General features: G+C 32.8%; 3 protein-coding genes across 4 annotated transcripts; all 3 read left to right on the forward strand.

Moving 5' to 3' along the window:
- Positions 1–21,831: 21,831 nt before the first annotated feature.
- On the forward strand, positions 21,832–23,045 carry LOC108474640 (uncharacterized). Its single transcript, XM_017776633.2, has one exon. It carries the CDS (start codon positions 21,966–21,968, stop codon positions 22,887–22,889), a length of 924 nt encoding a protein of 307 aa, XP_017632122.1. The 5' UTR covers positions 21,832–21,965; the 3' UTR covers positions 22,890–23,045.
- Positions 23,046–25,217: 2,172 nt separating this feature from the next.
- On the forward strand, positions 25,218–32,207 carry LOC108474441 (uncharacterized). Of its 2 annotated transcripts, none has more exons than XM_017776362.2 (12): positions 25,218–25,516; positions 25,605–25,700; positions 26,169–26,252; positions 26,526–26,600; positions 26,725–26,805; positions 28,003–28,142; positions 28,627–28,845; positions 30,154–30,328; positions 30,725–30,808; positions 30,898–31,096; positions 31,309–31,514; positions 31,680–31,868. In XM_017776362.2, exons 1-12 carry the CDS (start codon positions 25,391–25,393, stop codon positions 31,704–31,706), a joined length of 1,512 nt encoding a protein of 503 aa, XP_017631851.1. In that variant the 5' UTR covers positions 25,218–25,390; the 3' UTR covers positions 31,707–31,868. The 2 variants fall into 2 exon arrangements, with proteins under 2 accessions (XP_017631851.1, XP_017631849.1); XM_017776360.2 differs by having other exon boundaries at positions 25,219–25,516; positions 31,732–32,207.
- Positions 32,208–34,686: 2,479 nt separating this feature from the next.
- Positions 34,687–37,160, forward strand: LOC108475050 (GDSL esterase/lipase At3g48460-like). The gene is made up of 2 exons (XM_017777059.2): positions 34,687–35,550; positions 36,354–37,160. Exons 1-2 carry the CDS (start codon positions 34,852–34,854, stop codon positions 36,867–36,869), a joined length of 1,215 nt encoding a protein of 404 aa, XP_017632548.1. The 5' UTR covers positions 34,687–34,851; the 3' UTR covers positions 36,870–37,160.
- Positions 37,161–55,654: the final 18,494 nt, after the last annotated feature.

The following is a 55,654-nucleotide window of genomic DNA, read 5'->3' on the forward strand; positions in this document are numbered from 1 at the left end:
ATCAAGTTATTAGCCTAGTCAAAATTGATGATATATGGCTTTCTTCGTTCGCACCTATTTGCAACAATCAAAAGTTATTCTTTCTCTTTTCTTTTATTGTTCAAGTTTTTCTTATGAAACCGCTTTGAACGTCATGAATTTATGAACTAATTCTCATACAGCTTTCTTCTTCAATTTCTAACATTGACCGTCAGATTGACTTGGATCTAAGGTATGTTCTTCTACTCGTTGATGGGTACTAATCTACTGTATTGATTATCAAACCTTCGCTTGGAGCTCTCTAGTTAGACTTTTTAAAAAAAATTAATAATCCAGTGACTTAAACAAAAACTTTTGAATAGTCCTATGACTTGGATGAAAACTTTTAAACAATTCAGTGACCATTTTTTTATAAAGTTGAGTGACAAAAATGTAAACTTACTATAATAGTTCAATGATCTTAGTTATTTTACCCTATTTTTAAGGGTAAATTACACCATTTGTCACTAAACTATGGTAAATTTTTGTTTTAATCACTTCACTAAAAAAGTTACAAGTGGTCACTGAACTATTCAAAAGTTTTCATTTAAGCAACTGAACTGTTAAAACTAATACTATATGACTTTTTCCGTTCGCACTACTTGTACTAATTGTTTTTTTCTCCAATCTTCGACACTGACCACAAGATTGACTTATCGTCAAATCGTTACTTGGAGCTTGCTGTCAAAACTTAAAAAAAAATAAAAATTAATAGCTAAGTGACTTAAATAAAAACTTTTGAATAGTTCAATGACTTAAATAAAAACTTTCAAATAATTAAATGATCAAATTATAACTTTTTTTAATTACCGATAATTAAGTGATCTGTGTAGTTTACCCAAAATTTTAAAACATTGATATTTTTTATATAAGAATTTACTTGAAGTGAATGAACGAGCAAGAAAGGGAGAAGACTGTACTAAGGTTTAACCCCTTCATTGTTGATAAAAAACAAGCAAGCAAGCAAGCGAAAGAGTGGGGTTAGAACATGGGCTAGCGGAAAACGCCAAGGCGATAGTGAGACATCGATCAAAGCGAGCAAATCCGTCTTAAAGTAACTCTCAGTCTCGTGACGATGGAATCGGCACAGAATTAACATGTACTGAATTTAGGGACAATAAAGTTTAAAGATGAACATCAAACCCCCAAAAAGTATTGCTTTCTCTCATTTTCAGCTAACGCAATGACAGGCACACCAAACTTGAATGATTCATATATTGCCAAAAACATATACATTTAACAACGGAAATGAACAGATGGATAAAGACAAAAATGTCAAAATAAGAGGTCACTGGATTCTCTTACTTCCGGTCATATTTTGGGACCTCAATCTCACTGTATCGTTGGTATTCAACCACCGTAACAATTACGTTTTCTACAAATGGATAATATAATTTTTGGTCCTTAACTTTCGCAATTAAACTCATTTTGGTATCTATATTTTTTTTGCTTATTTTTATATTTGAACTTGGATTCTATCGAGATATAATGATGCGACGTGCGTTATTGGATCGAACAGACTGAAAACTAATCTATATAACGGTGTGAACAAAGGGGTTGAACCGACTAACTCGAAAATTGCTAGGAATTGGTAAAAATAAAAAAACTAGGACAAAAATCAAAAATTGAAAAGGTTGGACTGATTTACTCTTTTTTTTTTTTAGATTTTTATGAATTTTTAATTATTTATTTAATTGTTTTGGGTCTAACAATTGAACAGATCGAACTAGTTGAATCGGAAATCGGTGGTATGACTTATTTAACCATCGATTCGATTATTAAAACACTAAATATGACGCTTTGAGATTGCATCACATCATTGCCTAAAAATTTATATATATTTTTTTTTATTTTCAAGTGATAATGTGGCACAATCATATAGTGTCGCATCATCAATTTTTTATAATTTTCAAGTTCAGGAATCAAAATGGACCTAGTTGTCAAGTTCAAGTTTCAAAAGTAGATTAAAAAAAGTACAGCTACCAAAATGAACCTAATTGTCAAATTTAAGGACTAGAATTATATTACCCCTTTTTAAAAAGTTAAAATATGCTATAAGTTCCTTTGCTCTTCTCAAATTTAAAATTTAGTCCCTCATTTCAAAATTTAGGTTCATTTGTTAACACTATTAAATTTTTTTGTTAAATTGATTGATGTGACATTTTGAAATAAAAAATACTCACTTAACAGCCATGTCTTTAAAAATTGATATTTAATGAACATGAATTTAACAAAATAATTTTAACAATAACAATTAAACCTGAATTTTGAAATCTAAAAAGTAAGAAGACTAAATTCTTTTGCAAAACTAAATTTTAAATTTAAAAATAGTACAAAGATTTATGGCATATTTTAACCTTTAAAAAATTACTCGAACACAATAAAGTAAGGTTTAGTCGTTAGTGCCATTGAAAACACCTTTTAACATTTCTTTAGTTCTTTAAGCAGTGTTTGGAAAACAACTTAATAATTAGATTTGGGTGTAATTGCGCATAATTACATAGGATGACTTGTTTGGGTAATAGTTGTAATTTGTGAATCCCATTAAATTGGGTGTAATTAGAGAACTCCAATTACACTTTCTAGCTAGTTTTTCATGGGGTAGGTGAGAACTGGAGTAATCACGCAAGTAAGTACACACAAATCCAATTACCCCATAACTTTCCGAACACTTATAAACAATTTAACTTTAAATTTTTATTTTTATGCACGTTTAAGTTACAAAAATTATATTATAAATACAAGTGTTTGAGAGGGTTATGGCAAAATTTTTTAAAATTGTATTATAAATCCTAAATATATATATACTATATAAAATAATTTATGTACGTTTTATAAAGTTAAAACACAAATTTATATTATTTAAATCCTAAAAAATTCTAACGTTATTATTTAAAAAGCATATTATAAAAAGAATTTACATGTTCTAAAATAGTTATAAAAGTGTTATAATATACTTATTTATAAGAAGTTATGACCAAAAAGTATGAACGTAACTTATTTTCATGTCTATGTTATATATTATAAAATTATATACTTATTTATAATTAAAAATACATTATAATTTTTACCAAAATTTTTTATAAAAAATAAATTTCCAAAATTATGACTAAAATTATTATTTATAAGAAGTGTTTTGAAAGTTATTTGACACTTTATAATTTTTTATAACGATTATATATTTGACTAAAAATTTATAGTATTTTAAACTTAACTTACTTATTATAAAAATGTTACAACTTGACCTAAGTCTTTCTCAAAATTAAGTTTATATAAGTTTTTATAATCAAAGTTGCATGATATTTGCACCATGAACTCAAATATAATGCGATAGATGCTAGTTATGTAAATGCAAATAGTCTTCTTGCACCATATTATAGGGTACGATTCTATTTGAGAGAATAAAACTGCAACGCCCCGAATTTGGGCCTAGAAGTATTGGGCCTTGACTGGGGGTCCGTAAGGAGGTTGTATATAGGTATTTAACTGTGCAATAAAATGAAACAATTAAATGTTTGCTTTAGTGGTTAATGGTTTTGAGAAGTGTTGGAGAAATCTTGGGTTTAAACTTGGGCTTTAGCAAAAATTTTGGTATTAAGTGAAAAAAAAACTTGGATGCTTGGATGAGGGCCTTTTAAATTATTGTGGTAAATAAATGACATAAGGAAGCATGTAGTCTAGTGGTTGTGGCGTCATTAAGGTTGTATAGGAGCCTGGGTTCAAGCCTTGGCTCTTGCAATTTATTTTGGTTTTTTTAGGGAACCTGGACTTTGGCCTTTAGACCTTATAATTAATTGAGGATAAAATATGATACAAAAAGCTTTGTGGTTTAGTGGTAAGTAGCATGTGGAGCATTTAAGGGGAGGCATGGGTTCGAATCCCATGGCAAGCAAGGAGCATTTATTTTGCTAACAGGGGGCGGCAAGAGTTGGTGTTGAATTTAAACTCTGATGATGGAGGGGTCCCACATCAGGAAGAGAATAGGCTTTAGGCCCATTCGTATTGTTATCCCTGTTTAGAATACTTTAGTTTACCAAAGTACCCCCGATTTATAGAATTACCATTTTACCCTCAATTTATAGAATTTTTGTTTTACCTTCGATTTATAAAATTACTGTTTTACCCTCGATTTACAAAATTACTGTTTTACCCTCGATTGTGAAATTACTGAAATACCCCTATAGGGTAGAATTACCAAAACACCCTTAGTTTGTATAATTACCAAAATACCACTGGTTTGTGAAATTACCGAAATACCCTTAATTTGTAAAATTACCAAAATACCCCTGATTTACAAAATTATAAAAATACCCTTGATTTGTAGATTTACCAAAACACCCTTGTAGGATGAAATGACTAAAATACCCCTAATAGGTAAAAAGACCGTAAAGCCCCTGTAGGATAAAGTGACCGTAATACCCTTGTATGGTAAAATGATGAATATGCCCTTATGTTCCGTATGACTGATGTGCTTAGGATTTACATATATTGATATTGGAATAGTTAAGTTTGAGTGACAGGTGGTGGTTATCGTAACTGATTGATTATGGAAATGTTTCAACTTCAACCCGTAACAGGTGTGTACTAACCATCGTAATAGCTTAGATTAATATTTACTGAGAAGCCGAAATGCTAAAATACCGGTATTTCGGGTACTTGTGATTTTACTTTTGCTTAAAGTGCGATAGAGACGATCTGATCGGTGGTTGGATCGATGGAACAGGTAAGAGCACAATTTTGTGCACGATGGTAAGTTGGGCCTCAATGGGCTGGAATTGGGCCTAATGGGCTTTCGGGCCCATTTGGGTAAAATTGATAGAAAATGGAATTTGGAAAAGTTGCATGATAACACGGTTAGTACTGTTGTAAAATTTGGATTAAGCAGGCTTAGTAGGCTAAATCGGCATTCGTAGGGCCTATTAGAGGTTTTTGGCCCAAAAGCCCGAGTTTGATAAAATGGGTTAAAGATCATTGTTTAAACACTCAGAAATATTGATAATTGTTGATGAATATGGAAAACCCTGATATTTGGTAAAATTATGAAATTACCCTTATAGTATGAAAATGACTGTTTTGCCCCTAGGTAAAAATGATCATTATACCCCCTAGGGTTTAATTATAAATTTGATACGTGGGATATGATATACATGATTGATATGATATGCACATGATATGTATAAAATGCATATGATATGTATGAAATGCACATGATATGTATGAAATGCACATGATGTATTCATAAATGCATTGGGTTGGGTTTTTATATAGATGGAGGAAGTGCAAAAGGGCTTATGCCCCGCTTTATTGAAAAGGGCTTATGCCCTGGGCCATCAAAAGGGCTTATGCCCCGATTTATTGAAAAGGGCTTTGCCCCAATTTACCGAAAAGGGCTTTGCCCCAGTTATTAAAAGAGGCTAGGCCTCCAAATATATGATAAAGCTGCTATGCTGCCAGTGGTGTGTTGGTTGGTACGGGTGGAGAGTAGCAGATGGTGGTCGAGTAGTCTCCCCAAATGGGCTTGCATACATTCATTGGTATTTCATATAATATTGAAATGGGCTTGCATACATCCATTGACATTACATGTGATATTGAAATGGGCCTATGGGCCATACCGTTTACAGTAAAGGCTTCAGCCCAGTGAAATGATTTATGAAAAGACTTCGGCCCAGTGATATGATTTATGAAAAGGCTTCGGCCCAGTAACCGTTAAACGAAAGGCTTCGGCCTAGTATATGTCAAGACTAAATAGGGCTTTGGCCCAGATTATACTGATACTGTGTTTTCACTGTTTGTATGTTATTGGGATTACACACTGAGTTTTCGTAAACTCACCCCGTTTCTAACTGTGCAGGTAATCCCTAAGCTTAGATGGTTTGGAGTCTGAGGACTCGGAGATGGCCACACTCATTGCTTTCTTTCTTTTAATTACAATAAGTAGCCGATTTATTTCTTTATAAGTTTTATCTTATTAATATTATTATTTGGTTTTGGGTTGTAATAAGGCCATTTTAATTTTTTTTCTGGGATTATTTTATTTTATACCCTATATTTTATCGATAACAATCCAAAATGGGTTAGACTTGGGCGCATTTTCAAAATGATAATTGTTTTTAAAATAACGCAATGATACAATTAATCGGTTTATCAAAATATCTACTTAAATGAATTCTAACTCGTTTTCTCAAAACCTAACCTCGCACTGAGTGTGGCAATGGTTGTGGGCATGTCTAGGATTGGATCCATTCAAGAGCTTGGTACTTAGCAGCCTTCATGGCTCACCTCTCTGCTTTTTGGATACCTACCAGTGCGCAGCTTCCATTCACTTGGTTAAGCCTTATCAAACGACGGTTTTTTTAAAACACTAAAACAAAGCGTGGATTTTTAACTTCAATGTGGCACGTCAGATTCGGCCATTACGTCTGGGCCGGGTTTGGGGTGTTACAAAAACCAGGCACAAGCACCAAACAAGTAGTAAACTCTTTATTTGAAACATTTAAAGCTTTGAAATGTGTCTGAGAGGAGATTTGTTGTTCTAAAAGAATATTTCTCATATTAACAACATCACTCGTTATAGCATAAAAAAAAATGTTGGATCATACTTCATAACTTCATTTGTTAGTGGATGATGATGAGTAATAACTCAACAAATATGAAATGCTAGAGCAATTAGATAAAATTGCATATGATGTTTATTTTCTTGTTATTTTTATTAGTAATTATATTACCAATTGCTTTCTTGGACTAACATATTATATATGATTTTATTTCAATTTCTTTTACTTGTTTAGATTTTTTATTGTGTTGACATTTTTATAGTAATTAATATTTTAATATATATATAAATTATGAAACTGCATAATTATAATTTGTACTACCAAATCAAGGAACTACGATGTAATTATATTCATCGCTTAAAAACGCTTAGAAAATTACAATTCTTTGTCTCTTGTAATTACTACCCGATAATTACATTTCAATTCAATCACTTTGTGCTATCCAAACATACCTTTGATTTTAATATTTTTATATAAAAATTTAGATTGAATTGAATTAAATAGTAACAAAAATCAATTTCATTGAATTACTTCTTTTCACTTTTTTAAAATTTATTTATATATAAATATATATATATCGAGAGGAGGGATCTATTTTATTTTTATACGATTAATATTGTAATAATTCAACCGCCATATTTCACATTCCATCTATATAGATCATGCATGTAAAACTTTACATAAATTATTTTTTAATTATTTATTTTATGTAAAAACTATTAATTTGTTTAATAAATATTAATATACTCTTTTAATATTGAAATGATAAAGATATCAATTCGGTTCAAAAATTACATTGATAACAAGTATAATTATATCGATACATTCAGCGATTAGATTGTTAAAAGGTTAATTGTAAAAAAAAATTATGAAAGAATGTAACCCGTAAAAAGGTTTTACACATTTTCATATATTTTGTATAATTAATAATTTAAAGATTTAACTATTGAATTTATCAATATAAAAATCCTAAGTCCTAAAGCCTAATTCATGCATGCATGCAAAGTTAAAATATGCTATAAGTTCCTTTGCTCTTCTCAAATTTAAAATTTAGTCCCTCATTTCAAAATTTAGGTTCATTTGTTAACACTATTAAATTTTTTTTGTTAAATTGATTGATGTGACATTTTGAAATAAAAAAAAATACTCACTTAACAGCCATGTCTTTAAAAATTGATATTTAATGAACATGAATTTAACAAAATAATTTTAACAATAACAATTAAACCTGAATTTTGAAATCTAAAAAGTAAGAAGACTAAATTCTTTTGCAAAAACTAAATTTTAAATTTAAAAATAGTACAAAGATTTATGGCATATTTTAACCTTTAAAAAATTACTCGAACACAATAAAGTAAGGTTTAGTCGTTAGTGCCATTGAAAACACCTTTTAACATTTCTTTAGTTCTTTAAGCAGTGTTTGGAAAACAACTTAGTAATTAGATTTGGGTGTAATTGCGCATAATTACATAAGATGACTTGTTTGGGTAATAGTTGTAATTTGTGAATCCCATTAAATTGGGTGTAATTAGAGGACTCCAATTACACTTTCTAGCTAGTTTTTCATGGGGTAGGTGAGAACTGGAGTAATGACGCGAGTAAGTACACACAAATCCAATTACCCCATAACTTTCCGAACACTTATAAACAATTTAACTTTAAAATTTTATTTTATGCAAGTTTAAGTTATAAAAATTATATTATAAACATAGACATATACAAGTGTTTGAGAGGGTTATGGCAAAAAAATTTAAAATTGTATTATAAATCCTAAATATATATACAATATAAAATAATTTATGTACGTTTTATAAAGTTAAAACACAAATTTATATTATTTAAATCCTAAAAAAATTACGACGTTACTTGAAAAAGCATATTATAAAAAGAATTTACATGTTCTAAAATGGTTATAAAAAGTGTTATAATATACTTATTTATAAGAAGTTATGACCAAAAAGTATGAACGTAACTTATTTTCATGTCTATGTTATATATTATAAAAATTATATACTTATTTATAATTAAAAATACATTATAATTTTTACCAAAATTTTTTATAAAAAATAAATTTCTAAAATTATGACTAAAAACTATTATTTATAAGAAGTGTTTTGAAAGTTATTTGACACTTTATAATTTTTTTATAACAATTATATATTTGACTAAAACTTTATAGTATTTTAAACTTAACTTACTTATTATAAAAATGTTACAACTTGACCTAAGTCTTTCTCAAAATTAAGTTTATATAAGTTTTTATAATCAAAGTTGCATGATATTTGCACCATGAACCCAAATATAATGCGATAGATGCTAGTTATGTAAATACAAATAGTCTTCTTGCACCATATTATAGGGTACGATTCTATTTGAGAGAATAAAACTGTAACGCCCCGAATTTGGGCCTAGAATATTGGGCCTTGAATGGGGGTCCGTAAGGAGGTTGTATATAGGTATTTAATTGTGCAATGAAATGAAACAATTAAATGTTTGCTTTAGTGGTTAATGGCTTTGAGAAGTGTTGGAGAAATCTTGGGTTTAAACTTAGGCTTCAACAAAAATTTTGGTATTAAGTGAAAAAAAAACTTGGATGCTTGGATGAGGGCCTTTTAAATTATTGTGGTAAATAAATGACATAAGGAAGCATGTAGTTTAGTGGTTGTGGCGTCATTAAGGTTGTATAGGAGCCTGGGTTCAAACCTTGGCTCTTGCAATTTATTTTGGTTTTTTTAGGGAACCTAGACTTTGGCCTTTAGACCTTATAATTAATTGGGGATAAAATATGATACAAAAAGCCTTGTGGTTTAGTGGCAAGTAGCATGTGGAGCATTTGAGGGGAGGCATGGGTTCGAATCCCATGGCAAGCAAGAAGCATTTATTTTGCTAACAGGGGGCGGCAAGAGTTGGTGTTGAATTTAAACTCTGATGATGGAGGGGTCCCACATCAGTAAGAGAATAGGCTTTAGGCCCATTCGTATTGTTATTCCTGTTTGGAATACTTTAGTTTACCAAAGTACCCCCGATTTACAGAATTACCGTTCTACCCTCGATTTATAGAATTACCGTTTTACCCTCGATTTACAAAATTACTAAAATACCCCTGGTTTATAAAATTACTAAAATACCCCCTGATTTGTAAAATTACTGAAATACCCTCGACTTGTAAAAATTACCAAAGTACCCTCGATTTATAGAATTACTGTTTTACCCTCGATTTATAGAATTACTGTTTTACACTTGATTTACAAAATTATCGTTTTACCCTTGATTGTGAAATTACTGAAATACCCCTATAAGGAAGCATGTAGTCTAGTGGTTGTGGCGTCATTAAGGTTGTATAGGAGCCTGGGTTCAAGCCTTGGTTCTTGCAATTTATTTTGGTTTTTTTAGGGAACCTGGACTTTGGCCTTTAGACCTTATAATTAATTGGGGATAAAATATGACACAAAAAGCCTTGTGGTTTAGTGGCAAGTAGCATGTGGAACATCTGAGGGGAGGCATGGGTTCAAATCCCATGGCAAGTAAGAAGCATTTATTTTGCTAACAGGGGGCGGCAAGAGTTGGTGTTGAATTTAAACTCTGATGATGGAGGGGTCCCACATCAGGAAGAGAATAGGCTTTAGGCCCATTCGTATTGTTATCCCTGTTTAGAATACTTTAGTTTACCAAAGTACCCCCGATTTATAGAATTACCATTTTACCCTCAATTTATAGAATTTTTGTTTTACCTTCGATTTATAAAATTACTGTTTTACCCTCGATTTACAAAATTACTGTTTTACCCTCGATTGTGAAATTACTGAAATACCCCTATAGGGTAGAATTACCATAACACCCCTAGTTTGTAAAATTACCAAAATACCACTGGTTTGTAAAATTACCGAAATACCCTTAATTTGTAAAATTACCAAAATACCCCTGATTTACAAAATTACAGAAATACCCTTGATTTGTAGATTTACCAAAACACCCTTGTAGGATGAAATGACTAAATTACCCCTAATAGGTAAAAAGATCGTAAAGCCCCTGTAGGGTAAAATGACCGTAATACCCTTGTATGGTAAAATGATGAATACGCCCTTATGTTCCGTATGACTGATGTGCTTAGGATTTACATATATTGATATTGGAATAGTTAAGTTTGAATGACAGGTAGTGGTTATCGTAAGTGATTGATTATGGAAACGTTTCAACTTCAAACCGTAACAGGTGTGTACTAACCCTCGTAATAGCTTAGATTAATATTTCTTTGAGAAGTTTAAATGCTAAAATACCAATATTTCGGGAACTTGTGATTTTGCCTTTGCTTAAAGTGCGATAGATACGATCTGATCGGTGGTTGGATCGATGGAACAGGTAAGAGCACAATTTTGTGCACGATGGTAAGTTGGGCCTCAATGGGCTAGAATTGGGCCCAATGGACTTTCGGGCCCATTTAGGTAATATTGATAGAAAATGGAATTTGGAAAAGTTGCATGATAACACGGTTAGTACTATTTTAAAATTTGGATTAAGCAGGCTTAGTGGGCTAAATCGGCATTCGTAGGGCCTATTAGAGCTTTTGGGCCCAAAAGCCCGAGTTTGATAAAATGGGTTAAAGATCATTGTTTAAACACTCGGAAATATTGATAATTGTTGATGAACATGGAAAACCCTGATATTTCGTAAAATTATGAAATTACCCTTATAGTATGAAAATGACTGTTTTGCCCCTAGGTAAAAATGACCATTATACCCCCTAGGGTTTAATTATAAATTTGATACGTGGGATATTATATACATGATTGATATGATATGCACATGATATGTATAAAATGCACATGATATGTATGAAATGCACATGATATGTAGGGGTGAGCAAAATTCGATTCTATTCGAAAAAATTGAAAAAAAATTCGAATTTCGAATTATTCGAATCGAGTTAATCGAGTTAATCGAATTAATCGAATCAACTCGAATTTTTTTTCGAATTTTGAGTTCGAGTCGAGTTGAACTCTCGAATTCAAATAACTCGAATAATTCGAATAAACCGAATATAAACTATATTTTTTAATTTTTTTAGATTTTAAGCTTTTAGTAATTATAAACCCAAGCCCAAATATTTTATTAATTTATTTTATCCTATTTTTTTCCCACCCCAACCCAAGCCCGTTTGCCCAAAATATTATTTTCCCAAACCCAATTGGCCAATTCTCCCCAAATCCAAATCAATTCAAACCCTCATACCCAAATTTGACCAATTTCAATTTCCAATTATTTTCTTATTCTCCGATTCTCCCGCCTGACTGCTTTTGTATGAATTGAAACCCTAAAATTAAACTCATCATTCTTCTTCTTTTAACTCATTCCAACCTTCAAATTAAAATCTTTACTCCAAATCGGGTAAGTCTTTGTCTTTGTTGAACTGTTATGTAATACGCCCATGTATGGGTAATTTAATTTTTATGTTTACTTTGCATGCATGATTTCTTTAGGAATTTTGATGCAATCTTCTTGCTGTAGATTTTCATCAAAATGGTGTAAATTGTTGGCATGTATGATAAACTTCTGTAGAAGCATATACTTGCAAAGAAAGACAATTTTTTTTCTTTTTCCAAGCCAAGCCTGATTTGGTTCCCCAGAGCTTTTGAGTCAATAAAATGCTTTCAAGCATTGTTTTTCAAACCTAAGGCTTATTTATTACTCAACCTTGATATAAACATGCGCATACATGGACCTGGATAATGAGATAGAAGTGTTGCTGTGATTGAACTGATTTGAGCTTATGTTTAGTTTGCAAGAATTTAGTTTGCTTTCTTGCCTGCAAAAATGCTGCGAGTTTTGTTCATAATGTATCGTTTTAGGATAAATGGTCATTTTGAGATGTAATATTTGTTTTATGAAGGATGCTGTGTGATGTCTGGTTCCCTTTCACCATGGATTTCAATTTGTATGCCTTTTTCTTTGCAGCAAGTTTTTGAATTTTCCAAGAGTAAAACATAACAAATGGCCTTTCTATTTCCTTTGCTAGATGCACTACACACTCTTTTTTTCTTTTAATTCCTTTTTTTTTATTGCAATAATCTCCCCACAATTTGTATCAACGTCATAAATGTCAAACCTTGATTCTTACCTTCAACTACTTTTGTGCAGGAAGAAGTTGATTGCAGATGCAAAGGCCAGTTTTATTCGACAAATACCTGAACCACTAAAGGAAGAACTAATCAAACGTGGTGAGTTGGAATACCTGAACCACAATTTGTATCAACGTCATAAATATCAAACCTTGTATTTATTCACTTATTTACTTTAATTTTTTGTTGTATGATCATGTTTAAAAACTTTAAAGAAAATTACTTTTTTGAAAAATTACATAAAAATAAATAACGCTAGTCATTTTTTTTTAAAACTTAACTCGAACAAATATATTCGATTCGATTCGATTCGATTCGAATTCCATCTCACTCGACTCGATTCGAGAAAATTTCAAATAAAGTTAGGATGATAAAATAAGATTCGAAAACTCGATTAACTCGAAAATTTTCGATTTGATTCGATTCGATTCGATCGAATGCTCACCCCTAATGATATGTATGAAATGCACATGATGTATTCATAAATGCATTGGGTTGGGTTTTTATATGGATGGAGGAAGTGCAAAAGGGCTTATGCCCCAGTTTATTGAAAATGGCTTATGCCCCAGTTTACCGAAAAGGGCTTATGCCCCAGTTTATTGAAAAGGGCTTTGCCCCAGTTTATCGAAAAGGGCTTTGCCCCAGTTATTAAAAGAGGCTAGGCCTCCAGATATATGATAAAGCAACTATGCTGCCAGTGGTGTGTTGGTTGGGTGGGTTGAATCATTCCTCACATGGTGTGTTGGTTGGTACGGGTGGAGAGTAGCAGATGGTGGTCGAGTAGTCTCCCTAAATGGGCTTGCATACATTCATTGGTATTTCATATGATATTGAAAAAGGCTTGCATACATCCATTGGCATTATATGTGATATTGAAATAGGCCTATGGGCCATACCGTTTACAGTAAAGGCTTCGGCCCAGTGAAATGATTTATGAAAAGGCTTCGGCCCAGTGATATGATTTATGAAAAGGCATCGGCCCAGTAACCGTTAAACGAAAGGCTTCGGCCCAGTATATGGCAAGACTAAATAGGGCTTTGGCCCAGATTGTACTGATACTGTGTTTTCACTGTTTGTATGTTATTGGAATTACATACCGAGTTTTCGTAAACTCACCCGTTTCTAACGCAAGGTAATCCCTAAGCTTAGATGGTTTGGAGCTGCGAGGACTCTGAGATGGCCACACTCATCTGCTTTCTTTCTTTTAATTACAATAAGTAGCCGATTTATTTCTTTATAAGTTTTATCTTATTAATATTATTATTTGGTTTTGGGTTGTAATAAGGCCATTTTAATTATTTTTCGGGATTATTTTATTTTATACGCTATATTTTACTGATAACAATCCAAAATGGGTTAGACTTAGGCCGCGTTTTCAAAATGATAATTGTTTTTAAAATAACGCAACGATACAATTAATCGGTTTATCAAAAATATCTACTTAAATGAATTCTAACTCGTTTTTCTCAAAACCTAACCTCGTACCAGAGTGTGGCAATGGTTGTGGGCATGTCTAGGATTGGATCAATTCGAAGAGCTTGGTACTTAAGCAGCCTTCATGGCTCACCTCTTCTGTTTTTGGATACCTACCTGGTGCGCAGCTTCCATTCACTTGGTTAAGCCTTATCAAACGACGGTTTTTTTAAAACACTAAAACAAAGCGTGGATTTTTAACTTCAATGTGGCACGTCAGATTCGGCCATTACGTCTAGGCCGGGTTTGGGGTGTTACAAAAACCAGGCACAAGCACCAAACAAGTAGTAAACTCTTTATTTGAAACATTTAAAGCTTTGAAATGTGTGTGGGAGGATATTTGTTGTTCTAAAAGAATATTTCTCATATTAACAACATCACTCATTATAGCATAAAAAAAAATGTTGGATCATACTTCATAACTTCATTTGTTGGTGGATGATGATGAGTAATAACTCAACAAATATGAAATGCTAGAGCAAATAGATAAAATTGCATATGATTTTTTTTTTCTTGTTTTTTTTATTAGTAATTATATTACCAATTGCTTTCTTGGACTAACATATTATATATGATTTTATTTCAATTTCTTTTACTTGTTTAGATTTTTTATTGTGTTGAAATTTTTATAGTAATTAATATTTTAATATATATATAAATTATGTAACTGCATAATTATAAATTGTACTACCAAATCAAGGAATTACGATGTAATTATATTCATCGATTAAAAACGTTTAGAAAATTACAATTCTTTGTCTCTTGTAATTACTACCCGATAATTACATTTCAATTCAATCACTTTGTACTATCCAAACATACCTTTGATTTTTAATATTTTATATAAAATTTAGATTGAATTGAATTAAATAGTAACAAAAATCAATTTCGTTGAATTACTTCTTTTCCCTTTTTAAAATTTATTTATATATAAATATATATATATATCGAGAGGAGGATCTATTTTATTTTTATACGATTAATATTGCAATAATTCAACCGCCATATTTCACATTCCATCTATATAGATCATGCATGTAAAACTTTACATAAATTATTTTTTAATTATTTATTTTATGTAAAAACTATTAATTTGTTTAATAAATATTAATATACTCTTTTAATATTGAAATGATAAAGATATCAATTCGGTTCAAAAATTACATTGATAACAAGTATAATTATATCGATACATTCAATGATTAGATTGGTAAAAGGTTAATTGTAAAAAAAATTTATGAAAGAATGTAACCTGTAAAAAGGTTTTACACATTTTCATATATTTTGTATAATTAATAATTTAAAGATTTAACTATTGAATTTATCAATATAAAAATCCTAAGTCCTAAAGCCTAATTCATGCATGCAAATATTCAAACCGGTCCTATATCTCTACCATATTAATCTAAAAGGTGTATATATATTAATATTTGTTGAACAGTTAAAAGTCTTTTACATAAAATAAGAAATAAAAATTTTATTTTATATTAAATTTAACATATATATATATATATGAAATTTAATAATTAAAGTAAAAAATATACAAAATTAATTTTACTATGGAGATGGAATATTCCACTACTAAAAAAATATTGCATTCCCTCATTTTCAGCACACCAAACTTGACATCTACCATTGCCTGCCTATATTAACTTCTTAACAACTTACGCCATTGCTATGCCTAATTTAATAATAATAAAAGAACAGAGGTCCAACGGATGTAATCTTCGAGTAAACAGTTTACTTACTTGTCTTAATTAAATAAATTATTTAATTTTAAAATTATATAAAATATAAAATATGTTGCTTTCATCCGATATGGCTTAGAATTATTCATAATCTTCAAATATTTGAATGGGAAGATAAACATATTTCAATACATTTGAACTCATATTTTTTGTATAGACAACAATATCGATGCCCGACAAAATATGTGATTTTGATATAAAATAAACATTGAAGTCACTAATTACTGGCATTAAATTTGGTCTAATATTATAGTCTTTAAAATATGATTATGCTTAATATAATATTTAGCATCTGAATTTTAACAATTTTTTTCCTAATTTAGTAGTTAAATTTTTTTGTCTAAATTGGTATTTGAATTTGATATTTTTTTTAATTTGTACCTAAATTTTTAAGGGTTCAATTTGATACCGAACTTAGTATATTTTTCCTGATTTAGTACCTAAACTTGCTAAATATTATACAAATTACCTCAAAGCACTAACGGTGTTAAAAAATTCGTGTTATGCTAAAAATATCGTCATTGTTAGAGGAAATTCGTGTTAAAAATTTATGCATTGAATTATGCTTAACAATTTGATGTTGAATAAGAAAATAATAGTTTAAAAAACCCCCAAAGTAAAAGAAATTCATTAATTTAAATTAATAAATGAAATAAATAAATAAAACTAAAAGTAATAGAACATTTAAAATACAAGAAAGAAACATCATGTCATCTGTCATAAGTCAATCATACATTGATTATTTTTGCTACATCATAAAAAAAATAACATTGTTAGTATATTGGCGTAATTTGTATAACGCTTGACAAGTTTACGTACCAAATTAAACAAAAAAAATTAGGTACCAAATTAGGAAAAGAGTAAAATTCAGGTACGAAATTGGACTAAAAAAAGATTAAGTATCAAATTAAAAAAATTGTTAAGCTCAAGTACCAAATGTTATATTAAGCCATTAACTTGATATATACTAGAGTTCATCACACCTAGAAGTGAATGAAAATATTTTATATTAAAGAAAAGATTTATAAAATTATTTCAATGAGTGATTATTGGTAGTGTGGTACGAGATTTTTATATAAATTTATTGGTATTGTGTTTGATTTTCAGTATTATTTTTCAATTGTTCTTTTAATAATATATAAAAGTATGAAAATATAAAAATACTCTTATAATAATATTAATTACCTTTTAAATTATGAGTGGTTTAATAATTTTTCTAACTGAATTGGTATTTATTAATTCCTGACATTTAATAAATGGTTTAAATAATTTGAACCCTATGTGATGATTTGATGGTCTAGAGTGTTCTTCGCTTTAGGTGTGGTCTGGGTTCGAATCGCGCAAGTCGCGTTTATTATTCAGGCTTTACTCTGTTATTGTAATTAAAAAAAGTTTAAATAATTTGAGTTAAAAAGAGTATAATAATTCTTTTCCAAAATTATTCTCATCAAATGGTTTGTTGAAATTGAATTAATTAATTGTCTAATTAAGTGTTTATAATTGATTCAATTAATTGTTTTCATCTTTTAGTCACATTTGTTCTGCCTTCCCCAATTTTCCTTCCTTGTGTGTTTTGCAAGTTCTAAAGGCTAAGTTAAGCACTACCCACTATTGCCAATTTAGCATCTCAATTGGAAAGCATTAATGATATCAACCAAAAACTTCAAACTATACTAACTAAAATTACAGCTTCTACCTAATTCTCTTTTGTTAAAATATGCTTAAAGTCCCTCTATTCTTTGTATATTTAGAATTTAGTCCTTCCATTTTTATTGTGATTTGATGTAACGGTAAAACACATTGCACTTTTAAGGAGAAAATGCATATTTGAACATTGGATACAATATTGTTAGGACATTGGATACAATATTGTTAGGAGATACAACCACAAACTTCAAATATGGGTCGTAAGGCAAGAAAGAGAATTTAAAAATCAAATCTAAATATAGTGTTTGGTGTTCTAATAGTTTCAGAAATAAAATTTAAAATTAAATTAAATTAAATTTTATTTAATTTATAATTATTTCAATTTTATGATATAAAGATAAAATTTCTTTAAAATACTGTAATTTTTTCAAAAAATATTCTAATTAATTTTTATTTGCTTAGAAAAGTTAAAAGAAGAAGAAGATATTTATGATTTTAAAGAATTTAAAATCGAATCCAACAAAACCCAACTCAATCTTGTTAGTCCCTAGAAATAAGATTGGAGGCCAGGTCAAACCAAATATTATTGGCTTAAATTTAGAAAATATTAAAAAACCCTAAAAACTTTATCCATGCAGGGTAGAGTAAATATGAAGCCTACCACTGACCATATATTAAATTTATTTTATTTCGCTTTATTAAATTGTATCTAACCTTGATTTGATTATTATTTTGAAAGTTTACAAAATAACATATTATGTGATGGTATAATGATTTGACGATAAAATGTATTTACCGCTTCGAAGTAGTTTGGGGTTTGAATCATGTTAGTCGCGTTGGTAGTTTGAATTTTTTTATTATTGAAATTTACCAAAAGAAATTTACATAAATAAATATAGTGTGATGGTTAGTATAATTATAATACAATTATAAGTACAATATTATTATAAAGATCGAAATAATTAAAATAAAATCTACCCATTGAATTAAATTTAGACAAGATTAAAAAACTATAGTTATTAATTAAATTATTCAGTCCAAGATAAAAAATAATTTTAATCTAATTTTTAAATATATATATTTAAATTAATTTTATCTTTAAGTTTTATTTAAATAAGACGAAAACGATTTATAATTTTTATCTAAATTTTTAAAAATATATATTTAAATTAAATTTATCTTTTATTTAATTCGTTTAAGACTTTAACGTTCTATTTTTTATCTTGATTTTAAAAGGTTTAATTACGAAATTTGCTATCACATTACACTATTTTTTTACTTAGGTATTTTTGATGGAAAATGGTACCTAAATTATCAAGATCGCCTCATTTTATTCAAAACCATACAATGTCTAATAGAAATATGTCGCGTATTATGTTTTGAATGTAAATTGAGATAAAATTAATAGTTTAAGTATCATTTTGATAAATAAATAAATAAAAACTTTAAGTATCTAGCTAAGAAAAATAATATAGTTTTAGGGTTAATTTTATATGACATAATGTCAAATTTAGCTTTTAACATTTACATTTTTTGTCAATTTGGTTATTACTCTTTTTTAGCTAAATTTGATCATCAACTATTTAAAAGAGTCAAATTGGATCATCAACTTTAAAAAAAAAGTTGAATTATTGTTTTTAATAGAAATTTGATTAAAATGTTAAATTTTTAAACATGACAACTGCATGGCAATACACCTATACTCAAACCATTTTATTTTTTGAAATTTTAAAAGTTTTTATATTTTAAATTACAATTGACTCGACATATAAAATGTTGGGATCAACCTGACTAAGCAACAAGTAAAAAAAAAAAATAACGGAATAAATTGAGAAATTAAACATACGAATTTAATGTGAAAAACCCCTCCAAAAAGGATTAAAACCACGGGGAAAGATAATCTTACTATAACGGCAAAAATACGAAGAGTACAAAAGATGGAGAACCCTTAAAACGTAAACACAAAATTCTCTAAATGTGTTATGAGTTCTAATCTCTTATGAGTGTATTTTCTAGGTTATAAAAGAGCCTATTTATAGGCTAAATTCATAGGTCAAATAATAATAAAATAATCTAGACTAATCAGAGTTTGATTAAAACAAATAAACAGATTTTAATTGAAAGTTTATTTCTCAAATTTGACTGAAACAAGAGTCATACTCAATAAATCTCCACTTTGACTCATATTTTCACAATGCCATCTTTGCCAAAGCCCGCCACAGGTCTATCTTGAACTATGTAAGGAATTAATTGAGTAGAATCTGTGCTTAGAAACTGGAAGACTTCTAACCTTTGACTTATACTCTGCCAAATTAAAACTAACCCAAGTCTAATTTTCACGAACATAATGCCCTAACTTTTCTAAACTTGTATCCAAAGAGAACCTCTTTTCAACGAAACGATCATACCTTTTTCCCTCACATGACCAAGTTGCCTCCGCTCTAAATGAATTGACTTCGACTCCATAACGGACAAAGGGACTTCGATTTCACTAGTCACTGTAGAACCGCCCAGAATGTAAAGACTGACAGTTCTTTTACCTTTAAACAAAATGAAAGCTCCACAAGATACTTTAATGTCGCTCGACTCGATATTGATTATGCATCCTTTCAAGTCTAAAATACTCAACGAGATGAGATTCTTTCGTAAATTAGGCACATACCTTACATCTGAGAGTGTCCTAATCGTCCCATCCTGTATCCTAATTTTAACAGTACCATTGCCAATTTCCTTACTAGATGAATCGTTTCCCATGCACACAACTCCACCTTCAACCGAACTGTACGTGGAGAACCATTCTCTATTGGGACACTGTATGTAGAGAATCTAGGATCCACTCAGACGTAAGCTTGGAGTTATCGCTCATTGACACTAATAAAAAATCATCGCTGCTTTCATCAGCCAAATTAGCACCAACTACATCTTCCTTGTTACTCTCAGCAGCTCTTTTATTTTGTAGTTTATAACAATCTGCTTTGACGTGACCTAACTTTTTTACAATAGCGACACATTTTATCTCGTTTTTTTTATGCTACCAAAACGGAAGCTTACTTATCTGTCTTGCTATCTAAACCAAACTCATTGTCGAGTTTGTCTCTACTCAACAAAGGACCCTTCACATCTTCGAATGAGAGTGTGTCTCTACCATAAATCAGGGTCTCATTGAAAGACTTGTATAAATGGGGTAAAGAGCACAATAATAGCATAACTTGATCTTCATCATCAATATGAACCTCAACGTTCTTTAAATCATTTAAAAGAGTAATGAATTGACTGATGTGATATTTAAAAAGCTAACCTTCGTTCATGCGAAACGTAAATAGACATCGTTTCAACACTAAACAGTTAGCCAGAGACATAGTCGCATAAAGAGTTTCTAACATTTTCCATAAGGCGGATGAGGTTTTCTCCATCAATACCTCATGCAATACCATATTCACGAGGCAGAACAGGATTGCACACAAGGCCTTTTCATAAAGTTTTTCCCATTCAGTTTGATATAGATTCTCAAGCTTTTTCCTAGTAACAACCTTTTTCAAGCCGATTTGAGCTAGAATTGCCATCATCCGAACTTGCCACAGATTAAAATTTGTCTCACCATCAAACTTCTCAATTTCAAATCTTGCTGCTACAATCTCTGAACGGGCTGATCTATAAAAATTGAACTAGCTCTGGTACCACTTGTTGGGATCGACACGATTACGCAACAAGTAAAAAAATAACCAAATAAGTTGAGAAATTGAACACACAAATTTAACATGAAAAAATCCCTCCAAAGAGGATAAAAGCCATGGGCAAAGATAATTTTACTATAATAGCAAAAGAACGATGAGTACAAAAGATGGAGATAAAAACTTTACCCCGAAAACTCAAAAAACAAAGAACCCTCAAAACATAAATACAAAATTCTCTAAATGTGTTATGAATTTTAATCTCTAATAGGTGTATTTTCTAAGGTTGTAAAAGAGCCTATTTATAGGTTAAATTCATAGGTCAAATAATAATAAAATAATCTAGACTAACCAGAGTTTGATTGAAACAAAAATAAAGTTTAATTAAAAGATTATTTGACTGAAATAGGAGTATAAAAAATAATATATTGTCACTTGTTAAAATAAAGCGATTTGACTTTTTTTTAAAAGGTTAATTATCAACTTTAACTAAAAAATAATAAGAGTCAAATAAAAAAATATAAACATTGAGGACTAAATTTGAGATTATCCCATTTTATATTTAAGCCCATATAAGATATCTGATAAATATTATAAATAAATTGCAGCTTTATCATATCACCCAAACCCTAAAAATACCAAGTCAAACCAAATCCAAAACAAACCCCCATTTCTCTAATGTAAAAAAATATCCTTCCTTCCTTCCTTTATTTATTCTTCTTCTTCTTCTTCCCAATGGCTTCTGCTTGTGTTAACAACCTCACCGTCGTCTCAACGGAGACCAATTTCCATCCCACGCCACCTTACTCTCCCTACGTTTCGTCGCCGGAGATTCAAGACACGGCTGCAGGTGGTGATTTTGAGTTCAGACTCGAAGAAGATCCCGTCACTATGCTACCAGCTGATGAACTTTTCTCAGACGGTAAGCTCGTACCTTTACATTTCTCAGCTCCCAAACACCCTCCTCCGGCCAATGTTTCCTCCCTTGAAACACCCAAATCTCGCCGTCGAACGGAACCGGAAGTTTCCGGCAAAGCTTCTAAAGGTTCAAGCAAGTGGAGAGAAATTCTGGGTCTTAGAAAATCAACCCAACAAGACAACACTAATCAAAACCCCAAATCTCTTAAACAATTCCTTAAAAAATCATCTTCATCAACAGCCGAGTCATCACTGAGTCTACCATTGTTGAAGGACAACTCGGATAATCACGACTCAGTCCCAAGACTATCCCTGTCTTCTTCATCTTCCACCCATGAAGATCTCCCAAGGTTATCACTTGATTCTGATAACAACAACAAACCAAGTTTCAGTCCTAACCCTTTTGCTCCTTCTAGAATAAGAATGGTTAAACCCAAACCAAACTCTGCGTCCGACACCATCAACAACAACCAAACACCAGTTGTTACCTCCGCCGGCGGGAACAGAACCAGTGACAGTCCGAGAATGAACTCATCTGGGAAAATCATGTTTCAAAGCTTAGAAAGGAGTTCAAGTAGTCCAAGTAGCTTTAATGGTGGTCGTCCAAAGCTTAAACAAAGAGGGATTGAAAGATCATATTCAGCTAACGTTAGGGTGAGTCCAGTTCTGAATGTTTTTGGGTTCTTTTCATCTTCTTCACCACAAAAGAACACAAATGGTGGAAGAAACAAAACTAAATGACTGGTCTGGTAATAATAACTTAAAGCTTTTTCCCTCTAAGCATTAATTAATGGCAGTAGTAAGTAACCTTTTTAACATTTTCATGTGAAAAATTTGTAGCATTTTAGATGTATATATGCATTTTTTTTAATGTTTATGATTGTTTTTTTTAATGAATCTGATATGGGATCTCTCTGGTTTTTTACTGTTTCTTTCTTTTGACAAACTGTTGATGAGTTTGAGGGTTGAATGGATCTTTGTGGGTTTGTGGTACACGCGCGGAAAATGCGCGTTTGATCAGGATTTTTCGGTCTTTGACCAGATTCATTTTGAGCTTATTAATCTGTCTCTTTCAATGAACTAACTTTTATTTAATACTTATTGTAGCAATAGATTCAAATGCGTAATAATTTTTGGGTAAATTGCACTCAAGTCACTGAAGTATTTCAAAGTTTCTATTCGGGTTAACTATGTTTTTCTTTTGAAATCTACTTGGTGAATAGTGAGAGTAATCGATTTATTTGGTAGAATTTTTTCCGAATAGACTTTTAACATTACAAAATTGATCCAACTGATTTTAGTTGAGAAAATCGATTAAATTAAATTGACTTTGATTCGGTTAGTTTACCGATCTTGGGTTATTGGGTTGAGTTTAGGGTTATTGTATTGATTTGATATGATTATATATTTATTATATATTATAAAATATAAATATATTTTAAATATTTTAAAAATGATAGGAAAATAAGTTGATTTTTTTCGATCGATTTGATTCTAGAATTTAAAAATTAATAACCAACCAAATTAATCAATAAATTGAGGTCAAAATTGACCAATTTGCCCCACCTGACTAACTTTAAATTGAAAAAATCAAAGCGATCATTTTTTTTAGAGTAGAAGAATTAAATTTAAGTTGACCTGGCGGTTAATGTTGAAAATCAATAAAGAAATCTGTTTGAATTTTTGTTCATAAATTGGCAACGCTCACAGCTATTTCATAAAAATAAATTAAACTATAAAAGAGAAAGAAAATGAGTGGCTTCGATTGATGCACGTAATATAAGTAGAGAAGACCATTCAATTATGATGATTTTAATAGCTCAATAATTCGATGCATATTAATTATCACTTAATTAACATATTAGAGTTAATTATGTTAATCAACTATTGTTTTGAATGGTGTTACTTTGGATTAATTACATAAACTTAACTATATTGTGTTATGTTAAAATGCATTAATTATAATTTGAAAATTTTCTATAATAATATTTGAATCGATAAGCTAATATATTTTAATTATATTCAGTAATTCAAATAAAAAATTATTTTATGTTAATTACTGCAATTAAAATACAAAATCTACAAAATTAGTTAAATATTAAACATATAAACTAACATGCACCGTATGTGACATTAGAAATTAGTATGTATAAAATAAGGATGTCAATTCTATACTAGTGCATATTGGCTCATATCAGTAGGTACAAATTTCTAATATTTTAAATTAAATTTTTATAATTTTTATCTTAACTATTTTTTCTTTTAATTACAATTAAAATAAAATATAATCATTTAATTAAGTTTTTCAATATAATTAATAATTTTAAGGTTAATATTTTCATATAAGTATATTTATATGCAAGTAATTTAGCTCTATTTAAATGTGTCCTAAAGCATTAATCTTATTAATTATAATTAATTATATTTTGTTTGTCAAATTAATTAGTATTTAACAATAACAAAATGTGACATCCTAGCTTTTATAAAAATGTTAATATTCATAGCATGTACAAAAATCTACATATATTAAAAAAATCATTATTTTATTATGTTGTAGTTATTATTGGCAATATCATGTTGGTATTTTGGATGATTAACACCATTATCAATTTTATCAACTTAATTTCATTTTAAAAATATAGGGGTTAGCCGATTGAGTTTTAATTTGATTGGTATGAGCATTGTTGTTAATGTAGGAAGATGTGAAATCAATATTGGTGTCGGGACAATTAAAATGCCATATCCCACTATCAAATACTTTTATTCAGTAAAAGTATCATGGAGGCCTTTATATTATAAGTTAAATTTTATTTTTTCTTCTATAAAAAAAAAGGCAAGTTAATCTCTATACCTTAAATCAAAGCTTAATTTTAATAAAGATAAATAGATAAATATTTTAATAGTACATTATACTAACGTATAATGACTAAATTTTAACAATAAAAATAGATAAATATTTTAATAACCTAATGTACAAAGCCTAATTTATTATTTTCTGAATAAAAAGATAATAGAAATTTACTCTTAATACAAAGTCTTCACGGTAAATTTTAAGTTTTACCGTCTTTTAAGTTTTATTTTCCTAGTACCTTATCATAAACCGTGTTGGCCCGAAAAATGGAGCATTGGGGAACGGATCAAAGCCATTTGCAGATTTCAATAAACCGGGCTGAGCAATGGCCCCAAACCCTAAACGCAGAAATTTCAAAAACGAAGAGCTGTGGAAGTGTGAGAATTGAGAAATGGCGAAGCAGTGCAAGTATTCATGCGATACTGCAGCTGAAACCTTGGAATGGATTAAAGCCATTGCTGATTTCATTAAACCTTTCTCTTTCTTAATCAATGCTCACGTTGTCAATTTCTTCAAGGTTAGCTGAAATATATATGAAAGTTACTTTATATTTTTTCAAATTTTAATTAATTAATTAATTAATTAATTAATGTTACTTATTTCAGGATAGGCTATGGGAAGCTGTTGATGAAGATTGGCTTCAATGTCTTAGTAATGAATCTGTTGAAAGTCTTCTCCTTATTCCTTCCGGAATTGTCCAGGTGAATTTGTTTCTTTTTGTCTAATTATGAATTTCATCCTTTTAGTTTATAAAAACTGCGAATCTAATCCCTTTAATTTGTCAGAATTTGATCCTTATACTTTGCGAGAAATGAGATAGTACAGTTGTTAGTAAACATATGAACTTGAACAGCTTATTTTTGCTAATTTGTTGTATATTTAGTTCCTTTACATTGATTTTTGCTAATTGCGAGCACAGAAGTTGCTGAACTGCTAATTTTCTAGTCAGTGATGTAATTGCAAGTTTAAACTCTTCTAGCCAATTGGATTAACGTATCAGTTTTCGTAAACTAAAAGGAGCAAATTCTGACAAATTAGAGTAGAAAAACTAAATTCTTAGTTTTCATAATGTAAAGGATGCAATTCATAATTAAACCACCTTTTTTACTATGATTTTTGTTCATGATAAATTTTAATAATTAATTGTATCTAATTATTTTTTATGGTAGGATCATTGGCCTACTTCGCTTAAGGAGTTCGTTCTTACTTTGAAATCTCTTGTTTATCCTCGCGAACAAGCGGACTTGAAAAAGGTAAATTTCTTGACTTTCTTTAAAAAAGTTTTGTGATTGAGTTTTTGGTATTTGTTTTTCTATTATTATGAAAAAAAAAAAAAGGTTGATACGACATGGGAATTGAAAAGGTTAAAATGCAAAATCATGTTGATGAAGAAATGAGCAAATCAATAAACTGTAGGCTGCATAATTGTTCTTTATGAAAGTAGAATAATTCATTTTATTCTCTAATAAGTGTGTGGTAGGAGTTTTTTTTTTTCTAAAGATACAAATCATGCTGGTTTGTTGTAGGTATTTCCCAACTTTCAGCCAACATCACTGAATAGCGTTCTTGCTCAAGGGATGAATTTAAAGAAGAAACATGAGGTAGTTATTATGTTCAATTTTGGAATTGAAGTCATCTCTTTTTCCCATAAACAATGATGTCCCTATGTGGCATGTGCTGCACAAAAGTGGATATACGAAGTTACTTTATTTTTGTGGTGAACAGGTGGAAGTTCTTTCTGCTATTGTTAGTTCTGTTGCGAGTGCTATGAGAGCTGATGCAGTAATAGATGTTGGTGCTGGTCAGGTGTACATTCCACTCTTTAATCCTCCCCTTCCCAAAGTTTTCCCTTTTATACTTTCTATTTGGATAATGCTGAACTTGGGGCTGTTTAATTTAGTCGAGCTTGCCACAACTCGGAATCTAACAATTAATTGATACAGCCTACAAAAAATGCATCAAAACTGATTTGACCTGTTTTGTTTAATCAAATTGGACTTAATGGATGAGGTCTACACTGCAATAGGTTTATTGTCATCCTGAATGGGGCAGTTTTGTGATGGGCATCACTCTTGATGCAATTATTATGCTGCCTGTTGTATTCATGTTTTGGTCAAAGAGGGTAGAGTTGGGAGTTCTTGATTCGTGATGTCTTTTTTCTCCCTGTAACTTAGCAACTTAACCATGACCTATTGCAGCATTCCCATTCCTTACTTGTTGGCACTTAGTCTCACTGTTGCATTTACCGAACCTCCTGCCATAGTCATATCTGCACAAGATTTTGTGTGACAACTTTTTTTGTGGTCCCAAGTCTTTTATCTTGATGAATCTCAAGCCTTTGACAAAGCCTCTCCAAACTTCAAGGCAAGGCAAAATATCTATGATTTCCTTTTCAAAGTCCATACTTGCTCTGAGGTGACATCAATCTCACTTAATCCTTTGGCGATAGCTTTTCACTCAACCAATTTGACAAGGTGTTGCCTTCATGTGCAACTCAATTACTGATGCTTCCGAGCATCATATTACTTGAAACTTCACATCCTTAGTTTTGGACCTCCCATTGGAATCTGCATCCTTTTGTTGTCTCCGGGAGCAACAAAAGCCTCTTTTCTTCAACCTGCAGCCTACATTGGCTGCTTTTGCCCATTAGTCATTCTTACACACTTAGGCAGGCAAAAGTTTCTATGTATGCATGTATATAATGTGGTCTTGTCTATTTTATTTTTTTCATTCTTTACTTCATATATACGTCTAAATGCTGCTTCAATAATGTTTAGTTGATGTGCACTGGAAAAGATGTTTTAGGATATTTTGAGTTTGACAATGTAGTATTTGGATATTTTTTACGTTTGTTCCTTCAGAACAATGCTTTCTTCTGATTAACGTGACTTTCTAGAGGTATCTTGCACAACCCCTTTGTTCCCTAATATTTTTTCATATTGTTGTTTACTTCACTTGAGACTAGAGATCTGGTTCTTTCTCCTGATTAACATGATTTTCTAGGGTTATCTTGCACAAGTCCTTGCCTTCGAGCACCAGCTTTCTGTAGTTGCGATAGATGCATGTTCCCATCATGGAAAGGTTACAAATGCACGTGCAGAGCGAATCAAGAAACATTACATGGCTCAGATGCGGAAATTTGGGTATGTTAGGGAGCTAAATTCCTTTATCGTATCTTCTTGGGGGTTTATATTTTATTATAAAGACTAATTTGTGCCACCTTCAAAGATGACTACATAAACTTGTGCATGTTTCTCATTTTGATGGCTAGATTATATGAGGGACTGCCTTTAAGAAAAAATTTCCCAACTAAATACCTGGAGTTAATTTGTTCTATTGTGTAAATGGAATGTTATGACTTTATTCACTCTTTTTTATTGGTCGTTAACAAACTCTGTAGTTCTGACAATGATATTTGTTGTCTGAACAAACAAAAAATTTGAGAAAGTTTTGTATATAACTGCTCTTTGTTTTGTTTTTTTTTTTTGTTTGTTTTTTTTTTCCCAATTCCAATTTATCTTCTAATATCAGCGTGGATTTATTTGTCACAATTATGTTTCTAAATTAATTGAACCACTACTTTTACAAGCCTTGCACTTGTTGACAGATTGCACGTTTTTCTGTTAGATCAGGAAACCAGAGATTAAATGTGCCTCAAACAATTACATGTAACATAATGTCCCTAGAAACATTGAAATCCTTGACCACCATGTCGTCGCATAAAGGTGATGTTGAGCAGCCAAAATCGATTGAGCAAGATCTTGAACTTGGGTTGGCAGGCAGAGGGAGTTCCTTGGTTCTGGCTGGCCTTCATGCTTGTGGAGATCTCTCAGTAACAATGCTCAAGTAAGTGTCTAAATATGCTTGTAAGCTATTATTTTCCCTAGCCTTCCTATTAGGATGATTGATAATAATTATAGAGGCTAACTTAAGTCTAAATATTAAATTTGTGCATACAAATTTAATAGATTGACTAGGAAGCACAGACATGGACACACAATATAGGTGCAATACGACAGTCACAGCTACACAGAATTGCTACAAATTTAGTATATGGGTATAATAAGACATGGCAATGAAATATACTTTTTTACACTAGAGGATAAAAGATCTTTTTTTCTGGGTAGAGTTGAGACTTGAGAAGTTGACTTGTATATAATCTATGACTGTGACACTATCAAAAAAAAAAAAAAAAAAAGAAGTTCCAAACATTGTTGTTACTTATCTGGTTGTTCACAACTTTGCTTCAAACCTTCAATGGTCAAATAATTCACATGAGACATTGAAGTTGGTTCAAGGATGATGGCTGAAAAAAAAAAAAGTTGTTTCAAGGATAGCATCTAATGCTGCCATGGAAAAATGTTTAAAAATAGTAACTAATGCGCTTGAGAATATGATTATAGATACAGTGATTTATAGGATACAACAAGGCAGTAGAATGCATTGTTAATGATGGTGGGATGAGTTAGGACTATTTCTCAAGTTTGACAAAGCCTATTCTTGACATTTTAAGGGCTGCTGCTGTTGTTTCTCCATCAATACTCCATATATGACATTGTTAGTCATTGGTTGATCTTATGGAGCCTTTTGTTCTAGGTGGGATCACCAGAACCATTACCCATTACAGAAGACCTTTTAAGATATTATTTGTGTGTATATGAAGGTAATGCTACAAGTCAATGGGTGGTATTAGAAACGGCTAACGGAGGAGGAATGAATAACTAGCATGGCGCTCAAGTTTTTATATGATCCTGACATTGAGTGTTATTGCAAGACGAAAACATGGTGATGCAATTTTCATAAGCTATATTTTTTATATGATCATGACATTGAGAAATATTCATGGAATGGAACAATGGGAATGAAAGACTAAAGTGTCAGCAATGAAAAGGAAATAGTGACATGAGGGTGTTTGGTGGATTTTAACTTTCTTGAAAGAGAAATTCAAGGAGATGAGCAAAATGCTGGTCCTTACGCATATCGGTTGTATTTGATTTCATATTTTTTCAAGTTCTCATACCCACATGTTGCACTCTGTAATTTGATGTTGATTTCTATTCAGATGCAATGTTGGATTATGTATTCATATATTTGAGTATTGTGTCATTATTCAATTAGTACTTGATCTAATAGAATGTTTATGTAATTGATCAGGACCCTTTTAGAGTGTGAAGAAGTTAGAGCAGTTATTGGCATTGGCTGTTGCTACAACTTACTATCTGAAGAAGGGTTTACAAATGCTCAAATTCAATATGGTTTTCCAATGAGTTGTGGTGTAAAAAGTGTTAACTTATCTCTTGGAAAAAGTTCTCGCGATCTTGCTTGTCAGGTATATGTGGATCTTGCTTTCCTTTTACAAGAAATATTAGCAAATGGCAAATGCTAGCAGTTTTTTTTTTTTTTTTTCCTCTTCCTTCCATTAAGCTAAGATTACCTTAAACCAGTATAAGCTGATTTGCAGGTATGTATAAATAACATGTTACTTATTAAAACAGCTAAGCAAATAAAAGTTTGATATTAAGCAGTTCTTTGGTTGCTGAATTTTCCTTTGACTGCTATCGGAAAGAATTGCAACAGTCTGCTTGCTTAATTAGAACCTTGGTAGATTTACAGTGTATTGTTACACAAGAAAAGTGATTCAGTTATTCAGTTTACTAATATTGCTTTTGGTTTACCTTTTTCATCTTTTAAAGATTGAGCTAGTAATAATGTCTAATTTATTTAGAGTGCTGAAAGGTGGAAAAGTTTAGGAAAGGATGCCGGTCTCCACAATTTTGAGCTGCATGCTTTCCGTGCTGCTTTTCAAATGGTACAGGATACATGATTTTATTGTTGGGTTTTCATTATTTTGCTTGCACAATATCAACTAGTTATTCTAATTATCAATAACTTCCGAAGGTTTTGCATAAATATTTCCCTGAAGTTGGAACAAGTCCTTCAATTGGGTGCCAAGGGAAGGCTTTGCGCCGTAAGCAGCAAAGGAAGATAATTGAGTCTGAACTGCAAGCTGAAGAAAGTACTTATTCTGAACTGCCTCAGATGGCTTGTAATATGGATGAGGCTTGCTCTGTCACACACAGTGGGGAATCTGAAGCAGGTACATAATGTTAAGTTTTAGGACAACTAGTTTGTGGCTCTTTTGATAACCTTCCACTCCATCTGTTTTTTCATTCTTTTCATGGTTATGGTAATTGCCTAGTGAAGTTCCTGCATGGAAAAAAACATGGGACAATTTCTTTTCACATGTATTAGATTGGTTGGGAAATTTGAATTATTTATAAGATATTGCAACTTTTCCTTGTGCTGCAGTTAACACTTCAGGCATAAGGTCGGATGTGGATGCCCTATTCACTAAAATGTCCTTGCATACTGGTAGTACATGTGAAAGGACTACGTCTACCGATAAGTATTCACTTTTCGAGAAATTTTGCCAGTCTGGATTATGTCGTCTCGGGCTTAAGCCTTCCGACAATATAAATTTCCATGGCATTTGGAAGGGAGTTGAACCCTATGTCGTATGTCTCTCTTAACTACTTATTACTGTTACCTTTTGGAGTATGTCTGAAATTTAACCTACAGTCACAAATAGTTCATTCTTTTTTAATATAAAAATTTTGATTTAGAATTAATTATCACAATGGCCACTTTGGAATTGCTTTGATAATATGCATATTTGTTAGGGAAACAGGATTATCACAAAATGTTGATCAATTGTTCGATGCACGAATGCAGAGCCTTATTGGGATTTACTGGTCACTTCGTGCTGCTTTTGGGCCTCTCTTGGAAACTCTTATTCTTCTGGATAGATTATTGTTTCTCCAGGAACAAGGTGATGTGTTAGAATCAGTAATGTTACCTATTTTCGATCCAGCAATATCCCCGAGGAACGTCGCCATAATCGCCAAAAAGCCAGATGCAGGCATATCATCACATCATAGTTCAAGATAAGGTAATATTTTTTTGCTTAGAAGACGAGGCATTATAGATTTTTGTCATATGGAAGCAAAAAGGGATCATTTTTGCTTCAAATTAAAAACCAATATACGAAAATGGTATTATTTTCTTACAATAGTTTTGTTAGAAATTTTGTATTTACGATTTTCAAAACATCATTATTTGACTATTTTATGTACAACATGTTAGATGTTCTACTTGATAGTTGTTTTTTTTTATTTTTTGATTAATTAAATGGCTAAAATATGAAAATAGCCCTTGAACTTTATTGCTTTATTTAGATGAAGTCCTTGTACCTTTACTGTAAGCTCTTATTTCAAGTAAAGGTGATTGACATTGTTGCTGTTTCAACAATTTGGATTTTGGGTGTCGGGAGTTTGTGTGTGCTTCATAATTTCATAATACAAAGATAAAAGATTGAAGAAATTTAAATTCCAAATATAAGATTGAAGTCTGGTTATATATTAAAGTGTTGTTAACTCTTCCCGATTCTTTTTAACAGTATAGGGATTCAATTTCTTAATTTAATAATACGACTAATTTGATCACATCCCCAAAATAAAGGGACTTCTTGGATACATTCATCAAAAAAATAAATATCAACACAAATAAGAAAATATAGCATCCAGACATAAATAAAAAGAAAAATAAAATTAATTAAGTATACAGTTGGACTTTAATAAATTAAAAAACATACATTCATCAAAAAATAAATATAACACAAATAAGCAAATATAGCATCCTAATATAAAATTTGATAAAAAATAAAAAATAAATCAAATTAATTAAGTATACATTATGACTTCAATAAATTAAAAAACAAAAATTTAAATTAAATTTGAAATAAGGACAAAATTAAATTAAAGGAAAAGTATGAATTAAGGACTTAAGCGCATAAATTGTAAATTGTAAGAAATGAAACTGAAATTATACGATTTGGTAGAAAATAACGCGAATCCGTGGGTGAAAACAGTGGCCTCAACGTGGTTTTAGTTATTTTAAATATAAGATTTTCTCTTTTCTTTTATGGCATATATTTAAAAAAAACTAAAATACTTCCATGCATATATATATATATATGAAAATTTAAATTAAACACACATATATATATATAATTGAATTTTAATAAATAAAAGAAGAAGTATCAAATTAAATTTTAAAGATGATCGAAAATTAGGACTATGTATGACTCTTAGGCAGTCAAAACAGCTCAAAGCAAGAGAGGGATCTTGCTTTGCTTGGGATCTACCATTACAAATTTATGTTATTATAGTAGTGGGCGTACCGTATGAGTTGTATTGATATAAATGGCCTCTTGTATTGGTACAAATTTACCTAGATCTGAAAATCACCTCAAAATGCATCAGTTTTAATCCCAAACATTTTAAAAACATAATTTGTAAGACCTAAAATTCTTGTTCAAAACATTATTTACACACAACAACAACCTCAACACCACGCACACATACATACTACAACGTTTATTAAATTTAACCACCAAGTTAGATTACTTGACAAGGAAGAAACTACTTATATCCTTGTTTCATTTTTTAACCACGACAAGATTATCACTTAAACACATTCAAACATTATTAGCATAATTATTTACCTTAAATTACAAAGTTATTCGTATTATCTATCGAGAAATCAACATACTAGATTCCAATTACTATTATTATTCCTAGGTGCATGCAATGCACTATTGGAATCAAAAGAGTAGAAATACATGGATTGAGTTGACAAGAGCCTTTGGACGCTATTGAAGAAACAAGAACTTCATTAAACCTAAATATCACCTACACACCAAAACAAAATAAATCTACAACATTAAGCAACGAGCTCAATGGTCTAATATAATTTGAATTCAATATAAGTAACATAATAAGTAAGTAATTACAATATTAATTCATTATACTATTATCTTCTACCAATTTTTTTTTCCTTAGTGTTTTCCTCTAGTTTCATGGTTGATTTCAAGTTTAGAATATTAACTTACCCTCTGGGTTTTACATCTTGATTTTGAATATTACAATTTAGTATATTATTATTCAAGTTTCAATTTCAATACAAGTTATGACATATTTATAACTCAATCTCATATCAATTCGTGTATTATCCACATTGCATCAATATTTTAGTCTCTATTAATCGGATACAAACTTAAATAAGGATACACCCAACACTCTAGAGATCTACTAATATGATGCACCCAGTGCTGAACATGTATATAATATGCCTAGCGCTAAAGAAATTACTCGTTTTATGAAATCTGGCCTTGAAACCAAATTTTTTGACATCAGCTAAGATATAATTGGATTTGAATAAAAAATTAATATATATATATATATATTTATTGATTTGATTATATTTGCTCTTTTTGACATAATGTCTAAAATTATCCAAAGCCCCACCCTAACCTATAAATAGGAAAAAGATATGTTTCAGCATACTTGAACCCACATCCTCCTGCATTGACAACAAGATTTATGTCAGTTGAGTTAAGACTCAATCTAAACAAATAATCATATATTTAATCATGCCAAGTAAGTGAACTTTTCTTTTTTGGTTAAAACCTAGCTATATATATTAGACATGTTAGATTAAATTTCGCTAAATAATTTCTTACATTTCCCTAAATCATATAATTTCCTAAAACAAAGGTTGTTCATACATTTCCAATGGCATACATGCAATAATCTTAAAAGTGTAAAAAACAAAAAAATCAAAACCTTAAAAGCTCAGAAAAAAAAATTCCCTTCAATTCAATCACATGAAAATGGTTTTTAGTCCATACATTTCCATTGGCATACAGGTAATAATCATTTAAGTGTAAAAACAAAAAATCAAATCCTTAAAGCTCAAAAAAAAAAAAAAACCCTTTAATTCAATCACCCAAAAATGGTTTCTAAAAACCATTTTCATGTGATTATTTCTTTTATCTTCGTATCTTTACCATTTTCCTCTATAGCTTTGCATGTTATAACCCCAATAAAAGAATTCAAAATCCTTCCTTCCACAGATCCCTCTTCCTCACATTTCAATTCTATCAACATAAAAGGCCACTACAGCTCTAAAACCAACTCTAATGGTTGCTTCAACAAGATTTACGCGTTCGGAGACTCATATACAGACACCGGAAATGCTCAATTGTTGAACATTTCGAAAAATCTCAAAAAGGGTCAAGAAAAGCCGAATAATGGTTGGTTGCTCATAGATTTCGTTCGTGATGCTCTTAATATATCTTCATTGCCACCGTATAAATCTGTTAACGCAAACTTTAGTTCGGGGGTGAACTTTGCGATGGCGGGGGCAACGGTTTTTACGGAGGAGTTTTTGAGTCAACATAAGATCAATAGCACCCTAATGTGGAAAGATGGTTACCATAGTTTTCAAACACAAATAGAATGGTACAACAAATTTGTTTCGGACATAGCTTGTAAGGGAAAAAACAATGAAAGTTGCAAGGCAGATATGGAGAATAGCCTCTTTTGGGTTGGAGAAACAGGCATTGATGACTATGTTCGTGCTTTACGCTCTAAAGTTTCATTACGGTGGATTAAAGATATGGCTATGGCTCACACCTCCAGACTCCTTGCGGTGAGTATATTTAGGGGATAACGATGCATAGGAGCAATTATGAATATTTTCAAATTCATTGTTGACATAATTTTTCATGACTTCTACTCTAGTTGGTCGTGAATGTTAAAACCCGATTACCATTATTTCTATTGATGTTGTATACATTCAAAATCATCTCATCCTGTGATAATGGAGGGAGATAAGAATAGATATTGCCAAATCCATCACTACTTCATCATAGTTGTCATGCTTTGCTCCACTATCAACACTGTTCCACCATAGATGTGTAATATTGAAAACTATTACCACATTTATGGATATTGGATACATTTACGGACAAAATTAGAAAATCGTTTTGGGAAGGAGCCAAAGATGAATCATAAATTTGGGGAGGGATAAAGTACAAATTTACCATTATACTTACATGAAATTATTTTAAATTAAAATGGAGGGGGTATGGCCATCCCTTACCCCTCTATCTACACGCTCCTAGAAAGATTTTATTCCATCTCACCTCACTTCATTTTGATTTTTATTAATTATTTTTAATCTATTTTAATTTTTAAATTAATTCCTTTAAATTTTTTAAATAATAAAATTATACAATGATTAAATTATACTTTAATCTCTTAAAAATTTTGTACTTTAATTTTAACCCCTAAAATAAATTTCTGACTTTATAACTTAAATCTAGATATAGTCTAATTTAATTTGACCATAAATTTTTTTTACAATTCAAGATAACTCAAGCTCAAAATGAACAAAATCCATAAATGATCCTGACTCGAAATGACACGAGAATTTCCTTTATTTTGTTGCAGACATTGTTGGATAGTGGTGCAAAATACATTGTAGTCGAAGGTCTACCACCATTAGGGTGCTATCCATTTGCCAAATCGGCCCGACATTTCGTGAAAGACGACATGAACTGCAACGCCAAAATCAACAGAGTAACAAAAGCCCACAACCACTACCTCCAAGACATGTTGGAAGGTTTTCGAAGAAGAAAAGGCGCAAACGTATCCATTTCGTACGCCGATTACTTCGATGCATACAAGGTAATCACCGGAAACCTCAATAAATTTGGGTTCGAGGATGCATTCAAAGCATGTTGCGGTCATCACCGCAATAAAATTCTCAACTTTAGCTTCAAAATTTTATGTGGAATGTCGGGTGCCGAAACTTGCCGAGACCCAGATTCTTACATACATTGGGATGGGATTCATCTCACTGAAGCAATGTATCGGCAATTATCTGAGTTTTTCCTCCATGGAAACTTTTGCAAACCTTCTTTTATTCATCTAATTAGGGTAAAGAAAGGTCTACTTCGGGCCTAAATCACCATTTCTTTACCAGCATATGTAACAAATTTATTTCCATTCTTTTAAGTTAATTCAGTTTTGCTTGTAATGTATATTATATATGTTTATAGGTTAAGCTGTTTGTCCAAAATTTAAGAGGGTTTGGATAGGTTCAAAAGTGGGCTTAGGCAAAATAAAGTAAGTCTGTTTAAAGTATGGGTTGAATTCGAGTTTGAACTTAACCTGACTCGACCCATGTAATTTAATGTAAATATTAAAAAAATGTTACAGTGACTATATATAATAATAATATTCAAATTTATTAAATATTTTAATTATGAATGATAGAAAAAATGGGTTTTGTTTTGTTGTGATGAGACGATAAAGATACTTAATTTTTATATTTTTATTTTTCAATTTTAATATATAATTTAATTTTTGTTTATAATATAGATTTTTATTTTTGATATTTTTTATGAATTATATTTTTATTTATTTTTAATATAATTTTTAGATTATGATGTTTTGTGATGTCATTAATGCCATATGTCATAATTCTACTATCACTTGTCTCGGATATAACGTCGTTATAAAAATTACTAATATGATGGACAAAATAAAAATTTGGTTATTAACTTGGGATAAAAAAATTCATAAATATTAACTTAGGAGAATGTAAAAATCAAGGGTTAAATGAGTATTTAAGCAAATTTTCAATTTTATATCGGGAAAATATTTGCTACACTACCAATGGAGTTTTCAAACACCATAAATAGGGTTGAGGTGATGACAGGTATCTCGTAGGACATAGTAAAATTTTAAAAATAAAGTATATTAAAATAATGAAACACGTGACAATTTTTTAACTCTTCTCGTGGAGTTAAAAAAGTACACTGTCAGTACATTAAATACTAACCCTTCCATAATTAATGTTTTATACGTGAGTATTTGGTATCTTGACAATATATTTTTAATTTTTTGAACTTTTACTATAACATATATACACTTGTCACTTGTCATCTCCTCAATCTTGTTTATGGAATTTTAAAATTTCACCAACAATATAATTTATATGAATTTTCTTTTATTAAAAATTTTAAATTTAGACAACTTTATGTAATATAAATTACATAATATATATATATGTATATGTATATTACAAAAAAATTAATATGGGTTGAGCCAAGCTTAAGTCTTGGATGTTTCATAATTTAAACGAGCGCAACATTTTGTCCAATCACAATTTTTTAGCCTCATACTTTTATTTAAACCCATTCGTATTTTAAACAAATTTTAAAACCTAAACAGATAACCTAATTCATATGAATACGTCAAATAATGATATAAGCATAGAAAGTTTATAATAAAGTAGTTATAAATCAACATCTATGAAGAGCATATGCATTTATAAAAGAAAAGTTTGACCACTCTATTATCATCCCATATACAAAGGAATTATAATTTTATTTAAAAATTAATCTAAAATTTCCATCTTCAATTATAATGAATTAGGGCAAATGAAAATTGAGGGTGATTAATGTCATATGATTGCAACTAAGCAACTAACAATTTTAATTAGTTAATCAGATCCACCCAATTTTTATGCTTTAGTTTATAAATTTTTTTTAAAAAAATAAAAGGATTTTCCTTAAAATGCAATCATGTGAGCCTAAATTGCCTTATTTGCTGTGTGAATGTGCAGAATTTTACATCAATCATTGAGTAATGACTTTCAAACTTTCACAAATATTCTAAAATTAAATAACAATTTTTACAACTAATATTTTAAGGTCAAATCAAATGGTTTCCCAAGTCAATACAGGTTGCACAGTTGGAAACTATATTTTTCTTTTTCTTTAAGCCAACGTAATATTGTGTGAATGGTTTAATTATTATTTTAAAAACTTTTATAAATAAAAACATTCTAATTTTTTATTAGAAATATATCTAATACTTTAATTATAATTATTATTACATCCTATTCAGGACTTCTCTCTCTCTCTCTCTCTCTTTTACTATTTTCAGTCACATTAATCCATACATTAATTAAGATATACTTTATTTATTTCTTCAATAATTACACCCATCATCCATTTTGATTGTTTACTTAGATTCCTCTTTAGTAACCATAGCCATCTTAATATATATTTCTTTTAAGAAATATCAAAGAGAAAAAAGGGTTAAACGTGTTGTTTTTTATTGTGATTTCATGTTCCGATCTTATATTTTAATTTAGTTATTTTTATGTCTTATATTTTTGTTATTAATTATATATGTTTAGTTATCTATGTGGACTTGATGATTTGATTAAAAATATTTTATGTCTTGAATTTTTATTGACTAGTTTAGCAATTCGCTAACAATGTTAACATCAAGTACTATAATAAAATCCATATTAATAGTTCAGATACCATATTGAATATTTTTAAAATACAGGTACTATATTAAACATTTTATAAAAATAGAAGTACCAAATGTGATATTATCTCTTTTCATTTTATATTGTAATTCCATTAGCTAAATTAATATCCGGTTAACTCGTTAACTTTTATATTAGTAATAAAAATCAATATGTGGATAGAAAGTTTTTAAAAATATTTTTTTTCAAAATATAGAAGTAATTTTAAATAAATAATTATGTTTTGGTAGTTTAATTTTATATTCAATTTTAAAATAAAAATAATGTCCTTCACTTTTTATTATTATGAATTTAAATTAACTCATGTAAATATAGATAAACTGCAGCACCATCCCCGTTCAAAAATAGGAGCGTACTTTACACTTGCGTAAAATAATCAAACGTGATTGGGTAGTGCTGTTCACGCCCATGAAATAGACAAAGAAGTGAAAGTAGGTAAAAATGTAAAAGATGTGAAAGGGACATAAGGCCAATCACGGAACCGTACAGCATAGGACTACGGTTAAACTGAGCATTGCTACGGTTACTTCATTTAACTCGATATTAATTTTTAAAATTATATATTTCTTAATTTTAATTTTATTAATATAATATTTTATAGTTTTAGATAAAAATAAATATGATAATTTAAATATTTCGTTTAAAAATAATAATTTATTTTAATTTTTAATAAAATAAAAGTAATTTAATATTTTTACTTTAAGTGATGAGTAGCTACTTATCTATTTATCTTATTCAATATTTTTATTAAAATTTTATATTAAGTAAAAAATAAATAAATAAAACACATTTAAAATATTAAGTGATAAGCAGTTTGAATTTGCTATTTCTTTTACATGTAGAATTTTTTTCTTTTCCAATTTCTTTAAGTTATTATTATTTTAAAAATTCAAGTACAATTATAAAAATACATTTAAATAACTATAATCAGATTAATAGCTAGAATATATTCAAATTTTAATTAAAATAAATTTAGATAGGACTCCTTAGAGGTGTTATGGATCAAGTTGATCCGAGGTTTAGTTTTAAAAAACTTTCAAACTTGAGTTCGACTTGTTCAGGTTCGCTTAAAAAGCCAATTTCATCGTTTTAAAAATAAATAAATAAATTTTATTTAAATTTAATTAAAAATATCTGTCGTAACCATTTTTTCAAAATAACGGGAATCGACTTGGATTTTAAAAATAAAAGAACGGGAGTCGCCACCAATCCTTTTTTGACGAGGTGCGATCGGATCACCTCATAAAAGTGGTTGTTTTTAATAAATAGTTTGATTTATTTAAACAACAATTTTGGTCTACGCAAATCAAGAAAACATGTTCGGGAGTCGGTTACGCTCGAGGAAGGATTAGCACCCTCGATACGCCCAAAATTGGTACCTAGTTGATTAATTAGTGTCTTAGTGTCGAAAAATAAAAAAACTTGAAAGAATTTTAAAATACGATCCTTCTTTATAAAAAGCTCAAGTGTTAAAGACCCTCTCGTCTCAAAATATAAAATGTCACACCCAGTAAGTTAGGACTCGACATCTTAAATTTTCGAGAGCAAGCTTGCCTTTTATGAAATCTGTGTATTTTATTAAAAGGGTATTCGATTATTTAGAATAAACGAGAGAAATCGAAACCCAGTAAGTTAGGGCACGTTTTCTCGAATTCTCAAACACCGAATATTGCCTTTATTTCTAAACAAAATTCTTATTTCGAGATGACAAAATATCATACCCGGTAAGTTAGGGCACAACACTTCACATCTTCGAGAATAAGCATTTTTCAAAACTCGTATAATGATTTAAAAGAGTATTCCGTTATTTAGGTTAAATGGGAAAAGTCGAAACCCAGTAAGTTAGGACACGATTATTTCGGACTACCTAATAACGGATTTTGCTCTTATGAAAGAATTGTTTTAATACATTGAACAAAAAGCAACGCGATTTATAATAAAATGTAAAAGCAAAATATAGCATTGATGTGTATAAGAATATAATAATGGTGCGACGGTGTCAAAACAATAACATGATCAACTGTAAAAGATGAAGTAAGATCAAGGCTAATAATATGCAATTATAAACAAATGATAAACATGACAAGAATAAAAATAACAATGACAACGAAAACGATAACGATAATAATAATAATGTAAATAACAATAGTACGAAACGATAATAACGCATGGTATTTAAATATGATAGTAATAATGTGAATATGAAGTAGTAGGGAGCACATGTATGTAAAACATATAATACCAGATTACAAATATGTATGCAATATTTATTAAAAACAGTAACAATAACAAAGACTAATAATGACGATATATAATTAAACACATAAATGTATATATTAAAAATAATAATATGTGTACGTAGTATTAAAATACATAAAAATGCGATATTAATGAGACATGTATGCACACAAAAATATATGTAATATATTAAAAGATTGGACAGAGTATATGTAAAATATATACATATATAAAAATGTATGTAATGTAAGATATGTGCTTAATAGGAATATAATATATATATATATTTAATGAAAGCATATGTGACACACAAATACCTAAAAACAATAGTATTAAGCTATTAATAATGCTATATAACATATATGTATATATACATGAAAATATATGCTACTATATGATAATAATGAAAATATAGAAATACAAAAAGGGCCATATAATAAAAATATTAAATTAAAGTAATAGTATATGTACAAGAAACTATATATATAAATGTGTATATATACACATATAAAATGTACACTAATATATAATGATAATAGTGATAATGATATGCTAATAAATAGATATGGTATAATAATGGAAATATAAATATAAGATAATATGAGAAATAAAAATATAGAAGTGACGTAGTATTAAGGTATATACATAAAATACAATATTAAGTGATAAATACACGTAATAAGAAATGCATCCGTATTTAAGATATATACATAATAAAAATGCGATATTTGAAATACTTTTATAGTATATATACATGCTAATAATAATAATAATAATGTTTAAAATAAATATTAACAATATTATGCAGTATATACATATATATTGAAATGAATGCAATGATAGTATTAGAAGTATGTACACAATATATATGATATATTTAAGGAATATATATATAGATATATGATATTTATATATGGTATAATGTTAATATGTATACGTATATAAAAATATAATATAATATTAACATACATATGTGTTAATAAGAATAATAATATTGAAATTATTAATAATACTTTATAACATATATATATATATATATATAAGTATTAAATAAAATGATAATAATGAACTATTAATAAAAATACAACAATAATAAAATATGATATTATAACTAATATTAAAATAAAATTAGAATAATGAGAAAAAAAAGGATGAAATTTGAATTAAAAATGGAACTTTGAGGCGAGTTTAAAATAAACAAAGGGAAAGGGGATTAACTTGAACACGCGAAATAAATGGAGGGGCTGATCATGAAATTATTCCAAGTCCTCAGAACGTATCGTTTCGATGCGGACCAAAGTGAATCAAAAGCCGAATTAATGGGCTAAAATAAAAAACAAAAGCAGAGAAAAGGGATCCAATTGAAGGAGATGGAAAAGGCAGAGGGATTAGGGGCATAAATACCCCAAAAACGACGAAAACACGCGGATCCCTTGTTAGCGGGTCGGGTCCGATTCGGGTTGCGCCTAAACGGCGTCGTTTTGGGTCTGGGCCTGGGCACCAAAACGGTGCCATTTCGGAAGGCTATAAAAGCCTAAAATCGTTCAAAAATTTCATTTTTCTTTGGTGTTTTAAAAAAAAGAAGAGAGCTCTCCTCTCTGCTGGTGGCCCGTGTGCTGATGAGGGCTCCGGCCAGCAGCCTGACCGTCGCTTGCCGTAGCGCCGCCACGCCGATCGCCGTGGCCGGCCACCGCGTGCGGTTGCCGGAGTTCAAAAGGGTATATTTTTTACCTCCTTTTTTTTATATTTTTTATATGTTTATAATATATGTGTATTTTTAAGTAAAATAGGTTAAAAAGAAAGAAAATAACGATGATAACTAAATGAAATCACCTTGGGCTATTAGATGTTGATTCTCTGTTTGGACTATTTTTGCTCTTGATATTGCTGTGGTCTTCTGCTCTTGCTAGTGTTTAAAATCAAAAATTGCTTTTTATTTTTCACCCCAAAAAAAATCTCCCGTACATCGTTTTTGATTCGGCCTTAAATAGCCATTACAAATCTTTTTTTTATATTACATTGTCTCTCTCCTATTGTTGTCGCAGGCAAATGGTAGTGGAGCAGAGGCGGTGGTGGAGGTGCCACTAGCACTGAGGCAGTGGTGGGGGTCAGAAAGTATGGCTGAAAGTTAAGTATAGGGGCGGTGGCTAGGGTTTTTTAGGTTTCTTTTTTGTTTTGTGTTTGGGTCATGTTATTGGGTTAGGGGTTTGGGCTTGAAATTTGGGTTTTGGGGTTAAGAAGTAGGTGTCCCAAAATTGGGCTTGTACAGCTGCCCCTCTTTGCTTGTTGTCGTGTAACGAGAACAGAGCAAAGACTTAAGAAAGACCAATTTTGCCCGGTTCCACTGTGTCTAGACCTGTTTAGCGCTCCTTTTCTCCAGGTAGCTTTATTCCAATCTTGTTGCTTCGCTTCGCTTCACTGCTCTACTGCAACTTCAAGAAGGTAAGGTTTGTTTTTATCTGCTCCACTGCAACTTCAAGAAGGTAAGGTTTGTTTTGATCTGCTCCACTGCAACTCTATGGAGGTAAGGTTTGTTTTGATCTGCTCCACTGCAACTCTATGGAGATAAGACATGTGACTTCAATCTTCTCCACTGAAACTCCAAGGAGATCTGCTGTGGCTTCGATCAACTCCACTGCTGTTTCCGGAAGAAGATATTTAATTTTCAGCCTGTTACCCTACTGTTTAGGGGATTAAGGCTTGTCATCTTTGATCTGTTTCCCTACTGCTTAGGGTTTTAGATCTGTAATTCAACCTGTTACCCTACTGCTTAAGGGTTTTAAGGTTCTTCGTCTTTGATCTGCTCCACTACTGCTTAGGGAGATAAGATCTGCAATTCAACCTGTTACCCTACTGCTTAGGGGTTTAAGGTTCTTCGTCTTCGATCTGCTCCACTACTGCTTAGGGGGTTAAGATTTGTAAATCTTCAGCCTGTTACCCTACTGCTTAGGGGTTTAAGGCTCTTTGTTTTCGATCCGCTCCACTACTGCTTAGGGAGATAAGATCTGCAATTTGGTCTGTTTCCCTACTGCTTAGGAGCTTAAGACCTTCTGACATCAGCTTGTTACCCTACTGCTTAGGGGGGTTAAAGCTTGGTGGTTTGAATCTGCTTCACTGCATTCGAGGAGGCAAGATTCGACGTATTTGATCTGCCCCTCTGCAACTTCGGGGAGGTGAGATCTGTGATTTTCAGCCTGTTACCCTACTGCTTAGGGGGTTAAGGCTCATCTTCTTCGATCTGTTTCCCTACTGCTTAGGGTGATAAGATCTAGGAATTTACTGATTCTAGGGACATGACCTGTAGAATCAGTTCCAGGTATTTATGCTCATGTCAAAGAATTAGGGTGTTATGATCAAAATGAATCAAATGTTCCTAATTAAATGCATTTATGAATGATCTATGAATGTATGAGTGCAGCATGTTGTGAGCGTGAATCCCTGTTTAGGTTGCCATTGCTCTTAGTTAATCAAGGTTCCTTTCTTTGAAATGGTATCCTGTCTTCTTGTTCACTTAAATTTTGAATAGAAAACCCAAAGAGGTAGTCCCAATTTAAACTCTTTCTTCTCGAGATGCTTCCAATCTTTGAGTTTGGTTAGTTCTAAATAATAGTCTGTTTGTGTTCTGTACTATTTAGAAACTTTCGAGTAATATGCGAGAACTCTTTTTGTGAAAATGGCTTTAGTCCATTAATCATCATTTCAATGCAAAATGCTTGAAAAAGATCATGACAAAACTAAAATTTATCGAAACAACATTTGAAGGGAATATATTAATTACGGTCAACAAACATTCTTTGGAATACAAAATGGATAAAAGGGAATAGGTGCCCAGATATCACAGCGTGAGTTTCTCTGTACTGACTTCTTGAAGGCTCCCTTTTTTGCCCAATATGCGTTTAGGGGATCTAGAGTACTCTTGCTGATGCCCTAAGATGTAACATCTCTCCTCCTTGCTAATTTAGGTACCATAAGACCATCGCATGCCCCACCTTTGATTAAAATTTGAATTGCCCTTTATGGGTTTTCAATTCAAAATCCCTTTGGTCTCAAGATGCTCTTTGCGAGTTTTCACCCTGGTCTCTCCCTTTTTTTTTTTTTTAGGCGAAGTATTTCTTAACCGAATCCGAATTCACGGGATTGGATAAGGTCTTGCCATCCATTTCAGCCAATATCAATGCTCCGCCAGAAAAGGCTTTCTTCACCACATAAGGCCCTTCCCAATTCGGCATCCATTTTCCTCTGAAGTCTTTTTGTATGGGCAGGATCTTTTTCAGTACTAGGTCTCCCTCGTGGAATTCTCTGGGACGAACCTTTTTGTCGTAAGCTCGCATCATTCGCTTTTGGTACATCTGACCATGGCGAATAGCCCGTAGCCTCTTTTCTTCAATCAAATTCAACTGATCGTATCGGGAATGGATCCATTCTGCTTCATCCAACTTTACCTCTGACAAAACTCTAAGGGAAGGGATCTCGACCTCGATAGGTAAAATTGCCTCCATTCCATAAACTAATGAGAAAGGCGTTGCCCCAGTAGAAGTTCTGATAGACGTTCGATAAGCATAGAGGGCAAATGGTAGCTTCTCATGCCAATCTTTATAAGTTTCTGTCATCTTTCCTACAATCTTCTTGATGTTCTTATTGGCTGCTTCGACTGCACCGTTCATCTTCGGGCGATACGGTGACGAGTTGTGGTGTCTGATCTTGAACTGACTGCAGACATCCGCTATCGTGCTATTATTTAAATTCAATGCGTTGTCAGATATGATCCTTTCTGGCATTCCATATCGACAGATGATTTCCTTTTTTAGGAACTTGCTAACTGCTGATTTAGTGACATTGGCGTATGAAGAGGCCTCCACCCATTTGGTGAAATAATCGATGACCACAAAGATGAAACGATGCCCATTTGAAGCTTTTGGCAAAATTGGCCCAATCACATCCATGCCCCACATCGAGAAAGGCCGTGGCGAGGTCATGACATGCAGATGTGAGGGAGGCACATTAATCTTGTCTCCATAGATTTGGCACTTATGACATCTTTTGGCGTAGTTAATACAGTCTCCTTCCATGGTGGACCAATAATAACCGAACCTCATAATTTGCCTGGCCATTGTAAAACCATTAGCGTGTGTCCCGCAGATACCCTCATGGACTTCTTCCAAGATTTTCTTAGCCTCAATGGCGTCTACACACCTTAATAGTACCTGATCCTTCCTTCTTTTGTACAGGATCTCCCCATCTAAGACAAAGTCACTGACCAGTCTTCTCAACGTTCTTTTGTCATTCTCGGTAGCTTGGTTAAGGTACTCACGATTCTTCACATATCGTAGGATGTCGTGGTACCAAGGGTGATCATCATTTTCCTCTTCTTCTTCAAGGTTGTAACAATGAGCCGGGGCCTCGTGAATGCTCATTTGGACCGGTTTCACATCTTCTGGTTAGTTCACCTTGATCATAGAAGCCAAAGTTGCTAGGGCGTCAGCCATCTGATTTTCTTCTCGTGGGAGGTAGTAGAAGACAATATCATCGAACTCTCTAATTAACTCAAGGATTAACCTCCGGTAATTGATCAATTTGGGGTCTCTTGTCTCCCATTCACCTTTGAGTTGATAAATCACTAGGGCAGAATCTCCATATACCTCTAACACATTGATTTTACGTTCTATGGCCGCACGTATTCCCATGATGCATGCCTCGTATTCTGCCATATTGTTCGTGCAGTCGAAATCTAATTTACTAGTGAATGGATAATGATCTCCACTCGGGGACACCAGAACTGCCCCGATTCCGTTACCCATGGCATTTGATGCTCCGTCAAAGTTTAGCTTCCAAGGGTGACCCTCTTGAGGGTCTTCTTCGGTGGTTGCTATGCACATTAGATCTTCATTTGGGAAATCAAAGTTCAGAGGCTCGTAGTCCTCTAGGGCTCTGCTGGCTAAGAAATCTGCTATTGCACTCCCTTTTACGGCCTTCTGGTTCACATAGACTATATCGAATTCAGAAAGTAGAATTTGCCATCGGGCCATTCTCCCGTTCAAGGCAGTTGACTCCATCAAGTACTTCAGAGGATCCATTTTAGAGATCAGCCAAGTTGTATGGTACAACATGTATTGTCTCAGTCTTCGGGTTGTCCAAATCAAGGCACAGCACAACTTTTCAATGAACGAGTATCTCGTCTCACACTCAGTAAACTTTTCTCGAGGTAATATATCGCTTTTTTCCTTCCCGATTCATCGTGTTGGCCAAGCACGCATCCCATAGAATTTTCAAATACCGTCAAATCTGATATCAATGGCTTATCTGGATTAGGTGGTGTCAATCTTTGGGCATTGGACAAATATTGCTTAACCTTGTCGAAAGTCTTCGGCATTCCTCGTCCCAACCACCGGGTTGTGTTTCTTAAGGAGGCGGAATATGGGGTCACATTTTTCAGTTAGTTGTGAAATAAACCGAAGCGATGTAATTTAATCTTCCTAGGAATCCTCGGACTTCCTTTTGAGTGCGTGGTGGAGGTAATTCTTGTATGGCTTTGACTTTATCTGGGTCAATCTCAATCCCTTTTCACTAACTATGAATCCAAGTAGTTTTCGGACACGGCTCCAAAGGTACACTTCATTGGATTGAGTTTCAAATTGGAATTTTCTCAACCTCAAAATAATTTCCTCAAGACTTGCACATGCTCCTCTTGATCCGAGATTTGGCGATCATGTCGTCAACATAGACTTCAATTTTTTATGCATCATATCATGAAATAGGGTTACCATGGCTCTCGATATGTTGCTCCGCATTTTCAATCCGAACGGCATTACTTTATAGAAGAAGGTTCCCACATGGTCACAAATGTGGTTTTATTCATGTCTTGAGGATGCATTTTGATCTGATTGTACCCCGAGAAACCATCCATGAAGGAGAAAAGTGAGTAACCTGCTGTGTTGTCCACTAAGGTGTCGATATGAGGCAATGGGAAATTATCTTTCGGGCTAGCCTTGTTTAAGTCTCTGTAGTCTACACACATCCGTACTTTCCCATCTTTTTTAGGGACGAGGACGACGTTGGCTACCCATTCTGAATACTTAACTACTTGTAAGAAACCAGCATCAAATTACTTCTTGACCTCCTCTTTTATTTTTAACAGAACATCGGGCCGCATCCTTCGAAGTTTTTGCTGAACTGGCTTACATTCTTCTTTGATGGGGAGCCTGTGTACCACAATGTCAGTACTTAGCCCAGGCATATCCTGGTATGACCATGCAAAGACGTCCTTGAACTCTTGGAGTAACACAATAAGGTCCCGCTTTGTCTCTGTGGTGATGCAAGTTCCGATCTTTACTTCTCTTCTTTCTAGTTCATCTCCCAAGTTCACGACTTCTACGGTCTCTTTGTGGGGTAGAATCTGTTTCTCCTTGTGTTCTACCATCCTTAACAAATCAAGGGATAAGTTACAATCACTGTCATCTCCAAAATCCTCGGATCCCTCTAGACACATATCGCGCTCAAAGGGAGACTCCGAATTAATAGCAAGGTCATTCACGTCGTTGATATCTGGAGACCTGTTTTGGGCAGAAAGGAAGATGCAAAGAACAAAAGAATCTAAGAAAAATGGCATGTACGGTATGATTATGAATGAAAGAATAAAAGAATATTTGCACTGAATAAGACGAAAGGATGCATTTCATTGAAATAACGATTTCGAACATAGGCCTATTTCACAAAAAGATACTTATTACTCCTAGGCCTAGGGTAATAAGCGTGTTTTGGGCATTACTCTGTGTTAGTTTTAAAGACTACAGGAATCTCTTCCGCGGTCCAATTATTCAAAACACTTTCTGGCTCATAAGGCGAATGCCGTCCCATTCTCTTCTCCGGTTCCTCCTTGAGCGTGGCATTAATGCTGAAGCTTTCCCACATTTCTTCAGTGGACTCTTGGCCTGCCAATCTTCCTTCGGCATAAATAGTTCCTCCTGACACAAATGTTCTAAATATATGGGGAAAGGTCATTGGCTTCCATTTAACCTCTTCCCCGTTCAAACGCGCTCTTCTCCTTTCTCGTTTCTTCTCTTGCTCCTCTTTCTTTTGTCTTGCATCTGGCTTGAATCCTAAGCCAAAGCGGTCCCGTTTGTCCGTGAGCATAGGTACTTTGACCCTTCCTTGTAGGCTTCTTCCAAGTCCTTTCCCTGGTAAGGCTCCCTTCCCAACCATCAGTTGTAGTCCCATTCTTGTGGTTTTGGAAAGTGCAGGTGTTGGGACTTTATTTCCTTCGACAACAAAGGTCGCATTTACAATTCCAACGATCGAAAAGAACATTCTATGGCTTCATCATCCGTCCCCACATATGGTGCGTTCTTGGTAACAGATGCAATGATGTCTTCTTCGCATTATGGTCACCAATCGACCTTCCGTTATAAGTTTAAGCTTCTGATGTAATGATGACGGCACTGCCCCTGCCGAGTGGATCCAAGGTTTTCCCAATAGGCAATTGTAAGAGGGTTTAATGTCCATTACTAAGAAGTCTATCTCGTACGTGCTAGGACCGATTTGAAGAGGTAATTCAATCCTCTCCATTACGTTTCTTTCAGTACCGTCAAACGCCCTTACTACATTTCGGGACCTTTTCTTCGGGCAACTTTGGTTCCTGTACCTTCGGGAACATAACGTCTCCCACTGCGTGTAAAAAAACCTACATCTTGGTTTTCTTGTGAAGCACTGGCCGGGCTCTTCTTTCCTGGGATCGTTACATTGCAGCTGTAATTCCATGGTACCCTCTTGCTATCTTTATAAGGGAAAACAACGGGCTTCTGGATCACGACTTTGGGTACGACTTGTGTCCCATCTTCATTAGTTCTTAAGCGTGATATGATAACCAATGGGTGGTTGATTTCGCAAGCGTTTCTCGTCGACCCTTCTTCGGAGGCACATACGTCTGCTTCTTCCTGGTTCCTGACATATTCGAAGAATTCCAGCTCCTTATTATCCATCAATCCTTGTACTAAAGCCCTGAATTGGCTGCATTTCTGGATCTCATGGTCCTCTTGATCGTGGAACTCACAATAATTCTTCGCTTCTCGAGGCTTAACCCCCGAATTCTGCGCCATCAAACCTCTTTCCACCATTTTCTTCCATACTTCTTTCAACGGGGTATTCACTTCTGCAACATTCATCTTAATTTCCTTCCCTGAACTCTTGATTATGGCATTTATACCCTTATCCCCATGATTCGGTAATGGGTTTTCTGCACTAGGTGTATCATCAAATTTCACGATGCCCATGTTGATGAGTCTTTCAACCAGCTTCTTGAAAGTGGTGCAGTTTTCTATCGAGTGCCCTGTGGCTCCTGCATGGTATTCGCATTGGGCGTTTGCGTCGTACCACTTGGGGAATGGGGGTTGCATTGGCTTTAGATAGAAGGGCGACACTACATGGGCATCGAATAAGCTCTGGTACAATTTCTTGTAGGACATCGGGATAGGAGTAAACTGGACTCTTTCCGTGTTAGGCCTTGGGTTGAAGTCCCGTCTTGCGGAGCCCTGATGGCTGGTAGTCACCACCTTTGGTTGGCTCATGGTGACTGGCTTATTATACATACTCGTGTTGTTCACATCGTTCTCTTTCCTTCTTGGGGTTGATCTCTTAGCACTTTCCCCTGCTTCAATCCTTCCACATCTTATCGCGTTCTCTATCATTTCTCCAGACATTACTATGTGCGAGAAGCTTTAATGGCGCTCTCTAGCATGTGGTTAATGAATGGAGCCTTGACGTATTGATAAAGAGCATGGTCGTTTCTTTCTCCGAAGAGGTGGTTGAACTTGCGTTGCTACCTCTCTCCATCTTTGGGCGTATTGCCTAAAACTCTCATTTGTTTCTTCTCCATGTTACGTAATGTGACTCTATCGGGGCCATGTTTGTCACGTGATTGTCTTGCTTCATGAAGGCTGTGCTAAATCCTCCATGAGTGATCTGGTTCTGACTCATTGGTTGTACCACCTAGAAGCGGCCCCAACCAGACTTTCACGGAAGCAGTGGATCAATAGTTGTTCATTATTGACATAGCACGCCATTCGTCTGCAGAACATAGTGATGTGAGCCTCGGGACAGCTAGTCCGTTGTATTTCTCAAATTCAGGGTCTTGAACTTGGGAGGAGTACAGTGCGGAACCAAACTTAATTCCTTAGCGTCGATTCCACCACGATAGTCGGTGTTTTCCATTTCTTTAAATTTTCTTCCAACCATCTACATCTTTCCTCAAGCTCTCTCGGGAGTTCTACCCTTGTCTTTTCTGCTTCTATTACTTCATCGAGATTGAGGACCACAGGGTTGGTCGGATTGTCCCCTGGATTGGAGCCCGAACCGGTCGATAATTCATCGTGTGCGAGACACCGGTTTGAAATGGTTGAGGCTGATTGTGATGATGGCCTTCTTGGGTACACATCGGGTTGTGTCGAGCGTCTCTTTGGGACAAACCACGGAGGGTAGGCGGGATCTTCGTTGTCATCTCCATTATTGATTATGGGGCTTTTCCTTTTCTAATCCGCCACCAATAGACGCGTTAATTGATCCATCATACTCCTTTGGGACTCCAGCATCTGGTCCCTTACATCTTGCTGGATTTTGGCCAGCTGTTCTTGCATACGTGCTTGTAGTTGATCCTGCATCTCCCTTTGCATTTGTTCCAATCTTTCTAACCTTTGATCTATTGCTTTTGTTTTCCCTCTTGTACCGTAACGATGTTCCAGGGTAACTGCCATGATTTTTAGGATTTCTTGTGAGTTTTTAGTGCGTATGATGCAATGCTGATGCATGAATGCAATGAATGCGATGAATGCAAAAGGGTGTTGATTCCAATTCGATTTCATTAGAGTAACTTTTCTAGAAAACAAGTTTCTTTACATAAAATAGATTACATATAAGGCTTGGCCCTGATACTTAAGGCCTTGACTTGTCTAAGAAGCCAAGCTAGCTTTTGGCCTCGGTTCAACTCTGACTCGTATTTTAAACTCAGCACATCGGCTTGTACTGCTAACGTTTGCAAGTGGTCAGCCACTTCTCGTACTTGAGTCAAAGCCTCGCCCATGATGTAGTCCCTGCTCCTGACTTGGTCTTGGGATTGATGAAGTTGCTCCTTCCATCGCTCGTTATTTACTTCGAGGAGTTCTATTTAAAGTTCACGATTTTGCAGTGCTGTTTTGAGTTCCTCTATATTCTTTTTTAATTCTTCGACTCTGTTCTTACTAGCTTTCAACTCGATTGCAGAGTTACACGATCGATACTGGTACAATAACCCCTCTAACTCTGATATCCGGATCTTTAACCCTTCTTTCTCATTCTGACTTTCTACCAAACTTCTTTTCAGAGTACCTTCTCGAGCTTGAGCATCGCGAAATTTTTTCTCCCACTGGTTGGCTTTGCTTTGCTCTTCTTTAACTTCATGTCGTCATTGTTCGGATGTTTTTCCTAACCCAGCGGTTCTCATTGATCTGCGCAACTTCTTATAGTCTGTTTTCAAACTGTCTAAGTCTTCTTCGGCCTTGTTCTTCCCTTTTCTGAGTCTTTCAGCTTCTAGTTTCCCGGCATCGACGTCTAACCCTAACTGCATCTTTTCTTCTTCCAAATGCTCGATCTTTTTTTCTAGCTCTAGACTCTTTCTCTCGAAATCTTGCCTGATGATTTCCAGCTCAGATGGGATTACTTTCAAGTGCTCTTCTACCGACTGAGGATTCCCTTGATCTGATGTAGGGATGTTGTCGTTAATCCTCTGATTCCACCATCGGTCGTACTCAGGAGTAGTCATGGGATTTGCAGCAAACTTCTTCATTTTAAGAGTCTGGTTCCAGGCATTCGATATCTCGCGAACTTTCTTTTTGTAATTATTCCCTGTGAACGTGAACTCGCTTTGGGCCAACCCGTATGTTGGTGGTGTAAACTATGCGGATCTATATTGTCGCAATGCAAGCAGAGAGGCGTGATCAAGACGGCTCCCCATACTCCCAACAAGGGAACCCAATCAAAATATCTGCATCGATATAATATTTCATCAGGGACCATCCACGGGGCTCTCCATTCAACATCTTCTTCTCGCAAATTTTGGAGAACCGTCATCCAATTTTCTTCTGTTACATCATCTCGCCTCGGTGTAGCCACTAACTCTTTCAGCGGAGAGTAATTTTCAGAGAAGATATGATATGAGACTCTTTCCACTTTCCAAAAATGGCTGTGGAACCAGGATAGCAAGAGCTGTGCACATCCAATAAATCTCCCTTCACTTGCTCTTCTACAAGCATTTAATGATCTGAAAGTTTCCGCCAAGATTGCGGGTACAGGTGTGGTTCCTTTACCAAGCCTACCAAAAAGGTCAACAACAGCCTCGTCTACATGCCCCAAAGCCTTGGGGAAGATGACCAGTCCATAGATGCTCAAGGCGAAGACATCTACCCTTTTCCTCACGTCGGGGTGTGCTAAGATTAGATCCCTCAGATTCCTCCATGGGATGCATTTACAATCTCCTTTTTGTTTAATCCGGGTTGTCACCCACTGTTCGCTCATCCCCGTGATGTTCATCAGTTTTTTTGAAAATGCTGGGACGTTGGCAGGTCTGGTATAAATTCTGTCTATTTGAATCTTTGGGCAACGGAGCAAGGTCATGTATTCTTCTATAGTAGGTACCAAATCTACCTTTCCGAAAGTGAAGCAACTGTAAGCAGAATTCCAATATTGGGCAAGGGCTCAAAGCGGTGTTAAATGCGCCTTGACATCCAATGAGATAAGGTAAATCACCGTAATGACAATAGAATAATCATTTGACCTCGTCGTCCCACTGGTTCCATATTTCTTTCAATTCTTGGAGATTATTCTGGGTTACGCTGATCCGAGTGAAATTCCATAGCTCTGACACATACCCCTTGGTAAGATTGTCACCTTTCTCTTGTTGTGTTGTCTCAGCCCATATCCGGATAGCCGCGTTGTCTTCTACTTTATCAAAAAACCCCTTTTCCATGATAAGCTATCTATTTAGGAACCAAACACGAATCAACACCTTTTATGATGAAAATGCCATGCAAATACAAATGAAAGTAAAACAAAGCAAGTCAGCAGTTTATGCAGTTCAAAGCAAGCGAAGAATAATAAATATAGCACTTGCTCGGGTAACCAATAGGGTTTGGAGTGGCTCTACCTAGGGTGGGTTCTTAAGGCTCGCTACATGGGGTTTGATTCTAGAATAGGGTACTGAACCAGCAGATTCCTCGATCTTCACCCATTATAGGCTCATCTGAGACCAAGTTCGATTCGGGGAATACATTTCCCTATGGCGCACGGAGATGAAAATCTCACGAAGACATAGGTGCGGATATATCCAAAGCAATCCACTATCCTGCACGGAGGTGAAAACCTCACGAAGGAATAGTTTCGCTCCCACTTAAGAGGTGTGACCATAGCGGTCATGCAATGTAATATGCAACACTATTTAAAGAATCGGACCAACGTAGCAGGTATTATTTAGACTACAAAAATAGCTGATGAAATGCAATGAAAGGATCGCATTTCAAAACCAAATTTTTAATTTTCGATAAAAAGACAAGAGTTAATCAACTTGTGGCTTGACTCTCTCATTCGTGTCCCCAGCGGAGTCGCCAAGCTGTCGTAACCATTTTTTGAAAATAACGGGAATCGACTTGGATTTTAAAAATAAAAGAACGGGAGTCGCCACCAATCCTTTTTTGACGAGGTGCGATCGGATCACCTCATAAAAGTGGTTGTTTTTAATAAATAGTTTGATTTATTTAAACAACAATTTTGGTCTACGCAAATCAAGAAAACAGGTTCGGGAGTCGGTTCACGCTCGAGGAAGGATTAGCACCCTCGATCGCCCAAAATTGGTACCTAGTTGATTAATTAGTGTCTTAGTGTCGAAAAATAAAAAAACTTGAAAGAATTTTAAAATACGATCCTTCTTTATAAAAAGCTCAAGTGTTAAAGACCCTCTCGTCTCAAAATATAAAATGTCACACCCATGAAGTTAGGACTCGACATCTTAAATTTTCGAGAGCAAGCTTGCCTTTATGAAATCATGTATTTTATTAAAAGGGTATTCGATTATTTAGAATAAGCGAGAGAAATCGAAACCCGATAAGTTAGGGCACGTTTTCTCGAATTCTCAAACACCGAATATTGC

Source organism: Gossypium arboreum, chromosome 8 (genome assembly GCF_025698485.1).
Source record: "Gossypium arboreum isolate Shixiya-1 chromosome 8, ASM2569848v2, whole genome shotgun sequence".
NCBI lineage: Eukaryota > Viridiplantae > Streptophyta > Magnoliopsida > Malvales > Malvaceae > Gossypium > Gossypium arboreum.

Excerpts from the sequence above, each read along its gene's own strand:
- LOC108474640 (XM_017776633.2), top strand. The coding sequence starts at position 21,966 with ATGGCTTCTGCTTGTGTTAACAACCTCACCGTCGTCTCAACGGAGACC.
- LOC108474441 (XM_017776360.2), top strand. The coding sequence starts at position 25,391 with ATGGCGAAGCAGTGCAAGTATTCATGCGATACTGCAGCTGAAACCTTG. Across the intron at positions 25,517-25,604 it reads ACGTTGTCAATTTCTTCAAG|GATAGGCTATGGGAAGCTGT; the intron begins GTTAGCTGAAAT and ends TACTTATTTCAG. Across the intron at positions 26,601-26,724 it reads ATTTAAAGAAGAAACATGAG|GTGGAAGTTCTTTCTGCTAT; the intron begins GTAGTTATTATG and ends TGTGGTGAACAG.
- LOC108475050 (XM_017777059.2), top strand. The coding sequence starts at position 34,852 with ATGGTTTCTAAAAACCATTTTCATGTGATTATTTCTTTTATCTTCGTA. Across the intron at positions 35,551-36,353 it reads ACACCTCCAGACTCCTTGCG|ACATTGTTGGATAGTGGTGC; the intron begins GTGAGTATATTT and ends ATTTTGTTGCAG.